The sequence below is a fragment of the Channa argus genome, chromosome 16 (genome assembly GCF_033026475.1).
Source record: "Channa argus isolate prfri chromosome 16, Channa argus male v1.0, whole genome shotgun sequence".
Classification (NCBI taxonomy): domain Eukaryota; kingdom Metazoa; phylum Chordata; class Actinopteri; order Anabantiformes; family Channidae; genus Channa; species Channa argus.
This window is the reverse complement of record NC_090212.1, coordinates 11654679-11726527: the sequence shown is the minus strand read 5'-3', so window position 1 is coordinate 11726527 and position 71849 is coordinate 11654679. Positions and strand designations below refer to the sequence as shown.

Here is a 71849-nt window from a genome sequence, read left to right as displayed (position 1 = left end):
CTTGGCTGGCCTTACATGTGAGAGGGATGAGAGCTTTAAACCTCCAGGCCGGTGTTCTCTGGAACAAGCAATCTCCTTCGCTCACAGAGCCTGCATTTTTAATGAGAACATCTGCTCCGGTGGCCCTCCGGTGGAACTAAGGCTTGCTTAATCACACAGTCGAGCCCCTCAAGTCTCTCGCTGTGGGATCTTCGTGGCCCAGTGATCAGTTGAAGAAGAGCAGGCTACTTCACACTGGAGCAGAGTACTGGAAAACAGAGAAGGCATAGGGGATGAATTATATTTGCTATCAGAATCTTCAAATGTATAGAGGACTGAAAAAGAAGATGGTGAGAGAATATGACTGAAATTAGACAAAAAGTAGAGGAGACAGCAGAGGACAGATTATGCGGACATTCTGTCAGATTCTAGGCTTGAAGTCAATGGCAGCTAATCTGATGTCAACCAAAGTCTCAAGCTCTGACAATGTTTTAGAAGTTACCTTACACCCTCTCTCACATGCATAATGTTGTAGGATCACTCATTTTGTTTTCCATGTGATTGTGGCTCTACTTCAGCACTGCTGTATCCTGTTACCTCAGAGTGACTATCAATCCACCCACACTGGTGCAATACAACACTTCAATCAAATATCCCCTTCATTTTAGAGTTGTATTTAGTTTTTGAAAAATAAATGCTGACTTATTTTAAGCTTCAAAAGTTTCCCAACCTACTGTACGTTCAGGCCACCTTAGAGTAAAAAAACATTTTTTATAGTAACATGTTACCTGTTGAGCAAAAATGGGTAAATCATGATTCATAATTTGCTGAATATACCATGGAGGGAGAAATGACAAGCTAAACAATGTTGTTGGTTTTTTTTTGTTTGTTTTTCTTAGTCTTTTAGTTTTTTATTATACCAGAATTCAAATTAGTCCTACTTAAGATTTTCATAAACAAAAGAGCTTTGTTCAACAGAGTGACCTAGACATAGACTATAGATGATTAGTTACAAAGCTAAGCCATACTTGGACTGTAAATAATGCAGTAGTTGTTGGGGAGGAAAAAGTTAAAAACGCAGAAGAGTGATGCCTCAAAATGTAGAAAATGAATGCTTTATTTGGTTTCAGCTGTGCCACCAGATGGGACCAGGTGGGTCAATGCTGTGTCAAAGTCTGTTTACCTTACCTGAATCTGGCCATATCCTAACGCAAACCACAGAACAGGCAACCACAGGAAACACAATTATTACAGGATTGAAACACTGTGAGTAGGCAGAAGAGAAGTGATGAGTAGGGGAAGTGAAGTAACCACCTAAACCACCAAATGCTAAGTCCATAAACAAAAATGTTGTCACGATGGGGCAGATAGAAAAACACTTACAGTAATCTGTTCCTATGTATTTATTCAGTAAAAGGATATTACAGCATAGCAAGTGATTTGTAACTGAGTGATCCTCTGAGGGGAAAAAAGGAAACTTTGAAATATCTGTTTCTCTTTTAGACTTTTATCAACATGAAGCTGCTGTTTTGTCCCTGTAATTTAAGCTTTTCTAGTCATTATTCTGAGTAAGTGATTTATGTCTGTTAGTGTTTATAGACATGCTTGTATGGACCAAAAGGTGCATCCACAGTAGTTTTTCAGCTCTACCTTCAACAAAAATAGGTGAATACAAAAATGTAATATTTTTGGAAAACCAAAATGGAGGACAAAAACATATTTTCTGTTATTTTGGTCATTTAATAAGAAAACACTTTTTAATGATTTGTAAGTGTTGAAAGGGCCTGAGGGGGTCCAAAACATTAACTTGAGGGAAATGATGATCCTCTTGAATTTGCACAATCCAGAGCTTTGATTGCACAATATCTGTTATGATCAGGGGGGTCATATCAGTGAAAATAGTGTTTGTTATTGGTTGAAAGGAAAGGAGCATAAAACTATACTTTTAAAAAAGTTAAAGCAGAGGAACCTTTGTGTACTAAATTGATTGTTCATTCAAAATTACGTCTTAGTTTTACTATGTTGTTCGACTTTTCCTTAAAATCTGCATATTGAACTGCATATTTTTTCCTCCCTAGCTGTGGTATGCAGTCGATTCAATCCTCTATGTGGCTTGCTAACAACAGAGTGCAGGAGGAATTTAAACAGATAAATTCAGTGAAGTAAGTGCATTTTAACCATATTATAAATAGAAGCTTAAAAAAAAACTATTATGACCAACATACTCTAAATCGTATTCAATTGGCTATAGGTCTTGCCCTTTTTAAAAAAATAAAACGTGAGACTTTTCTAAAGTGGAAGAACACTGTTTAAATGTTGTTAACAAAGACAGTAACACGATTAAAAAGACACTGATTAGCTCATCTACCTAATGAAGAAAAGCACTTTACTGGGATTACAGTGGAAGGAAGGGGGGTTGGTGTGTGTGTGTGTGTGTGTGTGTGTGTGTGTGTGTGTGTGTGTGGTGGTGTCCACAAGTCTGTCTTGGCACATGCGTGCATGTGTGAAAGTGTGAATATGTTTGTGAGACTGTGGTGTGGTGTAGTATATATGGCCTCTGCACATCCGTTATGTAGTGAACTTTTATTTGGGTATCGGCATGTGAGCAGTATGCACACGTTTCCATGTGTATGTGTGAATAATAGCGACAGACAGACTGACCCTCTTAGCACACTGAGTGCAGTGAAATACGAGCTGCTGAGATGCTATGAGACTGCTAGCCTTTGGTTGAACCTCCAGTGAGGCCCACCTCTGCCTCCACCACCACCAATTAGATAGCACCCATAATGCAACCTGAAAGATGCACTGAGCCCGGCAGCTTTATAAACATCCTCCCTGTCGGGGACTAACACTCAGAGCCTCGTCTTTTCAGCTCAACTTTTGTGTGTGGGCGGGTGCCTTAAGTGTGTGCATCAGGTATGACTGTGTGTGTGTTACATTGAGCGTTGAAAGTGATAGATCCTCCCTCCCAAAATGCACTCCCATTCTGACAGTGAGTGTTATAGTTATTGCTCTCTCTCTTTCTCTGTGTGTGTGTGTCTCTCGCTCTCTCTCTGACTACATTATCTTATCTGATTACTCTATCTGCCAGGATGCGCAGACATAGTGGAGACTGCAGTGTAATATAACATGCCTCTATATGACTTGTGGTTGCTACATGAGATATGCCACCACACACATCATACCACTGGTAACATCAGACCTGTCTGCTTGCCTTTGAGACTTGACAGCATCATTGTTATTAACCATACACAAGAACAGAGGCACAGACTGCTGTCAATGCTGCTGCAAAACTCAGTAATTATGCCATAAATCAAAGCAATCTCCGGCCAAGCCCTGACCAATTTATCTGCAGACCTAGATTTAATGTGCGCAGGGAGGTTGTCTTGCCCCGTGACTTGTGTGCACCTAAGAATGGAATAAGGCACTAGTGATGGCGTGTAAAGCACAATGTAAGGCAATGACTGATGCCTCTTTCTCATGCATTCTCCATCTTTTCAGCTGAAAGCTTTCCCAGCTCTGGATCATAAAGTGGCAGTGAAACTGTAGCCTACCATCACTATACAGCGCTATTAAATAATCCACACTGTTTTCAGTGGCCTGTGGGGACGACACACAGGATGTTCTAAACATTAGAGTCAGGAACAGCCCTCCAGTAAGCCTTTTCATGCCATGTGAACAGGTGTGATTTCTGCCTCTCTGCTTTCAAATGATTGTTTGAAGCAATAAGAGACATCTAGAGTAGTGTAGGATTCAGCTACAGGCTGCAACAACACATTCTCCTTCAAGTATATCCAAATGATTGACTTCTTAAAGCTGTGTGATAACAGCTTGTGGACATCATCCAATAAAAACGGACTGAATTTTAAATACACTCAGCAGCTTTGAGTGTTGTTGTGTGCATGGAGCTGACACTCTTCTGCAAGGCAAAGCGCTTCGTTGCATCACACATACTGTACACTAGAGGAGTTAACTTTTAAATGGGCCACTGTGTTGCACCAATCCATCATTCTTAGAGCAGTCTGACTAGTTTGAGGTCACTTGAAAGGATCAGTCGTTTAGGAGGGAAGAAAATCGAGGTCAGGGGGAAAAGGCTAAGGGAGTGTGGGAGGAGAGGAGTGAAAGTCATAGACACATACCTACTGTAGCACTATGGTGGTCTTGCTCAATACACCTCTACCTGACTTTGTTCGGTGCTTGTGTTTATCTATTCCAGATTTTAGTGCCTTTAATAAGGGCATACATTAATTTCAGTGAGGTTTTAATGGTAATTATATTTTTCAAGTTATTTGCCGCCATTTGATACTCACCTCTCTTAATTTCTGCTCGTCTCTGGTGCTCCCTCCCTTGGCCGTAAATCATTTGCTTTTTGGCTGCTTCTCTTTGTTGATACATTCATGAGGTCTGGTGCAACAATAAATAAAGAAAAAACGGATAGCATGAGATAAAAGACAAATTCGTTAGAAATGGCTGGTGATTAAAGAAAAACAAGTGAAGAGTCAGAGGGACGGACACAAAGTGGTTTTTCCGGCTCCAACTAAATTACATGGAGTCGGATTCTCCTGGAGAAGATTGTGGGTGTCTCTGGGGTGACATGCATGTAACAGAGAAATTCAATGGACCACTGACTTTTCAAATTAAAATGTTGCAGCGCGCATATTAATCACACCAGTATAGAGGACTATAACACCCTGAAGGTTTTTTAGTTACTTGCCTGTTGGCGAGGGTCCATTAAGTAACTCAGTGTGGGAGTGTTGACCCAGAATTGAGTTTGCTTTCGTATTAAAAGCAGTCGGATGGTCAGTGGTCTCGCATCAGATTATCACTCCTAGTACTCATTTATTTTTATACTGTATTCCATCTCCACAGGGCAACTTCATGTTTGTCAGAAGCATCTCCTCCCTGTTATGAATATGTGCCTGTGTTCACGTAGGTGGGAGGTGCATGCATCTGTAAGATGGCCCTAATCTTGTAAGAGTATCTCTGCCTTGTGCTGCTAGACCTCCTTCAGGGTAACCCAGAGGTCGGTCTTTGTCAGGTGCTTTTGAGATCTACCAATTGCATTTGCAAAAAGTATTTTTGTCGAGCTTTTGTGGAACACTAGGTCATTGTGTATATATACAGTTGCTACACAGGCAGAGTAGCCTAATTTGTAAACTTTAAAATGATCACAACTGCTGCCACACTGTAAATGTCAAACATAAACTAATATTTAGACCAAACAGAAGTTACTTTCTTGCTAAACAGCAGAACTAAGAATGCAGTAATTACAGCACAAATAGCTCAGAGACACTAGAATTTGGAAACAACAATATTTCACTCTTATAGAAGCATTGCTGGCTTCTATATGTGCATATGGAGTAGAATATGCTGAAAACTACGGACGCAAATACATAACATTTTTGTCTTCAGGCTAGATCTGCACTATTTAAATTAGCAGACTCCTCCACAGATCCCTTGAAAACATTTTAGAAAATGATTTTTTTTTTTTTTAAGACAACAACAAGTCATTAAATGAAAGATCATTTTAAATTCACTGTTTATTCTTCTCCTTGGCTTCCTTTCAGAGTGCTTTAAATTAGGTGGAGTAGTGAATACCTTAAGGGGTGTGACTGGGTTTGTGTGTGTGTTTCTATGGCTGCCTGTCCCTCTCTTAAATTAGTGTTAACGATGCATCAGTCAAAACTCCTACACAGCTTGACAGCAAAGTAATTTTTGCATTCTGTCACTGAATATTACCATTAGTACTAATGACTATACAGCACATACAAGCAGGTTTAGTTTTATACAAATTTATAGCAGAATAGCCAAAAACAAATATGCTAAATGTGTTTACTGTGCACATGAGGTCTCTATAATACTAACTCTGATAATGAACATTTTATCTTGTTTTATATTAAGTATGTGTTTAATTTCCATACATTCATGCTTTTTAACAAAAGCATTTTGCACAAAACAAATTCTATGGCGTTATGAGTTGTGTTTTTTAGGTTGTGGCTGATTTGGGTGATATAATTGTTGGCGTACTCGTAATTCTTTACAGCTAAATCACAACTTGGTTGTGCTCCTTAACATATGTTGGATGAATCCAAGTTTAAAAGTTTAATGCTGTCTGTATCAACGCTAGGTGACAGTTTCGTCTAGGATCCCTAACAACACAGCTTCTTGCAGGAGCACATTATCCATCTGAGTCAGATAAAAACTGCCCTCTCAATCTCTAACATGATGCTGCATCCAATGAGCAGGATTACTGATCCCCCTGTTATGGAGGTATAGTAGGCTGCTCCATCTCAGCCCAGAGGAGACATCAAACACACTCTCCCTACCCACCTGCCCACTGTTTCCCCTGGAGAGACAGAGATGGGTTAGAGAGTGGAGACTGGCCTCTGGTAGTGCGACTCTCAGTGGAATCCATATTGATTACACCTGCTACCTACGGCTAGCTGGAACTGTGTAGTCTGACAGCTGGCAGCAAGGGTGAGATGTATAACTGCTCCAGCCAGGCTCTAGCCAGCTACATCATCACTTGGCTCAGCAGAGGGTTTTTGGAAGACGAGATGTTTTGTCTTTTCTGCTTTTTAATTTTTTTTTTGTCATGGGAGCAGTTTTTGTTTACTTCCTTACACTTTGGTTTACTCGTGTCGAACTTTTCCTCTCACAAATCTCATCATCTGAGACCTCATTTGATCTTGTCTGTTTAAATTGCATCAAATTAATAAAAGGAGAACCCTAAACACCGGCAGGAGCAAGTGGTAGCCCATTTACTGTCATCCCCATTCTTCATATCGTATTCTACACATGGCTGACCACAGGCTTGACTATTAAATGTTTCTTATCAGAGATGGACAGCACTAGAACTGCTTCAAAGTGAGCAAGTCTGGGACTTTCCTGAAACATTTCTACTCCTACATCAGCCCCTGAGGACTGACTAACTAAACTCTGTTTAGAAGGCAGGAGGAGTGACCTGTGGGAAAAGTTGTTGAAGTAAATGCAGTGTGAATCCTTTTCCTCTGTTAGCATGCAGTCCCTTCTGTAGGCTGTTGGGTATAAAGTGTTGATTATGAAGACAAGTGGCTATAAACTCAATATTTTCCAAGGTGCAGTGAGGAGACTGTAAAGTAGGTAAATGCCTCCGCTCACATAGGAGAGCCTCGGTGTAAGTAATAAATGGGTGTAGAGGGATTCCCATGGCTTAGTCAGGATAAGCAACTGAGATCAAATGGTATATTCTCTTTTGTTGTTGTTCATTTGGGTCTCTCTGCCCCTCTCCCCCTCCTTTCTGTTTTCACACCCCAAAGACCGTGTGTACGATCCTTCACTTCTCACCCTGCAGCCTGACATCGGTGGGTGGTTGGAATTTAAAAGACACCCTCACCAAATACTTGGTCATCTGGGTTTGCAAGATGCCCTTAAGGGTTCATACTATGCCCTCAACTTAAGCAAGCACTTGGTACAATGACTCTACAACATTATAATTAAAAAGTAATGTGGTGCTTTGTTACAGCTTTGTCCCAGTGAAGTTGAGCAAAGGTTTACTCTGATAGATGATATTGCTCTGTATTATTCTTACTCTCTTTGTGTAATGTGTGGATTGTAATTTCTTCTTTCCCTGCAAACACAACTTTCCCCATCCACCATGCATCTGTTTTTAGTGCTGTTCATCAAAGGCCCCCGACTCTCTTGACACTGTTGCAAGAATCCAGGATTAAGTTCCTAAACTTGTATTTATGTGTGGTCCATCGGAGACCTTACTCTGTTTTGACCCAGCCATTATTTCTGTAGTAAAGACCACGAAAGACCTGAACTCTGTATCTCATGACAGATTGAATGAAAAAGTAAGACCAGAGAGAGAGAGTCAGTGTAGGTATTTATGAGAGTCAGTCAGCCAGTTGCCTGTCAAGCAAGTTGCTTCTCAGCTCTATGCTAATTCCTGATGAAGTAGATGTGTCTGAGCAGTAATGTAACTGAAACAAAAATAAACCATTTTCATGTGTAAAAAGAGATGAACATACACAGCTGCATAGAACTTGGCAGTTGCCTTTGATTTATTCCTCTGGGGGAAGAAGGACGGTATTTGTGCTTTTGCAGGGTGGGAAAAAAACGTAGCACACAAGGAACCTTCCAAGTTCACCACAGGAAATCAATTTATTTGAGAGGGCAGCCAGCTAAAAATAGGGAAGCCCCAAACAATAGCATTGGAATTAATTGTGCAGATTTTCTGGGCAGGCAAGAAGACTCCAGAGAGTCAAAGTTTGTTCTCTGTCTTGTTTTTCTATGTGTGCTATGAAAATATTAGTCTGGTCTAGCTGTCATGTTGTTTTGTTTTTGCCGTATTTCTGCTTGTCTGCAGCTGTCAAAACAGAACTGAATCTCAATCATTTTCTTCCGTGATATGATGACTTACCCCTCGTCAACACCACTGCCAGCTGCTCCGTTTGACAGAATACAATGATTTATCACAAGTTCTCCACTGTAAATAGACAATAACTGTTTTGTCACACTCCACTGAGTTGTAACTGGGTTTTGGGGAGTGTGTGAGGGAGTGCTGCAAGGGCCTTATGGGGGCTGATGTACCGTTTTTAATGAGATCTCACAGCAGTGTTTAAATATTTAACTGTTCCTGGTGAAGCCTCCCCAACAGCCGCCAGGCAAAACTGGTGAGGTTTTGTGCAATCATCACACACTGTACAGCACCTATCGCCTAAAAACATCAGAAAATAGGCACAGCCTGAATATATAATGGCATTCTGAATACACAGCCTGCTGTGCCTAATACCTGCACCTATCGACAGAGATGCTGTCTTTGCCCCTGCAAAAAGGAATTCAGACACCATGACAAAGGGTGAGCATGATGATGAAAAGCTGTTGAATTATACATCTGTTTTTTGATGGGATATTTTCAAAACTTTTTCCTTTCTCCCGACAAAGTAATTCCCCCGTCTCTGTCTTGGTTTTGCACCTCACCAGTTTTACCTCACCTCATTTTTGAGCTTTGCTCTGTGTTTTTGAGAAACATTTCACCAGCGATCAGTTCAGCTCCTACACCCTTCATGTTTTTACATCCCACCACCCTTCACTCACAGAGAATAGAGCTGGGGTGTGTGCCACCACCTGCTGTGTTCAGAGGAAAGTGGTAGTGGTGTGTTTGCATGTATGTGTGTTTGTGTGTAACTTTGGGTGCATGTGAAAGTGGGGGTCACTTGGTGAAAGAGACGGGGCCGGTTTGACAAAATTCCGTCGTGAGATACAACTTTGTAATTATGATCATGTAATCTGATTAATTTCCTTGAGCCTTGTTTTAAAGTCTGTGGTTAGCTAGTGAGCTATTTTAAGCCTAGATGTTAAATGCTCTTATAAACATATACTTCAACTCTGTTTTAATCTGATTCTTTAATCCAATTTAATGTGAGGTGCAGTTGTAAAGGAGGTTCGGGTTGGTGAATACTTAAGAAAGACCTTGGATGGTGTTCGAAGCGCTTGGGGAATGCTACAGAGTGTATTTGGTTGTGAGGATAATGTTTGGGAAATATGTCGTACCTGCCAGCTGGAGGAATCTTGAGGGACTTGAGCCCACAGATGACAACATTCACAGCATCTCCTTTCACTCTAACTTGCCCCCCCACGTTCTCTTTCTGCCAGCCTCTCCTCCTATTCCAGTCTTCCCCTCAGCTTCTTTTCCTTCTTTATCCCCCTCCCCCACATCACACAGCCCATCCGTGCTCTACTCAGCTCACCCAAAAATCCACCTTCAAATCCAGTTCCTCCTCCGAGGCCCCACTGATTGAAAGGAGCATTATTAGCCCCTGCTAACCTGCCCATTCACTGTTTAAAATGTTTATTTGACAAGGGATGTATATAGACATGGCTGTAGGGTCTTTAGAGTTTGGCAAACACTTGGTGCCAAATCATATGCATGACTCCTCTTGCCATGCCGCTTCATGTGGCTGCCAAGTGAGGCCCACTGGGGTCTTTGCCAGGGGACCCAGACTACTATTCAAACCCCTCACCCCCACTCAATCAACCACACTCTTTACACACACACACACACACACACACACACACACACACACACACACACACACACATAAAAACACCTTGTGCTTCCTAGAGGCCCTCTCTCCCTCCCCCAACCTGTACCAGCCCTGTACCCTCCGTCTCCCCTCCCACCCCTACGCCCTAAGTCTCCATACCACACTCATTATTAATGATCTGAGGGACAGCTTTCATTTGATCTATTACTTAGGATGGGATGGCGGCTGCTGTGCTGCTGCATCCCTGCTGGATCTTTAATTATTTCATGGAGGGCTTTCCTCCTCTCTGCTGCTCCTTCTCTGTTGTGCAGATGAAATATTGAAGTTGAGGAGTGTAGTGCAAAGTGGCCCCATACTGTGTGAGGTGTGCATGTGTGTGCTTGTGCCTGTGTAGTGTAGGCGTACAGTATATTTGTGTGTGTGTGTGTGTGTGTGTGTGTGTGTGTGTGTATGCTCCTGCAGGTCTCAGGCAGATTTTATTTTCTCTTAAATGTGACTTGGACTTTTATCTTATAACTTCAGCAGTGAGGTCACAGACTGGAAGCAACATTGCATTAGTTATTAACGTTTTCCTCAAGCCACAGTTGAGCTTTGAACAGAGGCATTTAGTGTGTAAATGTGGGAGTTGTTGTTACTGTTAAGACCTCTGAGTGTGTTCTGGCCATCTGACAAAAACAACTGAAAAAATCCCTTACGTCTCAAAAGGGGGGAAAAAAACACTAATAGTAAATGTAAAGGGAATTATTTCAATGCATGTGTAATGTGCTATGATTATGGGTCATTAATGTCATGTTACAGCCGTGTTGAGGGGCAGTAATCGCGTGAAATCACCACTCATTTTTGTTGCCAAGAATAACAAAGCATAACAACATTTGACATGGAAATATGTCTGACACCACAGGCACACGCAGCTTTACATTCAGGTGTGATATATGGCCCAATGCCTAATTGCTTTGCTCTGCTACTTCATAAATTTTGGACTCTCCTGAGACAGAGGCTACTGTGTTAATGGCCATCAAAATTCCATACAGGTCTGCGCTTCATTCATTTTGTGTCATATAGAAAATCCACAGCATCACCAGGCAGCTGACTTAAAAATTCCCTGAACTCAGATACTTACCTAATGTAGGAATCCATACTCCATAAATATGATGACATCTTCTTTAAGATTCTGTTATTAGATGTAATGGTAACATCTGCATCCATTGCACCCCTTCACTCAGTAAAACATTACATTGCTGCAATTGCTAGTAGGAGTAATCCATGCATGCACTTATGTGGGGGAATATTGGAATGACACTGATATACAGCGCTCCATTAATTGCCATATGAATGGGGTCTGCAGTGGTTGGCGCTCTGCTGATGCATCACAGTAAAAGAGATGGGTCACTCTGTCTTCTCTGGGCTGCAGCTTTGCCAAGCTCATAATTACTAAACCTCCAATTAATCTTCCCATCATATAGGCCAAATAGACACTTCGTCCCTATATAAATGAGTTACAGTATATGCTATGCTTCTATTTACACAAGTGTGTTATCCGTGTATTTATACACGCATAACACACTTGTGTCTGTGCCCATGAAAACATTAAGTACAAACACCACTATACACTCAGTTGACAGTTTCTTGTATACACCAAGCTAAACAGGGTGCTGTTAAATACAACAGTCCCTTAATAAATTCTCCCGTCATAACCATTATAGTGTTCAGTGTTTAATACAACTCTTTTAAGAGATGTTTTCATTCAACTTTATGACCATTCTGGTGGCTGCAGTTGGAAAGTAGTGCATCATAGAGAAGTGTGTTTCGGTTACTTAGCCTAGCCTCACTGATAAGTAAGGTGGACAAAATAAGAGAAACGTCTTTCAGTAGCGCCTCCATGAAGGAGGATTTGTTGCACGACTGTCAGATCAGACTGTAATTTGTGTGTATGTTCTCAGAGCACTGTACAGCTCTACTGAGAGCCACACAGATTATCGCTACAAATGGCATCAGTTTTTTCATTAACCCATGGTTGAACGTTAGGGAAAGGCCCTCGGCAGTGTCAGCGAAAGGTACATGTTTTTGAAAAACGCAAAACAATGTGTTCACTGTGAGTTTCTATGTAATCATCTGAGCCGGTCGGAACACAAACATGCTGACACTTACAGTTAACGTCTTCGAATGGCTTATGTAAGACATAATCACTCAAGAAGAAATCACAAACAGATGTTTAGTGTAATCTTCCTTTAATCTAAAACATCTTTTAAACAATTTAGAACTTTTTAAATCTGCAATTAAACTGGATCGTGTAGTTGCATTAAAGTTTATTCTTTCGCATATATTTTAGGAATTATGCAATAAAATTACACATGTATATAACTGACTAGTTGTATAAATGTTTCCATCCATTGTCTCATTGTCAGTCTAAATACATGTGCTTGTCAATAAGTGCAGCTACTCTGTTTCTGACAGCTACACTGATTTGTGAAAGGTCACAACAGCGGTTAAATTCAAACTTCTTCTTGACAATACTAATCTGTGCATGAATGTATGTGTGTCCACATGAATATGTATTTCTGAGTGTAGCATGTGGTTTTGGCCCTTAGCCATTCAACCTTTACTCATTCTGCATAAAAAAATCTCTCACTGCAATCTGGCCACGAGGGCTCCTGCTATCACATTAGCAACACCTTACTGACACCCAGTGTTAAATGGCGGTACTACATCCAGTGGGTGCTGCGCTGCCCGCAGAGGAGATAGAGAACTGTTTACAAGTGGCATTTTTCCCTAATTAAAAGCAGCACTTGTTGAAGCACTTGGTCTGCAGGAGGACTAGCATCGACAGTGACGCAAGCTGGCCCATGGATCCTCTGGTAAGCCTTCTCCACTCTGAAGGCAAACACACACACACACAAACAGACTAATCAACAATAGCAGAAGCACTTAAATCAAAGTACTGTAGAATGCACCTGACATTTGATATCTGACATCAGTTTTCAGGATATGTTTGAGTATTGTGTTCATATGGTGCTGATCAGTGAGGACATTGATGAACGGTGCAACATCAGCTGCTTTCTGCATTGGACAGTAATTGATTGTTAAGTGTTTTATGGGTAGACTAAGACTGAGCTGCAATCCTAAACACACCCACAGTATATGTTTAGATCCATATTTATGTTGCAGTATCTGCCTACTATACAGTAAAGTGTTGGTTTATGTTTGTGGATTTTGGATAACAGAAAAGTATTTTTTTTTAAATCTCCCATATCAAGAAATTGTTTAAGGGTTCAATAATTTCTTACGTGTTTTTTATAGTTTGGCCTTACAGCTGTGAGCTGTAACAGATTCAATTTTGTCGGGCAGGAAAGTAAGAGCCTAGAGCTTAAATTTATGGTTTAGCTGTTTTTCGTCAATGCTTTTTTATTTTTGGTTTGCGTTGCCTTTTTCACTGGATGCAGGAAATCAGATGATAACAGCTAGCACAAAAAAGTGAGCGATCTGGTGATGTTTAAACTGGATTACTTGCATTAAAAACAGTCAAACTGCACATAAGCACTGACATTTCTTCATTTGCTTTAGGAAAACTAATGTTTTTATTGAAACTACAAGGCTATTGGCCTATTAGTGGAGCGCCTGAAAATGAATTAATAACTAATACAAATGTTGAAGTTAATAACTTAACTCAGTAATCATGAGTTACAACCCTGCACAGTATTTAGATGGTTAATCTTAAGCTTGTTGAAATGTCTGCATCCAAATGAAATATAATATAATCTAAATATCTCACCTGAGTCTGAAAAGTTGGTTGTGATCCAGCTCTTGCTCCTCTTCAGTTTTTCCTTGACCTCTGTTACGCAGCCTCCTCTTCCTCTCCTCGGGGTCCAGAGTGAGTAAGACCACGAGGCTTGGCTTGAGGAGGTCGCTGGGCCAATGATATACCTCCGAACTCTCGGCTGGAAGGTTGCACGGTGAGCCGCTCACCGCTGTGGCGATGGCGTAAGCTGCTGTGCTGTGCCAGAATCTGGGGACAGATAGGAGGTGGTGGATTCAAAGGTCACTGATGTGTGATCAAATGTGCAGCGTCTTAGGCAGACTAGGAGATTTATGACTAGATCTATTGTCCCGTGTACCCTTCGCAACTTCTTTCAAAAGAAAAAAAGGTCACAAACTACAGAAACTCCACTCCACCTGCAACAACTCAGCTGTCATTACCTGTCAACGATGACAGGTGCCTTCATGCCCTCCTGGCTTATTTGTTCCGCTGTGATGTAGTTCCCCAGAGCGTAGAAGGCCCTGCGGATGAGGGGTGGTTCCTGATCAAAGCGGGCCCTCCAGGGGGACAGGCACTGGGGAGGGGATCGCAGTAGAACGGCCCCTAAAGTATCCCGCAGAGACTCTGTAAGAGTGGTCTTACCTGTGATGGGGAAAAGCAGTGGGAGGAACAGTTACCCCTCTGAGGAGACCTAAGAGACACAAAGACTGGCCAATTTATTTTATTTTTTATTTTTTATTTTTTTATAGCGTTAAAGGTAGAATCTCCTTTTCACTTTTAAATGTCATGATTTATGGATGTAAGTCTTCCATCCTACCGACATGGATGAGGTTTGCAGCGTTTTAAATGAGCAGTGAACCATTTTCACAGTGATGTAACTAATGTGAGGTCATGCCACGTGATATTACATTAGGCAAAGCTCACTGGCAGATAATGACTTTAGCAGAGAGCAACCAGCCATCACTTTAGTTATGTATCTATACATCACAACTGATCATATATGTAATAAGATAGTGACATTAACCTGTGGCATCCAGGCCCTCTATTACAATAACCGGGAAGTCTGGTTTTCTTCTAGATTCCACGCAGCTGGGTAGCAGCTCCAGTACAGATGTTGCCTCTGGGATGATGTCACCACACTGCAGAACAGACAAAATCAGTTTGCTGCTGTGAGAGAAGACAGGGGCGAGTCGTAGCCGGTGACGTGCAGAACACGCACTACTACGAGCCACGGGGAACAACAATAGAGGAAAGTCTCAAGTGCTTTGGGCCATTTACAAGCCGCTGCTATGCCATATTCTACCACATGAGGGCGCAGGTCTGCAGAATCTTTCATATTTTTGCACCATTGTAAGTAAAACTATGTAACTAAACATGACTGTGCACCTCATAATCAGATTATAGGAACCTTTTTCAGGACTTCGTACGCCTCCTCAAACCTGTAGAAAACATCAGAGTTGACGATGTTCAGAGTAGATGGGTGATACTGTGGCGCTGCTGAGGGCACCACATAGTACTTCCTTGGCATTTCTGTCCCGGTGCGTGGCCACAGATACTGAGTCCAAAAGTTTTCACGTTGTAAGTACGAGCACACAAGCACTGGGTCGTGTTGAATTAAACCTCGCAGGAGTCGCTCTGTTAGGGAGGCGCTCTCAGAATTGGCCTTTAAAAAATAGCCCTTGATGAGAGAATCTTTGGTGTGTGGCAGGAAACAGGACATGGGACATAAAACACACTCGGGATGCAAATCTCTCGACAATTTGTCTTTGAGCTCCGCGTAAAACTTGGCTCCTCTGACCCGGTCGCTGTTGCACACAAGGAGGGAATAACAGGTGCCGTCAAGTGCATCTCTGAACAGCCGTGGCACTTCTCCACGGGGCTTTTCCTGAATTCCAAAATAAAGGGGCGCTCCGTCAAGCTCCACTGAAAAAACACGAGAGGACCATTGGGGAAGAAGGGACATGGTGCGTCGTGCCATAGTCCAAGCGTTGTGATCAGTTTCTAGTCTGGACAGATGATACCCAATGGAAAGTATTACATAAACTGAAGGGGAAACGAAAGTAAAAAGCCGAAACGAAACTCAACCCGTAATAAAAGTCAAAGTCTTGCTGGCGATTCTCTGTGACCTACTTCTGTCTGGTGCTCACCTGCCGTAATATATGGCACCTGTTGTGAGAACGACGCATTTACGCATAGCCTGCTGTAAATACAGTGAGTCATTGTAACGCCTTGGGTGTAACCATGTATTCACCCACTCGCCAAGCGCACAGCTGAGTTTCGTTGTTTGTAAACAGAAACTCAGTAGCACATCAGCTGACCGACCGTGCATTTCTCTATTTAAGGTGCGATGTGCGTGGTGCGGACACAGCAGATGTAATAGAGCTGAAATGATGTTTTTCTCCAATGAGCACTCGTCTCCGAAGCTGCTGCAGCTCTGTCTCGACACTCTGCATCGCATTTTTTGCTTCTTTTCAAGTGTTTGTTTTTGGACACTGCGAAGACTCTGGGCAACGGAAGGATCCCACGTTTCACCTGTTGACAGAAAACTGGAAGAACGGCAAATCCAGTCTACGACTCCAGCAAGCGTCAACTACCATTTTACGCGCAAGTGCAATTATAAATGTGGATTTTGCTTCCACACTGCAAAAACATCCTTCGTACTGCCTCTAGATGAAGCCAAGAGGGGCCTGAAACTTCTGAAGGCATCGGGTAAGTGAATGAGCTGTTTTCTCTTCTACATCCGGTGTCACGTTCATTACATGGAGCTGATGTGATCTATGTTTTTTGTTAGGCATGGAAAAGATCAACTTCTCCGGAGGAGAACCGTTCCTGCATGACAGGGGGGAGTTTCTGGGGAAATTAGTTCAGTTCTGTAAACTGGACCTCCAGCTCCCAAGCGTCAGCATCGTAAGCAATGGAAGCATGATCAAAGAAAATTGGTTCCAGAAGTATGGTAAGATCCAAAACCTTTTCACACAAATTTGTTACTGAATTCTTTGTGTTATTACAAACTAGTTGGCCGCATATATAAAGGTTATGGCATTTTCTGTCTCACCTTCTGTCAGGTGACTATCTGGACATCTTGGCCATCTCTTGTGACAGTTTCGATGAAACAACCAACCAGCTGATTGGCAGAACTCAGGGCAGGAAGAGCCACGTTGACAACCTCTTCAAGATCCGCAACTGGTGCCAGCAGTATAAAGTGGCATTCAAAATCAACTCGGTCATCAACACCTTCAACGTTGATGAAGACATGAGGGAGCAAATCACCGAGCTTAACCCAGTCCGGTGGAAGGTGAAGGCAGGAAGAGAGGGTGCATTTGTGTGTACACATGTGAGTCCTCCTGCTCATCCTCTGTATGCTCTGTCTGTATTTTCAGGTATTCCAGTGTCTGCTGATTAATGGGGAGAACGCAGGTGAGGCAGCTCTGAGAGAGGCTGAGAGGTTCGTGATCAGCGACCAGCAGTTTGAGGAGTTTCTGGACAGACACAGCAGCGTTTCCTGCCTCGTTCCCGAGTCCAACGAGAAGGTATGAGATTAGGAATAGTGGCAGACGCAAAGAGCAACTTAATCCCCTTCTCTTACATGATCATAACTCTCATATTGAAACACTTTGACTGACAATTAATACCTAAAAAAAAAACAAGTTTAATTTTTTGAAAATAGTCTTATTTGCCTGGGGCTTCCTGTCGGATATCACCACTCTACTGCCCATTTCTCTGAGTTAATAACACAGTCGTATTATTAGGTTAGTCAACATTTTTGACAATACTGCTTGTAGTTAAAAGCATCACCTTTTAATCACAATGTAACTATCACACAGTGGACATCAGTGAGATCAAATTCTGTCAAAGCATTCTGATAGAGTAAGCAAGAATTGAAAAGGTGTGTTACATATTTTGCAATCCAAACCACTCCTTTATTCAGCTGTGAAGGACACTGATCAGGAAATGAAAGTCCTCGCAGCCACGTTCATTGACCCAACCAGATGTGACCAGCTCTTCATCAGTAATGAAACTTATAGGACTTAGAGGTCTGTGTTTTTTTCAATTTGTGGTCTTGTTTGGTTTTACAGATGAGGAACTCCTATCTAATCCTGGATGAATATGTAAGTACCTACATGGTTCACTTGACAAATCTAGCCTTCATTTATCTATTAGTGTGACCACATTATTAAAAATGCATTTGCATTGTTTATGTAAACTATTTCCTCATTTTTCAGATGCGTTTCTTGGACTGTCGAGAGGGAAGGAAGGACCCGTCCAAGTCCATCCTTGACGTTGGTGTGAAGGAAGCCATTTGCTTCAGTGGTTTTGATGAGAAGATGTTTCTTAAGAGAGGAGGAAAATATGTGTGGAGCAAAGCTGACATGAAGCTTGAATGGTAAAATTGTATTACTGAAGTTACATTTTCCAAAGATCATTTCTGAAGTATTAATATTTTTTCAATATTTATGTCCTTTACTTTTATAATGAGCAGCTTGTGATTGTTGTTAAACATGTGAGAAGTATTGTATTGTAAGCAGTCGCCAGAAAATATTAAAAATCAGAAACACTGTTTACTAGTACTAGAAATATAACGCAATAAATTTATTTTACATTAAACAATACTTGTTAAGGTGTATTTTTATGATTACATAGATACATGTATAAACTCTGAAAACACATTCAAGTACATATTCTGCAACATGGCCACTTAAAGGTCAGTCTAAAGGTTATGGCATATTATTGAGTGCTGGAATACATACGAATGGGAAAAATACATCATTATATAAAAGCCTTTTAGTTAAACAACTCTAATGTAATTGAAATGTGCTGTATAACACATCATGTCACTATTGTTGGGCATTGTCTGTTCAGGCTGGGCATTTTAATCCTCACTAAGCAGACTTGTCTAGCCTTTTACTCTTACTGTTGGGGACAGGCCTCTACTTGCTGCTGTTGTAGTAACCCGTAGTAAACAAATCCAAAGGCAATGGTGTCCTTTTACTTTACCTTCTGTTGTCAATGAGATTCATGTGGCAGTGCACATGGCGAGCTCTGTAGCAGTATGTTGATTGTCTCCATCTTGGACACTATAAACACCTGGGACAATGATGGGATTGAGTTCAGGACTTTAGCATTTTATTTCTGCACATACAGTATAAGGTTTCACTTCTGAGCAATCATGATGTTGTTTGTTCATGTCAATAAACTTATAGTGAAACTAAACTGAAACTAAATTTGCTTGTGACTCTGCAGACTGGGGTTCAGGAGAGCATACACTCTTTTAAGATTAGATAATAAAACAACGTGTCCTCAAATTCCCCATTAAAACCTTTTCTGATCTGGTTGTACTTCTCTGTGCAAATAGTTTAGTTTGGAGTTTGTCTTGCTCATGTGTTCAGATAACAGAAGATTTTGGAATCTAGTACAATACACCGCATTCTCTGTACATTTTAGATGGTGTGGGTGCCAACAGCTACACTTCTTGTAGTTTTTGGCCATAATTTAAAAACTTTTTTTTTCCAAAATAGGCTTTTTGCAATTTCAACTTGCCTATTAAAACATGAGGTATACATATTTCCTCAATATTTTTTTATTGAAAAGTAGCAGTAGTAGAATAAAGTAGTAGAATAAATTCAACAGACATTTGTGCTTGAAGAACATCTTTAAACGCCCCCACGTATGTCCAACATCTCAGCACTCAGACTGTTTATTCCAAGTAACACTATCTGCAAAGTACTTGCATGCTATTCCTACACCACTAGGGGGTCGTGCACACGCTTGCAATTTAGAGGTGAGTGCAGTACTTCGCCAGCAGGAGGCGCTGTGGTCTGTGAAAAGGTGACAGGCGCTGCTCTCTCTCCTCTAAGCGGCAGAGCAGCAGACGGAAGCCTCTCACGCACTAATGGCGTCTCTCCCGTGCAAAGCAGCTGATTTCCTACCGAGCACGGCAGCAGGAACCACGGAGAGCTAAACGCACCACCTCCGGTTCTCGCATCAAGACAGACGGTTGCTTTTCGTGGGCTTTGTGTAACAGGCTGACGGCTGGACGCTGCGCACTCCTCAGTGACCGAGTGTAGACTGCTGGTGTATGAACAGTTCCACTGTCAAGCAAAGCCCACAGGAGAGAGGGGGAGTCAGTCAGCTGCAGCCTGTGCTTCCCTCCGCTGTGTTTATCTGTCTGCAGTGTTTTCTTGTTTGTCGATGGTTGTTGGTGTTTCTACCAGGGCCGGATCTGAAGCGCTGCAGGCGGCCGTAGCGCTTCAAATGTTTCCATCCTGTCGCTGTAAAGGCGCACAGTAAATATGGGCATCACCCCGTCAGAGATATCCTCCTCCTCCTCCTCCACCTCCGCCTGACTGGCCACCTCTTCGTTAATCCAATTCAGGAGATCATCTTTTCAACCTTTCCTGAGGTTACACCACCAAGACGGCGTTGTCTCAGAAGGCGAGGTAAGTCTTTGTTGCTCTTCCCCATGTAGCACAGTGGGAGCTGAGGGAGCCCATGCTCTCAGTCTCACCTGTAATCTGCTGTCAGTTATTTTCGCCATTTGCTCGTTTTCACCTCAAGTGATTGTGTACTTGCCTCACAGCCAGCTCAGTGTTAGCGAGTAACTTGTCTAACTGGGAAAGCCTTTATTATTCTAGAGTAGACAGATGTAGATGTACAAATCACTGCTTTTATAATGACCAGTAAGGTTTACAGGATCTGTGTGATCACTGTTTGTTACACTTTATTATCGGGTTTGCTGCAACTGGTGTTGCCCATGGCCTTGGATCATAGTTGTTATCCACACATCTCATATTGGAGCAGAACATGTTCAGAGTGGATGGCTCCACTGAGCTCTGAAAGGTCACTCTGTGCCCTGCTATTTCCATTTTAAGCAGCAGGTCCCCCCCTCAGGGTGCAGTCAGATTAATAGACATATGAAACCAGGCTACTAGACAAACAGAGCACTCCTACAGTCAGGGCCAAGGCTCTGAGGGGTGTGTGTGTGTATGGTACATGAAATGAATTTCTAGCATCTATTATTAGTAAACATCTTTCTTATTTTTCACAAAGCTCGGTCGTGAGGATTGGAGACAGTGTCTATGTCTTTTACACAAAATGTGGCCATGATAAATGATCCTGAAAAGATGTTATGTCCAATAATGTCAATCTGTGATTGGATTGTGGACTCAACAATGGAGACGCATAAAGGGTCCATCCTTTCATAGAAATCATAAGCCGTGGCTTTTAAAATGTCTCAATTGGTGCGATTGATTTTCTCTCCAGTTGCATGCTTTTAGCCGTACTACAGGTCCGAAGCATTTATTGGGGGGGAAAAAGCTCCCGCGCTCTGTCTGTAGTACAGACATGAACACACATGAACACAAATGTTTCACAAGGTCTTTCACAGACCTTCAGGAGATGTAGTGAAGCACTTTTTCCCATTCCTGTCAGAAAGAGCCTGTTCCCACGGGGCAATAAGTGCATCAAGTCACCACCCGCAGCTACGGATTTGTTTAAAACAAGTGAGTGATGGTATGTACAAATCGGTAACAGATTTCTCAGTGAAAAAGAGCAGTCAGTCCGCTCCCAGAGGCAAATGGAGACGACTGAGAAGGAATTAGGTTTTAGTTGCTTTGGAAACTATTGTAATGAATAATACAGATGGTATACACAGTAAACCAAACAACATACTTAGAATTCCAAATTATTAAAAATCTAAAACTGAGAACTTCAATACATGGGTATCTACACCCTTAAATCTGAACTTTGTAGATTTGGCAGTAGATACATCTTTGAGTCTTCTTGGGTAAATCTCACCAAGCTTCTCACAGCTGGACTCATTCTTCTTGGCAGAGCCTCGCAATCTCCATCCGATTGGACGGAAAGTGTGTTTGAACCGCCATCTTCAGGTCTCTGAAGATAATGAGCAGGGCCTGGTGTGTGCCACACATGGAGCTTGGACTTCTGCACAATTAGTTTAATTTTCTGTCATTATATCTGCAAATCTTTGTCCTCGTGCTTCTTTAAAGAGGGTGGTCTGTGCTCTTCATCTAACTACACATAAAAGTCTGATGGTCGTTGATGGACCTCTGAAGCTCTGTTAAAGTGGTTGTTGGGTTCCTGCTAAGCTCTCAGGCTGAAGAACTTCTTGTTACTTAGTTTGGCTGTAAACCCAACTCTGGGAAAAAGTTCTGGTGGTGAAGCCATTATTGAAGCCAACGCACATGGAAGCATACAAAGGCGTACACATACCAAGAGCACTTTGTATAGACAAAGAGCAGCTTTGAGGGTTTTAATTGATGTTAGCTGTAAACTGCACTCGCAGTACTCGGTGGTAAGAAAAAAAAAAATCTCCTCTGTTTGGGACAAGACTGTCGTTATGGTGACGATAATAATCAGGCAGTTTAGTAAACCTTTAACTGGTAATGATATTTTGATTGTCCCAGAAAATCCGTGATCCCTAGGATTTGTTTTACATTGACTCAGCTTTGAACTGGGCCTGCAAGATTTTTTTTTTAAACTGGCGAAACATTACACAGATGAAAATAATACAGGGAGGGGGGGAAAATACTGTTGCTTTGTCAGCTATAAACTGTAAATATCTTTGGAACTTGATTTGTAGAGAGTCAATTTTTATTCTTGTATAATCCAAAAGTTTGTCTGGGGAAGAAAAAAAGGAATTGCTTTATTTATTTATTTTCTTTTTTAAAGCACAATTAATTTCCATGTCCTGAAAAGACTCCATCTGTCAGAAAAACTCTGTTGAGCTCTAGATAAAACAGCAGAACTTAAAGTTACAGAGATTTCAGACTGTGGATTTCAGAAATGCAAAACCAATTAGGTTTAAATACAGTTGACCAATAATTAAATCTCAACTACTGTCACTTTGTTTAAAATGGTTTCACTAAATTTAGTACAGTGGAGCCAGATAATACCAATCTGTTCTCAAAAGAGACTTGGCTGTTCCAGATGTTCAGTACTTTTACTGCTGTGTGCTTTTGCTAAGGCACACTTTTCTCCTTGTAACACATCTGGAAAAGTCTTAATACCATTTCAGCAAGATGTTAGGAATGAGTGACCAGTGTAGTGCTGAGCTTGAAGGGCCTTAGCAAATTTAAGTAAAGATGAGGGCCAATCTTTTGAATTTACTTCAGCTGTCAGTGTTGACCTGTTAACGTCCACATCAACCACGAAGCCGCTCTGCTCAAATGCTCTTAAACTTGTATCACCAGGAGCTGCTGTCACAATTTTTATTTTATTTGCACATTTGCTGTGGGCCTTTTAAGGCATCTGGCACAAAGGAGCTAATGATGCTTGGGAACGTCTGCAGTCAACAGTGCAAGATTTTGAATAAATAGCTACAGAACAATTTGTTCAAATTAGCTCTTTGTGTTCTGCCTTGTGTCCAGCTGGTCAGAGCTGTGGGATGATGATGATGAGGGTGGAGATAAGGATTTCACGTGAGCTGTGCATCTTCTAGAAGATCACTTTGCAATTTAAGCCGTTCTCTCAGGCTCCATTCACTCAGACAAGCAGGGCTCATAAACAGAGACACTGTTGTGTATTAAATGCAGCACAGGTTCTTTTCTGCTGACCGTCTAACACTGACAGGATTTATCATTTTAGGAATGCGTAAATTGCAGCGAGCCCTTGGGATTGAGGAGTAGGGTTTTTGCCTCAGAGCTTACAGTTGTGCAACTCTCACTCTTCGTATAGACGTAGTGACTGCCTAATGAGAGACACAGCTAGAATGATTTTAAGACCGCTCTCACTGCAAACCTGGATCCAGATTTAGTTCTGTGGTAAAACTTACTGCAGATCCTGCAAAAAACAGCCCAGCTATTGCTGATGTAACATGATTATGTCAAGGCATTTGCAGTCCAGCTATATCTGCAGCTATGGAGTTTTTACCGAAGCAAGAACAGCTTTCAAATTGTTTGTAAAGTTCAGATTTTGCTGTCTATCCCACACATTCACACAGCATGAGCTTCTTTTCAAAGTTACTAATTTGGAACAAAGTCAGGGAGAAATATTCTGTGGGAGGAGACTGTAGTTTTTCCACCCACAGTAGCATCAACAGACTATAGTCCAAATAAAAATCATGTTTCTTGTTCATTAAAGGGGTACCACTCACATTCACAGCTCCACTGGGAATAAGCCAAACCTTTGCTCCTTACTATGTCTGTCTCTATTACTGTTGCTCTCCACCTACACTTGGAAACTGCAGAATACAACACGTTCATACTTGTATTCTGCTGAGACTCGGAAATGTTGGAAATTACTAAGTGAAGTAGAAATCGATGAGTCAGGAGGTAGGCTAGGATCTGGGTGTGCCAGTGGTGAGCCAACCTGGCATGGTAAAAAGAACAAGTAAGTGCCACAGATGGCAAAAATAAATGAACGGAACTTCACGTTTAGGAAAGATCTGCTTGCATCACAGCACATCATGCCATGTTCTTTGGGCATATGCTCAAAACAAATCTAAACTTATTGCTGCCACTTTTACTAACTGAGCCACAATTTGATTCAGACCTCAGCTATTGTTTGTTTTTAATCGCAGAACTAAGCATTAATTGGGTTGCGGTTCCTTCCACCAGAACCAGGGCCTCTTGCTGTGTTGCAATTTCAGTTTTGGAACTATTATGCCACATTTTAAACCATTATTATAAATAAGAGATTTAAAATGATAACGTTTTCTTTAAAAATCATCTGATGTCCAAGAGATGCTGAAAACTTCCTCAGTCTTGTTTTGTAGACCTGTATTTGATAACTAGTCACAATTCGTGCTCGTGATATAAACTGGGTGCCGCCACTGGTGGCTTCACAATGTTTGGTCATTTGAATGCTGTCAGTTATTAGCAGTAGGACACCTGGCTTCCATTAGCACTTATTGCAATACAGCTTTGTTAGAGAGAGTCAACAGTGAGCGTTGACACTGTTGATGTAGTATTGTGCAGGCATGCATTGATTTCCTGTCATTCCTACAGGAAGGAAATTGAAACCCAATGGGAAATGGCGTATTTCACCACAACCAATTAAACCAACTGTGGAAACTGTGAAATATAAATTTTGAATGTGGCTACATAGAAGGGCTATTTTAGAAAAGAGCGCAGACCATAAATAATCAAGTTATAATTGTATGAAAATCTTAAGGATTAGAGCTTAAAGTGGTGTGAAAATGATCAGCTTGGTTTTTTGTGCGTTTCTGAGCTGTAATAACTTTAAATAGATGACACCAGTGCAAAGCAGTTCAATAGTTTGCTAGCTGTTTTAGTGTCTTATAGATAATGAAGTGACTTGAAAATAACCCTAATCCATCCATAATTCTGATAACAATGTGCCTCCTTGTTCATCTTCGGGCTGATATTGCTGTAGTATAATCCACTTAGTCTCAGCTGACGGTGAATGGCTCAGTCATGGTGGCTCCACAACACATATTCTCACACATTTGTTTTAAAATTTGAAATCGAATGGGGGTTTGTGCATTTGTATGTATCAAATTGAATGCACCGACATAGAATAGAATCTTTAAAAGAGCCACCAGCTATCAAAACCCATGCAGTGTAATGAAAAAAATCTCAGTACTCCTCATAGCCTCCCTCTTAAATTAATTGTAATTTCTTTTTGTCACTCTTTTTGGTATGTAAAGTCACGTAGAGACTGAAGCGTTTCCTCACTTTTAGTGGGTTTAAATCCTTTGTGTATTTGCAGAAAACTCAACAACAGGACATCAGCCCATTTCCTAAGGTAGTTTTTAGCGTCCACTTTTTCCCTCTCCTGCAAAGGGAGAAAGAGACTGGCTTTTATTCAGGTAAAGACGTTAAGAGCTGGAGGGCAGAACAGAAAGAAATGTCCCCTTCGCACAGCCCATTCCAGGCAGGTTTGCTTCACCAACACACCGCCCCATTATTCTGTATAAAAGGTCCCATACCAGCTTGCAGAGGTCAGAGGTGACCCTTGTTTGAAGCTGCCCCTAGGGTGCTGGGGTTGAAGGGATGTGAAGGTCTGATGACATTTTATTGTAACCAAGGACTTTAGTGCTTTACCTGGGAGACCCCTGCCTATACTGCAGAAGAAGCCACATTTATATGACATGATACACAGTCAAGCAAGGTCAACATGACGTTACATTTGGCTTTGTTTGAGACATGAGACAGCTTTAGGGCGGCGTTGTTTTTTTGTTTTTTTCTGAGTTTAGTGCAAACAAAGAAGGATCATGAAGAAACACTAGCTAAACACTATAAAGAGGCCTAAAATGTGCTGTGTGTGTGGGCCATCCTTCACTGAAAGATAATATGTTTTAGTGTCTTTACCCTAAAGAGACTGCAAGGCAGAGGAAAGTGGGTGCATGAGATCCTGGTATGACACTGACCCTTTTGTTTTGTCTGCGTTGCCCTAACTCAGCGATTACTGAAATTGCTTGTGAATTGTTTGGCCCAGTGCTGGCGACAGTGCTAACCTAACTTACTGATTAGGCCCTGAGTGCCTCTCTGTTGGAGTGTCTCTCTCCTCCTGTGACCAAGAAAACTCTTATTGTCCAAAGAAGTGACAGCACTCCTCACCATGCAGCCTATGCAATAGTCTCAACAAAATCTTTTCTGAAAAAGCATAAACCTGTGCATACGACTGCATTTAAGTGTTTCAATAGCCGTTACTTGTGAAGTGACGTCATATTCTGTTTTTCTTCTTTTTAGCCTATTGCAGATCTTGCCTGCTTAGTTTGTCTAGCCTCTGTATCAGCAGTACGGCAGAGTGTGTACATGACTGATAAAGCACATCGTCTCTGAGAATCTATATGAAAGTGCATACATTACCAATGAAGATACCACACCCACTAATGTAGCATATCTACGCCAACACACTGTTTAAATCACCTCCACCCATGTTTCTCTGTGTGTGCTTTTCACATGGATGTGATGTGTGTAGGTTTATGTACCTTTTTTTTTTTTTAAAATCAGTAATTTAATTTACCAAACTAACAGGTATTGTCTGTAGACCTCTATTGCCATGAAAACACCACATGAAGGAGTCGTACTTCTATATGCACTAAACATGAAACTGGGTATTAGCTAGTCTCAGCCTGTGATACTTATAAAAGCTGGATAAACATGCTGTGCTGCAAAGTTCATTTCATATGTCCTAACCAGGTTATCTTGGTCGAATTAAAGTAGATAAAATAAGCAAGTGTTTCATGGGCTACAATGCATTTGAATTGTAAGCTTTTACTTTAAAGGATAAAACTCAATTGTTTTGTTTCAGAAATACTGCCAGAAGTGTGCACCATCTTACATCACAGCCTGTAAATACATCTCTTGTGTGTTGGTTTTTAGATGACACTCTCAAGTGGGCGTGTCCTCCATTTGTTTGCTGTTCGGATGATAATTGGGGTTTATATGCAAATAACTGACCATTTAGTAAATCTATTCTGACACCATTAATTGCGTCCAAGTTTCACTGCAGTAGTTTCTCACAAATTTTAATTTTGATGGATAAGGAATTTTGATTTAGTTGTACTTCAAAGATAAATCAAAAGTAACAAAAAAATACAAAAACTAGCAGAAACTAATCTGATTATTCAATTCACTTTAATCTGGTTGTAGAGTGTATGTAAGCATAAAGACTAAAGATGTAGAGCAGTGAGTAACAAAAGATGCCAGCAAAGTCGACCCTTTGCTCGGGCTCTCTGCATCTGTCAATAGGCATCGGCTCAGTGTGGCACGCCTGTCATCTTTGTTTAGCTTCTGAGACACTAACGTGAGCCAAGATGGCTTTTTGAAAAGGGGAGCAAGCCTTCTCTTGCTGTTCAGAGTGTTGTTTTAGGTACTTGTTGAACTTGCAAGATGTGCCTTCTTTTGCCACTGTTTCAAAACAGGCCATTCTTCTGGCTGTTTTATCTTATTTTCTATGTTCTGTGTTATTCTTTGTGCTTTACAGAATTGCATGTTGTCACTTGCTCAGTGTCTGGTCATGTTGCCGCTTTGAACAATAAGACTCTGTGAACAAGAATTGCCTCCGTCTCCAGCTCTGTGCATGTTTTCACCAATATGTCATCAGATCTGAGGGTGTTTACGTCCTTGTGAAATCACAAATACTTGGTGTGTTATTTGCTGTCTCGACCCCTCCAGGTGCTGAAGAGCTTTTCGGAGTGTGAAAATTAAGGGATTTGGGAGGAAAATACTAAAAGATGGGCTACTATCAATTAGAGAAGAGTTTAGAGACTCGAAAGCAGATCATTGCCGCTGTGAGATGACCCGTCAGGCAACCATAAACATTGCTTAAGCTTAGTTTTTTTTTTTTTACTTGAAGAGAACAAACACATCTCATGAATATTAAAACTCAGTCATTAAGTAATAAAACCTCAGATGGTTTTTCTAATGGTCCAGTGGAAGGAGGCTTATATTGGTGTGAAAAAGGTTCTTTACAGCTTCACACTTGTTGTGTTCCATCCCATCATCTTACTGATTTGACTTTTTTACTTCAGTTCACTCTTTGTTTGTGTGACCACTGATGCTTTCTTTCTCATCTTCCTTACTCTTTCTTTTTTGATCCATTTCACTCATCAGTTCTGCTTTGCTTCTGTCATGTCTGTGAGGGCAACTTTCTGGTTTCTACACTGTATGGCATTACCTCTGCTGAAAGACAATTTTTAAATGTAATAAAGCATATTCATTACAGTTTTAAATGGTAGCAACTTTTAAACACCAAAAAGTCTAAACTGACTGAAGATTAGCATTGCTTTGGCCACTGCACTGCAGGCCCTATATGTTGCAAACACTGTGAATCCAGGAGAGTATACACTCAACCTGAGGCTGCTATAGACTTCTTTGTCCTAGTGTTTTATGGTTATTTGCCTTTGTTACATCAGAATAAATAAATGTAGCATTACTCAGAACAGATATTACTAAACCATCCCTCGGCCTTCTCTGTGTGGTTGTCACCATCTGTATATTCTTTTGACAAAGAATATTTTGCTCACGTTGCGTCAGACAAATGGCAAGAGACCAAGTAGACATAAGACTATGTTTGTTTTTGATTTTCTGTTTTTTTTTTTTTTTTGCCCTACATAACAAGGCATGACCACTGTCACATGACCACTTGGAGACCACAGCTTGCCAAAATACATCTTGATTGTGTAAGTCCTCAGGGCATGGAAAACCTGGGCCTACCACTACTCTTGATTTCCCTCATAGTGGTCCCCCCTTCATGCCAAGGACAGATGGCCACTGTCCCCAACCTTTCACATTCAACTAGTGAGCTGTTCAGAGTCCCTTTGTGTGTGCTTTGGGTCATGAGTGTGTGGATAATTTAATTCATTACTCTCGAGTCAAGGGATGAATTTGTGCACTAGATGTTTTGTTTTTGTTTAGAAAAGGTGACACCTGTAAATATTTAATATTTATGTGGCATCGCATGTTGGTTGCCATTCTCCAGATGGCCATTGAAATAAAAAAAAATTTGTGTGTGTGTCTACATGCAAGACTGAGCATACCCAGGCTTTATTCTCACTTCACTGCAGTGCTCAGTGTAAAATGTGTAGGATTTATAGTTAAGGGGTGTGCTCTGTGCGTCATCTGACAGCATGCAGCCTGATCAGGTGCTTCTCAGAATGCAGATTTTTTTGGAAGAGACTAAAGCTTGGGTCTCTTCTTTTTCAAAAATAATAGTGTTGGAGTCACATGTTCTAATTGCCAACCATGCTCACATTATTTATTTATAATATTTGTACATGCTGTATCATGGAGTGAACACAACAGTCTGGAGAACATAATGTAGCAAACATACACAATATAATCAAAGTATAAACTGGCTATAATTTCTCAGTCCTAAATTTCAGCTGGAATGCCCCCTGAGGTCAAATTCCTAACTTGAAAAGTTGTACAAACCTTAAAACAAAAGGCTGCTCCACACATCAACAGTGTGAAAGCTCTTGAAATAGACTGTTTTTTAGCACTTTTGTCTTATTTCCGTCTTATTAAAAGTCCAACTTCTGTCTGTGGACATGACCTGTTCAAAAGCTTACATGTGGATGTGTTTGTGTGTTTTCTCTAAGGTTTGTCCTGATTTCACAACAAGGTGACGACAACATGTATTTGCAGGCTGTATGTTGAAATTGGCACATTGCCACTTTCTTTTCCACTTGTCTTTTTTACATTTCCCTGCAGCGGTGGACACAGGATATGACATAAATAAAACCTAAAGGTCTCATTATTTGGCCATGAGAGAGCAGGGCTGGGCTCTTAGAGACGGAAATGCAGGAAGGAACATGAGACGGGAGGAGCAGAGGGCAATTAAAAAAAAATTCTTTATATTTGCACTTTTAGGTTTCTGCTTTGTGAACATACACTACAGTTAGTATTTCAGTTATATTAGCGGTGTGAGTCCTGAAAGACTCTGAAAACCAAGGAAATGAGTGCCAAACAGAAATAATGTAAACTGGAGGTGAGATTAGGTTTTGCTCATAAGGCCAGACGTAACAAAATTGGTCTGTGCCAGCTCGTATCATATCGTGCTTCTCACTACAGAAGTTTTGCTTCAGCAAATAATTAAACAAGTGCCTAACATCTATTGGCTTGTCCCAAGACTTCAGGTATAATATTAATATCATGTCTCTGTTTCTAGCTGAATCGAGTGCAGCCTGCAGTTTTCACCCTTCATTGCACCCAACTTGTCTGAGTGGTTGACGGCAGATACTTAAATCCTCCGCACAACATATTTTTGGATATCCAAAGAATATTGAATTGTCTGGCCTGCCCCCACTCCCAGAACAGTTAGCAGCTTTCACAGCAGCCACAGTTGAGTGAGCATTAATAGTTTTATTTAATGAGTTAGTAAAAAAAAATTATAATTAGACAGGTAAAAGCTTTTACCCAAGTTAAATTTGAAAGCTTCAAGATAGTTTTCCCCCTCCTTAACACCTCAGGAATGTTAAAAATGACAAACAAACTTCAGAATGTGGCATGAGGCGTCCTGTCATAACACGTGATCTCACTTCCCATCTCTGTCAGAGTGTATTTAGCTAAGAATTTGCATATTATGGTATTTCTTTTTATATTTTAATTTAAACATTAGGGAGCAGCCTTCGCCTAAAAGTATAGGTCCCACTTGTATCAAAACCCTGAAATTTAGGGCTAATGCTTATAATAGTTTTTAATGGTGATTGTGTGGTATTTAAAATATCTTTTACAAAATAGCCAGAAAAGTTTTCAGTCTCAACAATTTCCCAGTGTCCCATCCTTAGTTATTTTTTTTTGCCCAAAAGAGTCTACATTTAAGACAAATCCCATAAATTCTGACATACAAAAGATGGACCCATGAGTGGTCGAAGGCACCGTGATAGCTTGACGTTGTCTGACAGGGAAAATGTAGTGGTTGTTGCCGGCTTTTTACAGTACAAGTACAACTTGCAGTAACCTACACTTTACTCATCAATGGCGTGTGTTAACAAGTAAGTTCTTAGCACTACTCTGTGCAATATGAAGTGTGTCTTGGAAAAAAAGCATTTCATCCATAAATTTACATAACACAACCAGCCTGTGCCTGGGCTTGAATTATGGTGCCAGTTAACATTGACCTCATTGGTCTGATTTTATTTTGTTTAATTTTTTTCCCCAAAAAACTACTTTTTAAGATTAAAATTTATTGTGTATGACTAAACATGGCTTCAGTTACTGTATGTGTGTTTTCCAAAGTCTGTGTTGGTCTAAATGGCTGTATCAATGTATGTTAAAACTACAAAAACTATATGTACTATAGATTCAGGAAAAGCTTTTAATGGATGATATCATAGAGTTCCTCTTACATCTAGCCCCCACCCCCCAGAGTTCTCCTCAATTGCTCTTCCATGACCATTTTCACCTTGTTATGTAATGGGTTGTTAATGCCTGTGTGTTTGTCTCTTGGACATGATTTATGCATGAATGGTGCTGGAGCCATTTAAGCTATGAGGGGAGTCCCTTCAGACTGATGATAGACACAGGGTGACCAATCAGAATGGATGTTTAACTTATGATTCACACTTGATTTTTAGTTCTTTAACCTGACCTTTTCCCACATAGGCTCTAATAGGCTGTATTAGAAATGAGAGTTTAGGAGGCCCACGTGCACAGTTCTATTGCCTTGAATATATTGTATAAGTATATATGAGTGTTTCGTTGTCATAATGTAGTTAAGATTGCAACAGAATGATTGCACTGCATTGTTTTTTTTTTTTTTATCAGCCTTCTCCCCTCATTTATCGATCTTTACAAAACGATTTCATTTGTCCACATTGATCCAGTCTGTTAGTATTTGCACAGCCAATATAAAGTCTGGGTGGAGAGAGGCAGATTCCAATGTTAAAGCAAACATTTATTAGAAACTCCTGCTGTTACTTTTAACTTTTTTTTGTTTTTGCCATGGGGCCAGTGGAATTCCGCAGTCCTCCACTGGAGGACTTTCAGGCCTCCAGTGGAGGACTGCGGTCATTCAAGTTATCAACTGTGAGACTGCAACAGAGTCAGTGTTTTGATAATGCTAGTGCTTGTGAATGAGTTTCAACTTCCAACCTCGTTTGAATGCGGACACATACTATAACTACTGCCTATTAATAATGAGCAGTAGTTATGGTAATCAATGTGCTTTCATTACTTCAGTCGTCTATTGTGCATTATTTTGACAAGGAACGCCCCTTCCCGCACACTTGCCAGAGGGTGTTAGTATTTCTTTGACACAGTCTTGATACCAAGGATGGCCTTAAGGCTTTTGTATATGGGTTCAGCACGTACATAAAAGAGCTTCCACACCCCTCTGTGCTTTCTAGTCACTCTAATAGATGGTGGACAGGTGGATGAAGGCCTGGCAGTTTGAGTGAGTCAAAAGGTGCATCAAATGTTTTTATATGCCCTTTCTTTTATCTCACTTTGCATTCACATGTTTACACTCACTGCAATTTTATTTATCCGTGCTTGTAGTTTGACAGGACAGCAGCATCTAATCACCTACAGATTTCCAAAAAAGCCGAGCATCTGTCCCATAATACACATCCACATATCTTCACTGAAGTCTCCTTTGGGATTTCTCATCTTTCCTCTTTCCTTGCACCACTGAGGTGCATTAAGAAAACAGAGGCATCCTTGGTGATGGCAGGTTAATACTATTATCTATTAAGTAGAAGCAATGGAAATAAATGAATGAATAACGAGGGTAGAGACTTTTCTCTTTCTTGACGCATCACCTAGAACAAAGGCTACAGCCCATCACATGACTCCCAGGTTTCTGGTATCTTCTAATGTGGGTGTCTTTACCTAGAATGCTAATGGTTTGAATGGTGCATTCAACAGTTTTCCTCCTCCTTTAAAGACTGAATGTATTAAGAGGGGCGGTGTTAATGATATTACATCTCTGCTAAGCCAGAACTTTGTAGGCTGTCTGTCTCATTTTGTGGGTAGCATGTAAGGGAGACAGTCCATGGAGCAATCATGTGAACTCAACCCCTCTCCTGCTCTTCTTCTGTTTGTGTGAACAGGCAGCTGCATGTTGAAGCAGACTGCTCTGTGACCAGTGAACACAAACTGCAATCTCTCTCCGTCACTGCTCCTTTGCCAAGGTTCTCTCTCTCCAATCCAGGCCCCCTCCACCTCCAAAAATCTCCTTCATTTGGTTGCTAAGCAGCAAAGGGAGAGCTTGACAGTGTTGACGTTGTGTGCGCGGGACTACTTCCTGTAAACAGCCAAGTGGGTGCTCCTTGCTCTCAGCTACAGAAGGAAGGGGAGAATGGCCTAAAATAACCCTTCCTGACTCACAAAAAGAGATGAGACAGTGAGAGAAACTTTCAGTTTCCGGAGCATCCGAATTGTATTTTCTTCCAGTAGGCATAAGGCTTGAAATAGAAATGAACACAACTAATAAAAAGCATTCAGGCAGAGGGCTGGTGTCTTTCTACATACAGCTGGTCTCTTTGTTTTTTGGCACATTCACTGGACACAACTCACAGTACATTTTCAGTCCATGCTCATACCATCATAATTATGGTTTCACAATTAAAACATCCCATCTTGGAATTATTTTTTTAAAAATACATTCAAATAAACCTGAGTCACCTGTATTTTCACTCTAAGAGTTTCTTTTATCATCAGCAGGACTGTTACATTTAGTGTCTGATTCTTTTTGCTATATTAACTGTAGCTTTCACTGACTTTCTTCTTGCTCTTCTTTCTTTTAGCTCAGTGGCGGTGAAGATGACCACAGCACGGTACCGTCCCACGTGGGAGCTGGCCGTGGACCCCTTGGTCTCATGTAAGCTGTGCCTTGGAGAGTTCCCTCTAGAGCAGATGACAACCATCACACAGTGCCAATGTGTCTTCTGTACACTGGTGAGGACACTCCAGCTGCTTATCTGTTCAAGTTGTCAACAGAACAATGACTGAGAGGTGGCATGTCTGTGGCCAGCACATTTCTGTAGTTGATGGGTTTTTTTTTATAGCTCCAGTACAACGAACATTTTGATGGATTCTTATCTCAGCACAGCAGAGAGTCTCTGTGTCTCTGTAGCTGGTGTCTGTTAGTACTCAAAGCAGAGTCCTGCAAAGACCTGTGACTCGACCCGTGCACAAAGCATAAGCTAAATTTTGTTAAATACATACACCAATTAGCCACAGTATTCACACCACCTGGTGATGTGGTAGACAGGGTTCAGCATTGACACTTGACTGGTCTGCAGCCACACAGCGTCATACACAACAAGCTCTGACACCTGTTGTTCAGCATTATATTTTTGTCCCGCTGGCCCACGTCCACCACATCATTAAAACCACCAGCTGGTGTTCCTGTTGTGACTGATCGGTGCAGTCACTCACTTAAAAACTCATCCAGGTGGTAGCTGCTTATTAGCAGGATTGCAGAATGACTTGTACGAAACACTCATGCAATGAGTGTTTTATGCGGGGGACCCAACGCAGTTCCGGACTCTGACTCAAAGTGTGTTTGAGGGTAAAGACTGTTGTACAAGCACATGTAGACCGAGTGACATTGTACAGCAGCATACTTTCATTCTCCCACTTATTTTTTTTTACATTTTAAACCACTTTTTCTTTTGTCAGATGCATCTTTTACCTACACACTTACTGTAGGCAAATATAATTAACAGATGGGAATCAGTATTAAGCAAACATTGGACAAAAAAAAACCCCATCATTGAAATCATCGATAATTTCTGAACAGTTTACTAATCTCGCATGTCTTCTCTGCAACAATGCACATGCGTGAAAAGGCCAAGGCAGGACAACAGCAATAGCAACTGGCTGTGTGATCTTAGCCAAGAGAAGAGGAAACAATGCCCAAGCATAAAAATAGAAGACACTTCCTGTAACACAGCCTGAGTGGCAGCAGTGATTACCAAATTACAGTTTATATAAAGGTCATTTACAATGTAAATACAAAGAATTACTTTTATAACTAAGCTCACCATCTACAGTGGAAAATATCTGGCTTTCAACTGCTAAATGATAATTGCTTTCCCCACAAGCCACTAACTTATAATTTTGCTTGTCCAGTCTGTCCAGTCCTGGACATCTAGGGTTGAGTCTGTTTATATTCAGTTCAGCTGAATGCACATTTGAAGTTACAGGCTGGAAAAAAAAGGAATCATTTATTTTCTCCTCTTGTTTGTTCAAAAATATCCATTAGTGCCGTTTCAGGTCTTCACTTAACTCTGTCAGCGTCACAATGTAATGTCACGTACTGTATTCAACAGACTGTGTGATCTTGAGAAACTTCTTGCCTGTTTTTGTTGACCAACTTTTCTAGTTCAGTAGGTAGTCGGTTTGTTTTCCCTTTTTCATTTCACTGACAGCATATTGAACTGTGTCAATGAAGGGTTTTCTGTCTCCCCCCCCCAGTGCCTGAAGCAGTATGTGGAACTCCTGATTAAAGAAGGCCTTGAAACTGCAATTACCTGTCCAGACTCTGCGTGTCCCAAACAAGGACACTTGCAGGAAAATGAGGTACTGATCAAAGGAAAAAATTGTTTTACTTTGTCATTAAGATTAGATGGTTCTTTAGGTGTTGACTGGTTGGCAATAGCTAGACCATCCCCTGCAGCTTATCAGGCTCATGAACTGAATTTCCAGCATGTCTTTTCTTTAGATTGGACTGAGAAGGGACTTTATGTTCCTATCAGTCTCCACAAACAGTGGTCACACTTTAATTTTGTACAGTTTGCATGGAACTTTCACAACAACTACTATATGCACTTGTATAATTCCCCCCAAAAAAGTAGGAATTGGTGAGACTAACACATCTGCAGTGGTAGTTTAACCCCACTATGCTTCCTCAGATGTGGAAGTGTGGCAGTGTGTGTATTCTAATATAATGAGCATGCCTGCCCATTTCATCCAGCAGAGGTCAATCTGAAGGAGAAGGGCTCTTCAGCTTCTAGGTGGGTTGGTTGATAGACTCACTCTCTCACTTGGTCTCTGAGGCACAGTACAGTTTAGACCACATCCTTATGTTGCTAATCAATCAATGTCACAGGCCCTTAATAGAACCCCAGCTTGTCCTGCCTGTCAGACAATGCATGCATCTACTCTGTCAGCCCTGACAGGAGTGGCTTCACATTGTAATTGACATCTCTTTTACAAAGCCTGAATGTTCACATTATTTCTCCTTAAATTAGTGCTTTTAATTTTTAACCTTATTTTGCAAATAGAATAAAATACATTATTGGTAAGCAAGTAGTAAGTTCTTGTATCATCTTGTAGAGATGTGAATTTGACATCGTTCAAAAAATGTTATTCACATACTGATTGTATAATTGCTTCTTGCAGTTTCTGTCTATAAATATGCACAATGACCTGCTTATTCCCTCCCACTTCTCCTCTCCCTGCAGATTGAGTGCATGGTGGCAACAGAAATGATGCAGAGATACAAGAAGCTTCAGTTTGAGAGGGGTGAGTCAATACAAAAGCAGCCACCGTACGTCAGTGATAGTTCCTCAGTGTGTGGGCAATGGATGTCAATCGCAGACACACGTGGACCATGCTTTCCTCCGGGGAAGCTGTGTTTTTCTGTGACACACAAAAGGATGACGCCAATCGTGTTTTGCACATGTAGCTGTACTGCTGCGTGCTCTGTGTGGAATCAGTCATTCACCCTCCTGTGGATGATTTTGCTACTGAATTACACCACAGGGTATCTGCACAAAGCTAATAGAAAATATAACTATGAATCATTTCTCAGTAAATTTCATTCCTCAGCACTGACAGGTGACACAAGTTGTCTGTTGTATTGGTTGAGATCTAAACTTGTAATGTGTCAGACTAAGGAAGGCAGGTCTTTAAGTTAAATTTTTTTTACACTGCTGACTAAATGTTTATTTAATATTTGTTTTTTACATTTTGATAAAATGCTTATATACTGGTAATGGAAGGCTGTGTTGCGATGCTGCATGTAGACACGCTATTGAGTAATATTAGTGTTCAGCTACTACCAAGACAAAGAGGCAGTCTGTACTGTCACTCCTTGATGGTACTTTCCACCTACACAGTAGGACAAACTGTACACAGAACATGTAGACCTGAAAAAATGCATAAACCCAAAGAGAAACTGTTTCACTTGATGCACAAGTTTGATATTGTTTTTTTATAGATAAAATTATAATTTTATTCTATTAGACTACTGTCTGTAACTTATCGTAAGAAAGTAAAAATGTATGAAAAATTATTAATTTAACATTAGATCTTCATACTGAGGAGGGCAAAATTAAAGGGGTCAGAATATTTCCAAACCCACTCTATATAGCAACAAAAAGCGGGATCCTGAAAAGAAATAGAAATCCACTGTTGAGCCGTTGATGGTGCCTGCACATGGGCATTCGGCCGTCTCATTAATGTCCCGGTCCGTTCAGGCGGAACAGTTGCTGTAACCATTCCATATTCCTCAGACTGAGCCAAGAGTTCATGTGAAATGTGTGCTCTGAGTTCTTGGCAGAGAAGCGAGAGGAAGGAAAAGATACAGTACAAGGACAAGTGAGTTACACCATGAACTTAAAACCGAACTGGAGGAAAACACAAATCGGGTCTCTTTTAGTCACAAGCACAGTACGTTCATTTCTAAAGCATTAGCTGCTCCCGTAGTAAATAGATTTCTTAACTCCAATTATATATTTTCTTTAATTGCCAATGTGATTTTGGTGAACTTCGTGACCACATAACTTATTTTGTGCCATCAGAGGTACTGCTGGACCCGTGCCGGACGTGGTGCCCTTCCTCGACCTGTCAGGCCGTATGCCAACTAAAAGAAACCGATTCTCTAGCACTGCCTCAATTGGTCCAGTGTGGTGTTTGTGCCCTCGAATTCTGCTCTGCCTGCAAGGCCAACTGGCACCCTGGGCAGGCCTGCCAGGAAAACAACCTGCCCATTACTTCCTTCCTACCAGGAGAAAACAAGTACAGTTTTTTAGTTTTTAACTGTTTCTACTTATTATCTAACGTACAATGTTTTAATGCCCTTAGTTCAATATGTCAGATATCTGCACGTGTATTCTGTAATCCATGAATCTCTTCAGATAAAGGCTTTGCTACAGTGCCAGGCCTTAACTATAGCTGAGCAAAATAAACAATTACGATAAATATCAGTTTGAGATTCAGAAATTATGCTGGACATTTTTATAGACCATTTGGGGAGAAAAAAACCTTGACTGAGACACTTCTCTTCAATTAAATACAAAATGTCACTAATACTATTCTTGACATTGCTCAACATGTAATTGTAGGTATAGAATAATTGCTTAGGTAAATATTCGCCCACTTAAACCAGGTGCAAAGCAGTGTTACAAAGATATCATTTTAATATCTCAATAATTACAGTTAATGACTTAACACAGTAGCAGGCAGGTAAAAATGTATCCTAGCAGTTTCCAGCTTATTATCCAGCATTATTTCACCACCTCTTTGAAAGTCATTCTGTTTTGGCATGTTCGGACATTAGCGGGGCCTCATCTACAGATGCCCTTCCTTGAAATTATATAGATTTTCTCAGGTCTGGAGTAGCAGTCCACATGTAATAGCTCACCTGACTGGTGTTCAGCATCGCTTGTCCATATCCAGCACGATTTAATTGGCACATTCTCATTTATAGACTGACAGCTGGACTGGGTGGATGTTTTGCAGGTCTCATGCGCAAATCAATAAGTGGACATAAAAAGAACTCCAGTAAAGTAGGATGAGATGGGATTAGCAGGTCTACACACTGCACTGGTTCAGTGTAAAGTTGTCTCTGAAAGGTGGATTCTGACTTTTTTTTCACCCCAGGCATTTTGTGACTTAAGAAATTCTGCACCTAATCTACTGTAGCAAGAGAGAAAAATGCAGCATTACATCAGAGTGGCTAATTAAAGTCGGAGCAAGAATCCCATGTTCTCCCTCTGTCTAAGCAAATATAGAACAGTCTTGTTTTCCAGTCGTGTGTCAGATCAACAGATGTGCAGAATGTGCTGTAATTCAGTACAATAATTTAGTGGAGAAGCTTTAGAGATAAATGGGCTTGTTTGTTGTTCTAGGACGATCGTCAGAATTGGAGCTGCCTGCTCACTTCCAGATTTTAGGAGTCAGCACTTTTACAGAAACAGGAGAAATTGATACTGGGAGATGCCATTTAGTGATTGGTGCATTTTAGAAAAGTTGCCTGCTCATGAACTAGCCCCCATTTCAAACAATCGTATTACACCAAAGACTATAAATATTGATTGCTGCATAAAAGCAATCTCATCTCCAGAGCTTCTAGTGAAGTGAAATGGTTTTGGATTTTTGGTCAGCTATGGGATTTAAAAGAAACAAAAAACATATCAGGCTCATGTCTCTCTTCTCCACAGCTCATTCTATAAGAATGAAGAGGATGATGCACCAATCAAGCGCTGTCCTAAATGTAAAGTTTACATTGAGAGGGATGAGGGCTGTGCACAGATGATGTGCAAAAACTGCAAACATGCCTTCTGCTGGTACTGTCTGGAGTCTCTGGATGTGAGTTAGTCTTTTAAAATGTCTTCATTCCTTGATATTTACTGCAATAGAGAGCTAAATTATTCTGCATAACACATTGTGGTAATGTTAAATGTAGACAATTAGTCTTCCTGTGACCACAGTCACTTTCATTATCAGTAAATTTTAGCTTTACCTTGGTACTGGTATAAAAACAGCTTCTTTTTTTTTCTTGAAATGACAGTCACAGCTGAATTTGTATACAATTCTGACTTACGTAATGTTAATTATGTAAACAACTGCACTACAGGTTATTAAAAAAGCAATTTTCTCAGAACAGTTGTCAGGGACCTTTAGACTAGTAATGGCCCATGTTTATCTGTTTTGTGTGACAGGACGACTTTCTCTTGATTCACTATGACAAAGGTCCCTGTCGAAACAAACTTGGCCACTCCAGAGCTTCTGTTATCTGGCACAGAACACAGGTAATAAACCCATCTCTCTCTCTCTTTCTCTCTCTGAGATACATGTGCTGTACTGGCTTCCACACACTCCTTTAGTGATGGGCTAACATTATCTTGACAGCACAATAGGAAAAGGACGCCCTGTACCATGTGCAGTGAGAAAATCTGGTGCTTGGTGTCCTGCTGTTTTATGAACACACTTCACTTAGAAAAAAAAGGTTATGTAATCCTTTAAAACTCACCTGCAAAATGATTACCTGAACAAACTTGTATAAGAGTATAAATAAGATACCTATTTACTATTAGTTTACCAAACAAAGCGACACATTAGGAGTCATATGTAGTGCTCTGTATGTAAAATTGTCCATGTGAAATTATGGATTAGACAGGGTATTATGTAATATCTGAAGTCATGACAGAGGCAGACTCAGTTGTTTAGTTCACACATTTCTCCATTGTATCTGTCATTATCCAATAAATCTATTTATGGGGTGGCACGTCCCTTTGTCCAGCATACTTGTCCAGCATACCACTGGGCAACATCTGTTGACCACTGAGGCCTGCTGAGTCATGTGATTCCAGTTCAGCTGATGGAAGCCAGCTATAGCTTCACTATTCTGTGTCTTTGTCTCTTTCTTGTTTTCCTCATTCACCCCCCACCTCGTTTCTTCAAGGCCTCCCTCTCTCTCCCCCTCATGAAAGATGAGGTGGGAAAGGTTATCTTGTGAAAATGTTTTCACAAGTCCATCAGTATAAATTAATATTTTTAAATGTGTGTATATATAAATAAATAAAAGTGACTGTTGTATGTGATCCTGTTTATGTATTCCATTCTGGGGCTTTGAGTCTGCTTGTGTCTGGCTCCCTCATGTGGTGACTTAACTAGTCTGCCCTGCTAATAAGAGTGCAGTTTTAATTTAATCTTCGTTTTTAATATCAGTTTATGTGATATGAGTAATACTGTTAAACAGTTTACACCGGTGTAATGTAACCGTCCCATTATAGTTAAAATTACTTTCATGTATCAACTACACAAGACTTGCTTTTCACAATCATGTCTTCATCCTAACACTTAATCTTTAACTACTTAACTGTTTACCAGTCCCTATAGTGGGCAGCAGGTTTTTCAAGTTGTTGCTAATATCCTCAATTGGAAAAGCTTACCTCTTGTCGGTCCCTTGGCATTCTCTCTCTCTCTCTCTAAATTGGACAATGCTTGCCTGAGGGTGGTGGTAGTCTGTAGAAAGAAAAAATGTGTTAATGATGATTTTGTTACTTAAAATAAATAACAACTACAAATTAGTGGAAAAACTGACCTTTCTGAAGTTCGTTAAGCACTTTACTGAAAACTGTTTTGCAATGATGACCTCTGCTGGACAACATGTGATATTGCTGTTTCCAAGGATTTAAGGCCAGACCTATGAAGCAGTGGGATAACAACAACTTTTAATCAGTACAAGTAAAATTATAAAATGTTTTTTTTTTTTATTATTTGCTTGGAAGTATAATTTCCTTATATGGATGGATGGATAGGTTAATGCACCTAAATAAACTAATCCCTAACTGCTCTCACTCCCTGCAGGTTGTGGGGATCTTTGCTGGCTTTGGCCTGCTCCTTCTGGTTGCCTCCCCTTTCCTCCTCCTGGCTACTCCTATTGTCCTCTGCTGCAAGTGCAAGTGCAGCAAAGGTGATGATGACCCATTGCCAACTTAAACATACCGTCAGGGCTGGAGTGGAGAGCCACTCCAAGGATGGGCCATCTATTTTCCCTTTTGTCACCCCTTCACATTATTTTCCTCCCACCAGCTTTGAGCGCTTTGTTTATTTGGGCTGAGCCCGCACCAGCCCACAGCTGCTTTGGGATCCACTGCACTGCATGAAAGAGGCGTGGTAGAGAAGCAACCCTAGACCCTGGCCTGAAGAGAGGTGCAGGGTCGAAGGTCAGACGAGGACTACTGTGTCTTAGTGTGTAACACGATGGTGGTTTGGGGATGTGGAGGAAGTCAGGGCCAGAAGTGGGATACTGTGGTGTGGAGTCATTGGAAGCAACGGAAAAATCAATGTTGAGCTTTTCTCTTGTATGGACATTATCACGCAGGAGCATAGAACATTTGCTTTATCTGTCTGTTTTGTCACTCTGTCGTACGCAACAAAAGCTTTTCCCCAAACCAACGACACCTGATGTAGCTCTACAGATTCAGTCAGTAGCATTAAGCGTTACACCACACATTTGGTGTTCACTTGCTTTGCACACAGAACATGGATCTCCTTGTCATGTTTTCGACTGAGGTAGAGATGGGAGCTTGTTGTCACTCTCAACCCAAATGTACAGCACATCCTCTTGATGATGTCAATGTTTTATAACCTGTTGCTTTTAAAAGAACTGTGCTCAGAGTAGTGTCTGTGTTGTACGTCTGAGCTTATTCCAAACTGTACACACATTAAAGGGGATTTCCACTCAAATCTAAAAATACACTTATTTTCTGTCACAAATACTAGTTTTATTAACAGTGTTTTTTTTTTTATTTCATTTTTGTCACTTTCTCTAAATACACTCTCTTTGACACACCTTCAGTTGTTAAAGTCATATTTTGTGAACGTTTTCTGATACTAGATGCAGAAATCTTCCCAACTGGGTGGTGCTCCCCTTTAAGTTCAGCATTAATTTATATCAAAGCACTGCACATCCACATGTTGTGGAACCATTTTAATACTTCACTATAAGAGATGTCACTCCTTTAATTCTCAGTCCCCGGATGGTGATTTAGCCAAATAGAAATAGCCTTAAATTTAGAATAGCCAAAATCAGACATTTCCCCCTGTGCATTAAAGAGGTCAAGGTCAAAAACCCCAATATACCCAGGAAAAGCATGTTGGAAGGCATTTTAAAGCATTGCAGTCCATCACTGAAGCCCTTTATATTGAAATGATTCTATGATGTCATTCATATGCCACACTGTTTATAGCCATACTGTTAAAAAAAAAAAATGGGTGAAAAGTAAAGCCCTAAACTAATGTTCTGTGTAAGCGAGGGCCTGTATTTCCTAAGCCTCTTTGAGCAGAAAGTGCTGACCAACATCCATCTAACCATCAGCATGAATGATGTCAACCTCAGGACAGATTTCCTACTCTTTGAGACTTAACAAATACCTGCTAGCCCAAATTGCAAACTTGCATATGTTAGTGGTCCGAGTGTCAACGTTTTGTCTTGTTGGTAGTTAGACTGCCAACATCAAGCAGCTATTCCTTACAAAGATATCAGAAAAGCTTATAGAGGAAAAAATCTAAAAGAATGTTCCATTTTTGGGCACATAGTTGTTAAGCTGCTCTATACTATATCACTTTATCTATGCAAGTTTGTACATCACCATTCTTAGAAGGCTACTGAGTGATCATAATCAAATGTATGGCATGTGTAGGATTATGTAGTAAAAGATGCTGAATGTCACCATATGTTTGCATATCATGGCTTGTATTTTATCAGGGAATTATTCAGAAACCATCCATTATACCTTTTTCAGTTTAACTTTAATTTCACAATCAGTAGAAGGGGATTTATTTAGAACATTTCAAAAAGGCCTGTGTGAGGTTTTTCTGATTACAAAGTTTGAGTTTTGCTTTCATGCACAGCCATTCCAATGTTTTGTTTTTAAAAAAAGTTCATTTACATCATTAACCCTTTTCTTCCAGGGTAATTCACCAGTGTTCATGTAGCATTTCATGGGAAGTGTGGCTACCTTTACCGTAAAAGATGATCAGCAGTTAACAACAGTAGCTAATCATCTGCACCTTTCACTCTGGTATTCATGGTTATAATCATTGCTATTAGTAGCCTTAAATTTTTACGTATTTATCTGTAGCCTTTGTTGCTTTAACTGACCTCACCTATTTTATGAGCATGACAATTTGAATATCAAAGCCAGTCAAATTTTCTGCTTTTGATGTTTGGTTCTTTCCTTAAAAAAAAAGTTTAATTCCTGAAGCTTTTGTTGTTTTTATGACAATCGTGCCAAGCAGATTTCCTGGACGGGATAAGGAAATGAAGCTGTCTATTGTATTTGCATTTTACCCACATATTTGTAATGTATTAACAGTTTATACAGGGTGGAAAATATTTTAATGCTTTTTTTGTGTAAGCGCTGCACTGTATATGGGTTGCATTGGTTTACTTCTGGATAGGATTTGTGATGTGTGTAGTATGGTGTCTGCTGTGTAATCGCAAGCAAAAGTCAAGATTGCAACAGTACTTTTTCTAGTTAATCACATTAAAATCAGGGGTCTGATATCACCATTATCAAAGTCTTGACAGGCACAAATTAGCTTCAGCTAAGCAAAATCATAACGACTTCCATTTTTTACATTTTGTCACTAAATAGAAAGCCACTGAATTATGCAACTAACACAAAAGGGCCAAACAGTAAACCTTACAATCACTACAGGGTCATATTTGCATATTTACACTTTCTAGCACCAGAAAAGGCTTGGCAGGGCTCCACATAAAGACCTAATTGGAATAGGACAGTTTGACTTAGTTAAGGGCTTGCTTTAAAGATTTAGCCCTTAAATAGGAAGCAAGGTAAAAGGTATTTTATTTAAAAGCCCAAGTTCTACTTTGCAACTATTCTAAAGTTAAGGTATGAGCAGCAATTTATATTTTATACCCTGTTGTCATGAGTATAAGCTGCATGATTTTGTTTTAGTTTTACTTGATGCATATTAATGTATTGTAGCCTCTAAAGATCTTTGGGATGGTAGCGTTGTCAAACTCCTCACCTAGCTCTGTTTTTTGTTTTTATTTCCGGGCCTGATTGAACAATTAAAATTCAGTCACATCAGTAAGTGGATTATTGTAAAAGGACATGATGTATTAACAAAAGACATGTTCAGTTTCAGTAATTAGTAATTCAACACCAATTGATCTGGGTGGTAACTGAGACATCAACAAGATGGTAAATGTAAAATGGTATTTTTGGATCAGTTCTGTACAACTCTAGTCTCTGCATTCAGTATATCTACATTTTCACTAACACTGTGACACTAGTTATTAAAAGGTTGTTGTTTTTTGTGATTCGGTTCTCTTTATTCATTTAACATACCATGAAGAAGACTTCTGGCCCATTAGGTTGTGAAGTGGCTCCCTCTGCTGTGAAACCTGGGTAATCCTCCTTTCTGTTATGAGGGAGATGGACAGCACAAAAGGATACAATGTGTGCAAATCAATGGCATCAGTTAAACATGTCATTTCTAAATCTGCCTTCAATATTTATAATATGAAAAATAACAACATCCTTTTTAAAACAGACATACAATTACAATTTTGAATTATATAGCTTTATAACTGATATTTATCTGCCCATTTCTTGTGCATAATTATTAAATGCATAATTATTAAATGAGGGTCAGCAAAACAAATCTACCTTCAAAAATTGATTTTCATAAGTGTCATTTATGTTTTTGTTTTTTTTTAACTGTTCTCACAGTTCCACAAGGTATTCAGTAACTTTATGGATGCTTTAGAAGGCTTTTATTATCATTCCCTGCTCTTAAAAAAAGGTTTTTGCAGAAAACATTCACTTGCACTCATCTATTCTTTGTTTTATTGTGTCAAGCATCTCCATCACATTTGCGACAGCTCTGCCTGTTCATCAGACACGTGTCAGGCTTTTGTTAAGGTCTGCCAAAGAACAGGTTGTTCTCTCTCTCTCTGCCTTTGTGTCTATTTCCTGCCAGATGCTGGGTTAGGAGCATTAACAAGACAACCCTGAAAATGAAAGTGCAAACGCTCAGTGATATATCATCCCTCACCAGCTGTTCTCTGTTTGGAAGTCTCTCCACCAATCACTGGGCAGGACCACAGGAAGTTGCCATCTGTGGGCACCATGGTGACAGTTTTTGTAGATGGGCATTGAAGCTGATGTGTTATCTGGAACAAATGAAGTATGATACAGTGAGAATGGGGGGGTGCCGGAGGTGCGGCTCTGAAAATGTAGAGATGGACAGAGAGACAGGGTGGAGTTTATCATCGCAGAAAAGCAGAAGATGGAAAGCCAAGCTGCACCGGATGGATGAAAAGAGAAGAAACAAGGCTTTTGCACCTGCTCTGTACAGAACACTGGGTTCTGCTATCACACGTGTGCTGGCTGCAGTCCGATCAGGCTGGTCTGCTCTGGCTCTACCTTCCAACACCCTGCTGCCAAGCCGTCCTCCTGCTCCTCATCAGCTTCCACTGCTGCTCTGCACTCACAAATCAACCAACAAATTCTTAACCCTTAAAACATCAGTGCAAGGGGGTATAGGAAAATGTGTCACAATCAGTAGTGATCATGTGTTTTTGAGAGTGCAAAACGTCTATAAAATGACTAAGATCTCTAATATGTTTTGAAATGCATAGAAATGTAGATGGGGCTCTCCTCCTATACAGGATTATCTGCAACATGTCTAAGAGTTTCTAATTTATCGAAGTCTCTGGATAAATGCATTTGCTTCATTGTACCTAAAATATGGTTAATTATTTAACTTTACATCTCTGTACATGCATACCACCTAAAGCATTAGAACTCTGTAGTACTGTTGCTGGTAATAGCTGTAGTAAACAAACCAGCAAAAATCCTTGCAAAGCAGCTGGAACACCAACACTCAGTAGAAAAACAAACCACAACTGACCATCTTTAGTTTATAAGTCCAGATTGCGGTTCAGTGATGTTCCTGCTGTGGAAAAACCCTAAATGTTATTTTGACTTCCACTTCATGTTCCTGGCAAATCTGTTCACCAGAAGAGGGAACTAGAGTGTTGTAAAAACAAACACATAATTCAGATCTTAAGAAGTATAGGATATAGTGCGGGACAATTATGAATTATGATTCAGATTTATAAACCAGCCAGGAGTGTGGCCAGAAGGGGCACTGGCCCCTGCCCTTGTCATCTGGAAAATACCCCCTTAGATGAAGGTGGAGTTGGGGAAGACAAAGTAAATTGGTATGTTCTGACTTCTGACTGACTAAAACCACCTGATCAAGGTAATCAGCAGTGGGTAATGCACGGTTCCATGAGGACCAGGATTGGGGAACCACTGCCTTAAAGGGAATTACTTCAAAAGTAGCACATTCGTCCAGTGGGACGCGAGAATGAATTGATTAGATTTTGGTGCCAAAGGTCAAGGTCACTATGAGGTCACATGTCCTATTCTCATCAGTGCAATATGTCATAATTCCTTGAGGGATCTTTATTTAATCTGGCCTTACCTACTTAGACTTGTGGATAAAGTCAGTAGAATATGACAGGCATGCATACAGAGCACTAAGAGAGTTTTCAGACCCCTTTCACTTTTAAAAATTTTATGTTGCATTTAAGTTATCTTGGTCTGAGAATTGATTAATGAAAAAACATTATTTGAACAATAGGATCAGGCTGCAACATACAATAACACGATAGAGAAAAGTGAAGGGGGTCTGAATGTACTGTACACACTGCAACATGACATGGTGGAAACATACACCACAAGGCATATTCCTAGGAGTGCACTCTGGACAGAGATCTCAGATGTTGTTCCTGGAATCTGTTCAAACCACTCTACCATTTTTAGAGTTAAAGCCCCCGGTGTCAATTACCACAGACACCATTTGTGCCTTCACCTTCCACATCTTTTCTAACTCTTCTTTCAGCCCTTGGCATTTCTAAAGCTTCTCATGTTCTTTCTTCCTGGTGTTGCTACATCTGTAATTACGGCCTTCTTCTTCTGTTTGTCCACCACTAATATGTCCGGTTGGTTGGCCTTACCTGTTTGTCAGTCTGTATCTGGAAGTAACACGTGAACTTGGCTTGGTCATTCTCAACCAACTTTGGAGGTGGGTCAGGGGTTTGTGCCTTCATGAGGGTTCCTGCTCTTCCCTGTCTTGCTCCTCTAGTTTCTTCTGCTTCAGATACTCAATAAGCACATCATCACTTGGTGGCATGGTTCTATGTTGTTTTATCCTGGATAGCAGCTTTGATGCTCACTAATCCTCTGCAACCCTCCTGCTTAGTTTACTGTCTCAGGATGCTGGATTAAGGGTGAAACCCTCCTTGCATTTTAGAAAGCTTCCATGATGTCTTGATGTCAGTGACTTTTATCTCCTCTTTGGCCATGTCATTATTCCAGAGGGCTACCTGATGAGCAGCAGGGCGTAGGTGAACATCGCTGGGACTTTGTTCTTTCCATTTAGCCTAATTGTCAGGACTTGCCTTACTCTCTGTAGGTATTTGGCAGTTACTGCTTTCCTTGCAGCCTCTTCATGGTTCCCATTTGTCTGCTGGATCCCAAGGTACTTGTAGCTGTCCTCAACATCTGCTATGTTGCCTTCTGGTAGGTCAGCCTTTTAAGTTCCGACTACCTTTACTGTCCTTGTTACCCTCGACCCCACTCATCCAGTCCGAATAACATTCCAATGTCCTGGTTGTCAATTCTAGTGGTGTAGATCAGTGAGTCGATGTCTCGTTCATTCCTGGCATGCTTGATGTCTTTCATGTAAAGCACTCTTGATGATGATCTGGCTAAGGAGGGTTCACTTAATGCTTAAAAAAAAACAGTAAAATTGAAAGCGAAGAGCTCCCTCCCATCTCTTGATGTGGGTTAAGGGTTAAGAACGTGCTCATGCTTGCACACAGGAATTATGATCAGAGGCCATTGTTGATCAACCATTGACTGAAATAACTTGACTTGGGTCCTGGCTCTTATCTATTTTATCCTAGCATAGCTACAGGTATACTGCTTTCTGCCCCTTAGACCTTTGATACCTATTCTATTTCTATTCTCATTAGGTGACGGTGGTTCAGCGAGACAAGTTTCTAGCCAGTCCAATCAACAAATGTATGTATTTGTTGATGCTGCTCTATCTATTACTTAAATTCTTTTGAAAAAGCTCTTTTCTGGCTAATAGTAGGTAGATTGTAAAACGTAAGTCTTTCTCTAAAAATAATCAAAACAACACCAGAATTTAGTGTTATGGTTATATTAAACTAATGTTAATGCATTGTCACAACATTTTCACACAGGAGGCGCCTGCATAAGATCCTGTTAGTGTGAGGATCACGTTTGCTCTTGTCCCTACACCTTTCTAATTTTAATGTCATCACAAACTTCTCATCCTCTACTTTTAGCTTAGCTTGACAATCAACACCATAATAAAACTCATCTGTGCCATTTTTCTACTACAAATCCTGTTTGCCTTCTTTTTCCACTTGCCTTTTAGACCACTCTCTCTTCATTCTCTGGATTTTATCTGGGACAAGTTTGCCTCAGGTCAATCACCTGAGCCTCCTCACCTGGCACCTGACAGGCCTGTTAAGACAACGGGGCTTCCTGGTGAAGGAGCCACAGGGAGGGTAAAAAACTCTGATTTCTGTCATGACGACATACCTGAGAACAAATAAGACCATAGGGATTCAGTTTGCAGTGAGCATGCAGTCAAATACAAACAGGCTTGATTTGATAACTATGTCGCCAGTTGTAAAGAGAACTGTAAAAGAAAATTAGTGAAAGAAATGTTTTCAAGTTCAGTTAATATTTGGTTTAGCAAGTAGCTCTCTTATTAAAATTCAAAATCTTTTTTTTATGTTGGAGGCTGCAGTAGAAAAAAGTATTTTCATGTTTGGATTTAACATGAAGTTTGTGAAATGGAGCTGAAGCAGTTCACAGCCCACTGCTCTTTATGTAACATCACTCATGTGTCTTTTAGTCACTGGCAGTTGATATGCGTTTGATTAGTGAGACTGGAACCATCAGCTATCAGACATGACGTACTGTACTGAGCCCCTACTGCTCCTACCACCACCACAGCTTCCAGCCACGCACCTGTTCCCTCAGCCTGCTCTCGCTCGCTCGCTCTGTCACTCACACACACTCTGCGCCTGTGGTTTCAACTTGACTTTTTCTCATTAAAGACTCAGTGAAATTTGACAGGTTTTGACAGCGAAGGTTTCCAAACAGATCCTGCCATAGTGACAGATATCCGACAGCTTGATGATAACTGCTGCCTTATTGCAGAAACACAGGTGTCCCTCATGGCTGATGACAATAGGCAGTTCTGAGTGATGGACGGATTTGATGAAAAGTTACAGAGCTGGAACAAGAGGAAAAGTGTGCATTCTAGGACCAAAACAAGAGAGAGATATTGTGAACTTGAATGAGGTCACTGTGTTCTCATACTCATTTCATTCCGGTTCAAGTCTCTAGATGGTTACTAGGTGCTAATGATACAATAGTTGTTGCAAGTTTATCAGCTGAACCTCAACAATTGTTCTAAGCCCACCCTTTACTTTATCCTCTGCTTCTCTACTTCTATCATCTTTTTTGTCTCATCCTCCCCCTTCTGCCTGTATATCAGCTTCTTAGTACTGCTTTTAATATTACTTGTGTGTAGTGTTTTAACCAAGATCTGGCGATAACTCCTCTCGCGTGCCCTCTGTCAACAGTAAACTTTCTGAAAAGCAACTTAACAGGCCGTGAAAGGGCGGCACAGATGGCTACATCCTAGGTGGTAATTATCACCCCTCCCACCCACCCCCAAAAAAAGAAAAGAAAAGAAACAAGCGAAGGTGTTGCTGTCAGGTCAACTGATGCCGCTGACACATTTGTAGGCTCTCTGGCAGAGAGCTCAAGTCAACATACAAAAAAGGCCCTTCTGGAGACCAAATAGCACGTTGACAGTGTCACAGGTCAAGCACAACCATAAGAGGATGATTTTTGGCTTCAGTGCACATCAGCCAGAAGGACATCTATATCAAAACACAACTCTAGTTGGCTGGAAAATCACAGTTTGTCTTATATGCTTTGTGGCGGGCATTGGTTGAGCCTGGTGTTACATCTTATTTAACTGAAGGTCTTGAGAAGAACTTTAATTGCACTCTAACAGGTTAGTTGTGATGTTGTGTAATGTACAGTAGACAGGCAATAAGAGCCAATTAGTCTAAAAGTGTTTCAGTCTGCACTAGGTGTCGGTTATGAGCTGTATTTATGCACCCTCGAAACAAGCAAGAGGCTGTTGTTTGAAGAGCATAACCACTTATTTTGCTGTAGATCTATTAAAATTGAAGGTGACAGCTAATTTGAATCCTCTTTAATTTGGGGGAAATTTAATACTCTACAAGGTGATAGGCGAGGCTCCCCCTACCTCGGTACAAGCCGCCCGCCGCATGCAAAAATATGTAAATGTTGCTCGTATTAGAATCTTTGTCTGGTTGTCATTCTCACATGGGGCACATCAAAGCCATATGACCTGATTTTGCACCTGCTGTTTAATTAAATTTACAAGACAGACTCAGTCTCCACTCCCGGTGATATACAAATCTGGCTTTATTACCCCGGCACTGTAATTTACAAGGCAATTTACTGCTGGGCGGTAATGGTGCCTGCCAAAGTACTCCCTCTGAAAAGATACACAAACATGCACAACAACAAGTTATCCCATTTCCCTTCCTGAAGACAGGATCAAGAATGCCAAAACCAATCTATGAAATGTAACCACAGGATGAGAAAGTGTGTTGTTGAGGCCCACAAGGCATCTGTTGTATTTTGGAGGTGTGTGTTTGAATGTCGGAATGTTTCACTTACTGAATAGTTCAATATCAAACATAGTTGAAATGAAAAATAAAAATAAAATACACCTTATGCCTTGTTTGTAGTGGGGAAAACATCTTTACATTGTATAAAAATCAAAAGAGACTAAACACTGAGTGCAACACAGACATATCTAAAGTACCTGCACTGATCTGGGGAGTGATGTAATATAGGAGGTTTCTGAGGCAGCAACAACACTTCTGATAAAGCACTGGTTCTTTTTAAGCTCAGTTTAAAAAATAATTCACAAGAGACCTTAAGTCTAACAGTGGCTTTTTAGTGAAATCTACTATGGGTTTACTAATTACAAACTACTGCGCTTATGAAGGTTATATACCGTGTAGTAAACAACTTTTAAGTGTAGGCCATTCAGCTCCATCATGTGGCTGTTCCCTTACAAAATACAAAAGACATCTAGGTAACCCATGATTTGACATAACTTCACAGTCTCTATAGGCTTTCACATAAGCAACATCTGCAGGAGAGCATATCCTATGCTTTCTACTGTTGACATCGTCTAACTAATGGATAGTGATAATTTTCCTATGTCTACCCATCAGGTTCCCACTTACTGTTACATTAGATGTACCGATTCCCAAAAATGTCAAAACAATGGTTTATTGTCTAAAGGGACACATTCACTTCAACAATCCCAGCTTCATAATGCATCAATTCAAATTAATTCTAAGGCTCAGGATGCAGGATTCTGACATTGTTTTTATGAAAATGAGCCACCAGTGTTGTATACAGCAATCCATGCTCTCTGAAAGTAAAAATTATGACCAATATTCCATCCATATGCTTATAAAGAAAAAAAACACAATTAGCAATAAGTTGCTGTGCTAATAGGTGAGAATAGGATTTTTGCTCCTGAATCTCATCAGTACAAAGAAATACTTGTAATATGATCTAGCTGAATCAGTAAAAAAATAAAATGCACTAGGTGTACCTTGGTGAAAGGATAAATTGCCATCAGAGTGTACATGAGCATGCATTTGTGTGTGCATGCAGGTTGCATGTGAATCGGAGCCATGCTCCCGGTTGCAGCAGAGTGTGCATCTCAGGCAATCCATAATAGATGATGAAATTTGGCAAGCCGTCCAGCCTTATGGTACTTTCCTCCTCCTGCAGCTGCTTGTTTTCCCAGAACTCATCTGTGCTGCTGACCAAGAGTTGTGTGCGTATGTATGTGTGTGTATCTGAGACAGAGAGAGCTAGAGAGCAAGAGAGAGACTGTGTCCGTATGTCACTGTCTTTGCCCACAAGTGCTCCACGAGCATCTTTCCATTCCTCAATATGTCAGACTTGAATATGAAAACGGGCAACTTTTTCATCAGTCAACCACCATGTGCACATATGGCCACAAAGCTGATGGTGAATGTCAAAGTTGAGTGGAAAGGCCAAAGAGCAGTGACAAAGCGACATAGCACTGGAAACTCTAAATGCAAGCCACATTGTGACATAGATCAGACTTTAGTTTTTGAATTTATCAGTGACCTATTCACAAAGACAGTTCCATTAAAAAAAAAAACCTTGTATAAAAATGTGGAGTGATGCAAGACATTGTTGTAGAAAGTACAACTGTAATAGGCAGGTGATCGTCATTTGTCACATTACATATTATTAACTACTGCAGTCTGTTAGCGTAGCTCAGTACACAGCACAGAAACAGACCAGCACATACTGTAATCACCACAAAACCACACAATGTGTATTGTGCTTCAAACACTCCGTGTGACTTACTGTACAACCCATAATGCACCACACGCCTTCTGCGTAGAAAGCAGCCCCAATGCCGCTGCTGCTATTCTGCTTAGCCTGTTCTTCATGCTACAGTATAGTTTGCATGTAGACACAGCATATATCTGTATGTATAGATCACCATCCCCAGCCATGCAGTGCTGGTCCCAAGCCCGTTAGAAATGGGGGGGGGGGTTGCGTCAGAATGGGCATCCGGCGTGAAAACTTTGCCAAATCAACATCCAGACAAATGATCTGCTGTGGTGACCCTGAATTCAGGGGATAAGCCAAAAGGACAAAAAAATAAGTAAATAATTAATTATTCTCATTATTGGCAGTCTATTTTTCCTTAACGCAGACAAATTATTACTAATATTTAAGGATATCTAACTCTATTATTTAACACCAAAAACATTTTTTGAAAATAAATCACTTTCACCTTTTTGCTGTGTCTTAAATCGACACCATACTCGCTATAGTGTTTGCCATTTTGCCAAGTGTGTATCTATCCACTAGTACACTCAAAATATCCCACAATGCAACACTAAAAGTGGTGTACATGGCATGCACACTACTTTCTGCTAACAATCCCACAATGCAATGCTCCACGTTTTAGAGATGAAAAAGTTACTGTTGCGTTAGTTGGTCAGTAAGTGTCTGAAATGTCAATTGACTGCTCACTCTTTCTATGTACTATTATTATAAAAAAAATTTTATATAAGGAAAGAGTAGGGAGTAAGGAAAGAGTGATTAGGTGGTGGTTTCTGACAAAGCATACGTCTACAACTTGTCCAATCACCTTATCACTTGCTTTTCTGGCACCGTCGTGTGTAATGTAAGGATCAGCTGCATTCCCTGATCTAACAAATATTTTTGAGGATATTTGTATCAAAACTGTCCTTTCACTCATAAGCGTAACTTGGTCCTTGGGTTCGGAGTGGGACATTTGGTGCCAGCTCCCAGGTGGGTAACACTGATCAAGAGTTGATGGGAATGGTCAGTGATGTATTATTGTAATTTATGAAGCATTATCAGCTGGTATGGTGGCCTCAAGGCCTTCTGTATAACATTTTTCAAAGTCATTGACCCACAAAGTTCTCAGTTTCTCCCTTTCTAGCACACTTGCATCCATACAAACAGCAGTGAGTAGTGTGCCATGATTGATGGGATAGGCTGGGCTGGTAAAGTGGGATGCCTGTGCGCAGGCTGTATAGCAGCTGTTTTCTCCAAGCTCGAGGAGAGCAGAGACTGAGAGAGAGATAGAGTGTGAAAGTGAGAGAGAGGTCGTATAGAAAGCAAAGGGAGGGCAGAAGGAGAGAGAACAGAAAAAGCAAGTCTACCTTCTTCTTGCCCTTCAGGCAGACCAGGTGTCTGTAGCTCCACGCTGAGTCGTACTATAAAACCTGGCACTGCTGCTCTCAAACAGGTCCTCCTCATCGTTCTCCCCTTCCCCAAGGATGGCCGCAATTTACACACACGCACACACAGAGTGCACAGTGTAGAGAAAACATGCTGAAAATGACAACGCCCCGAGCCACAGCACATGGATAGAAGAGAGAGAGAGGAAAGGAGAATGAGAGATAGAGAAATGAGGGAAACAAAAAAAAAAAAAAAGAAAGGGAGCCAGAGATGCACACCAGAGAGCTTGTTTTATAAAGGTGCAGGTGCAGGATTTGAGTGACTGCCAGGTTGCACTCTCCTTTTGGTTCCATATTAACGTTGTCAGCTTTTTACCTCCCTCTCCTCACCTGCACTGCTCCATTCCTCACCATGTTCTGCTGTTCGCTCATTTTCAAGTGCTCCCCTCTCACACACACTCTATAGGAAACATAGCAAAAAAAAAAAAAAAAGTTTGGCAGAAACTTTAAGCCTTGCAGCCATTCTTTTTCAATTTCAGGAATATTTTTAAAGTTTTGTGTGGAAAAAACTAACACATTACCATCAATCCAAGACAAACAGCAACATATATTTCAGTTCTCTACTGTTGGCAAATGTCAGAGATGCCCAGACAGGATCTCTGGCGAGTCAGCTGAAGGGGGTGCTGTGACATTGTGAATAATTAGGCACCTGTGCAACATAACAACTGTAGAGACACAGCACTAAGAGTCAAGAGTTGTGTCATATGGGTCTTAATTACATGTTGAATCTAATGTGGATGATAAAACATACAGCAATACAACTCACTTTGGACTGAGTCAACCTCATCATCACAGCAGGTATCGTGAAAACATTTTAAGAAGGTGCTAAATTAGAAAATAATTTCTTGAGCTGTTTAAAAATACCCATTGTAGCCAATGTAGCTCACCATGTACATCACCATGTACACGTCCCCAACACTGATATATGTATTGCTAATGATGATAATATGATTGCTAGTGATTTAGGACTACACTTCCAGATTGTTAAAAAGATGTTAAAAAATGACGTCCTAGGAATGTCCTGGTGGTCGAATGCTTGCTGCTGATCTCACATAACTGCAGCATCCTAGGAAAGAACGTCAGGCTGGGGACCTTTTATGTTTGTCAAACTCACTTTTCCTATTGTGCTTTTCAGTCAATACAAAAATGCCACCACCTCTATGCATCCCACCCCCTCAAAAAAACAGTCAATAACATTGGTTGTCCCTACTCTGCCTGAGGAACATTGTGTTATTGCTCTTCTACATTGGGATCCAAATGACAAAAAAGGAATCCATCTACCTTGTACCTTTCCTTACATTTCAAGCATGACTGTCTCACCTAAAATACTTCTCCATTTGAAGTTTAGAAAAACATATTAGACACATGGAAAATGGAAACCAAAACAAGGCTGAAATGAGAGGCACTCCTACGACCAGGGTAGATTTATTGAAGACCAGAAGGCATCCTTATTTTGCAGAACAGCCTCCTCCATGCCAAACTCAACTAGTTGTGAAATTACTGGAAGTCACCACCTCTAGATCTGAGGCCATTGTTCTCTGCAATAAAACACTGTATTGCCCACTGTATTGAAAGAAGAGAAAGAAGAGTTTTTTATTATAAAAGTGAACATAGAAGAAGAGTTGTTTATCTAACCAGGCTACAAATTGTTAAAAAATAAATTTGGACTCAATCAGTTGGTTGTCAGGCACTTCGGGTACAAATGGAGACCAATGGTATGCAAATGCTAGCAAAGCTAGTAGAAAGTTTGCTGGGGGCCACTGGAAGAATGTTGTCTTGGATGAGAAGCATTACATGTTAGAACAGCTAATCACTGCATTTCAGCATAAGAACCCATATTTGAAACGCGGCCAGGGCAGTATTATGATGTGGACCTGATGCCATCTTCAATGGAGCTCAGAATTCTATTGTACAAGCTAAGTTTATAGGCAAATGTCAAGGTATCCATTTGTAAACTGAAGCTGACCAGTTTTTGTATTTTGCAAGAAGACATGGACCAAAATCTCTCGAAGCGGGTATTCAGGACACTTAAAGGAAAAGGAGTATAATAAAACAATAAAAGTCACTGTAAACATTAAGTTGAAGCGTGTTGTTTATTTAATTGGGTTGTGTTTATCTAATTATAGGTTTTGATAAATGATCTATTCATGTTTTAGGCCAAAGTTGAGCAGAAATAGATGATAAAGTTATGTAACTCTGTATTAACTGTTGGGGAGATGGGGGCATCATTTTATGCTCAGCCTTCTACAGTATTTGTCTGCATACATTTAGTTTTGTTTGACTAAAAACAGGGACTTGACTTCAGATTGCATAATAGGCTACACAGAGGTCAGGCTAAAAGATCTCTCTCTCTCTATGTATACATACTTACATACATCAGTACGTACATACATACGCACACACAAATACCCACCCACCCACACACAGCACCTGCTTGCACCCTCACTGACAAACAGCTGGCATTACAAAGACACCTAACCACAGGCCCTTTAAAAATATCATTGCACTGGCCAAGTCACACTCAAAGTCTCATGCGTGTGTGTGTATGTTTGTGCATGTGCTATATCACCAATTCCCAGATTTTTCACATCTGCATAAGCTACTATTAGAACTTCAATACTTATCTGTGTAATTAAGCTTTTGTGTCATCATTTTATCATATAATTTATTTATTTTGTCCCTACAGATGTTTGCCTTCGTACCAAAAGCTATTTTTAATCAGTGAGACAGATGTCTCTTGTGACAAAAGCAAACCTTTAAATTCTCTGAAAGCCACCCACATACTGTACATATGCTCACACACAAACAATTATCATACATAATTGTTTTGTTTTTGTCGATTTGCTCAGTTTGGAACAATTCCTTATTTCATGTACTGTTGCATTTTGAGCAATAGAAAGTGGAAATTGAACTTTAATAGTGAAAATCTGATTAATATTATTACATTAGCTAATTTTTTCACATATTGTAATATGGATTAGAGCTCTACTTAAATCTACACAGATGCAGAGGTAGAAATAGATTTTTGTCATTAAAAAATACAACAGTATTAAAAACTTTAATATTGATGTAAAGTATTCCCGTCTTCCATGAGCTACCAGGCCACGCCTGACAGAAGCTGAGCTTGGAGAAGAAAAAGTTTCACAAATGGCCAAATGTCACTAATTAGTTTGAACTCTGCATTTTTGATGAAGCCAGTTGGTGTGGTGGGGTGGTGGTGTTGGCACGGAGCAGCGGAAAGAGGGGGAATTGATGGGCTGTGCCTCAAAATGTAAATTAAACAAAAGGCGGGAGTTCACATGACAGCTTTGGAGGGGCAGGGCTGGAGCCTTCTGATTTTCTGTGTTAGAAGGAGAACAAGTGGAGCACAGTGCACCAAACATTGGCACATGGCAAACAGCTCAGAGGCAGTGGAAGCAAAATAACTTCTGTTCTAGGGAACAACAAAGGAGGAACAAACAGCGTGGCCCATAACTTTTTGGTCCTTATTATTCTGTGATTTCGTAATCAAGAGGATGGGATCTGATCTACAAACCATGGACAGCTGGTTCATTTCCACCGCCGGGCCTTGTGGGAGATGTAGTTTCTTCTCTCAACGACATATGCAAATCCCAACTGTCCCTCCCCTCTCTCTCCATAATTGCCGACATTTCAGTAACAGAAGGAGGCCCATTTGTGTGTGTGTATATGTGTGAAAGAAAGAGAGTGTGTCTGTGTGTGCAGTCTATGCTCTCGTCAGGGTCCAGCCTTATTTCAAGGAATAAATAAAAGATGCAGAGTTCTTCTAAAGGAGCATGGCAGAAGGTAGACACAGACAGGCAGGATAAGTAGGGATGCTTCAGAGAATCGGGGCTGCGCATGGTGCTGCACGGATTCTTTATTTGGGTTTCACAAGGTTCAAACTCTGCATTGTGGGCCGCAAATTGTGTTGCCTGGGCATCCCTCAAGTGACATGTAAAAAGCCGGCCCCCCATCTGCCTGACAGATTTGTGCGGGCAGCCCCTGAAAGCTTTGGCAAAGGGAGACAGGTGGGAATGGACAGATAGACAGACTGAAAGACGAGTGCCACTCAGCACCCCTCAGCTGTCACAAGAGAAGAGGAACTGAAGCTAACTTTACTGTTGACAGGCTGTGGCAGACAACAAGCAAAAGTTTGCCAACTAAGCAACAATCTGAACTTAGGCCACAGAGTGACTATGGAGTACTACACCTGTCTATAAGCTCATGGTAGCTCCACAGGGCAGGATAAAGACCTGCCGATGATACAACCTGACAGACTGCATCGGGGTAAATTATGGTAATGGCATGCAGTCATCTGCTTGGTGCCATTTGACTCGACAAAAACACTTAAACACTCCATCTATTTCTCTAAGTGGGAAAGCAGAGAGGCCATCTTGGATGGGTGGGCCAGTGGGTTTTTTGACAGGAACAGAGCAGAAGAAACCTAGTGACGCTACAATGACATCCCACAGTCTGTTCACCGCAGAGGCAGGCGGACATGCCTCCTCAAAACCTGCCAGCATTAATAGATGTGTTGCCATATATTTAATATAGGAGCGCTTACATGAAAGGATGTTTACTTGGAGCATGACTAAATCTCAAAATGTAGGATTTTCAAATGCATTATGTGGTATAGCTGCAGATAAGTCATAGCTATATGTCTTATGACTAATGTATTTTACATGTTTAATAAGTACATTTTATTCCACGTTTGATGCTGACTGTTATAATAACAACCCTTGAAATGCAGTGACTAAAGAGCAGTAAACACTACTTGATAACATTTCTAAACATCTGTAACAGAAAATGGAACATTAGAGTTTAATAGTAGTTTTGGAAAACCCATATATTGGCTTTCTTGCTAAATGAGAAGAACAAAAGGTCTCTCATGTCTGTGTGTCTACAGGATAATGGACCGATGTGGGCCAATGTGCCACTTCCAAGGGCCCTCCTGACTCCTGACAGGCTGGTCCTAACTGATTGTAGGGCTAATTTATCCTGTACAGTGACAGGTTACTGATCTTGAAGGGCGATTTCCCCAGCTTTCAACTTGCTTCTATGGCTTTAGTTTAGGGTGTAAACAAACATTCATGCTTTTAAACTTTCCTCTAACTATCTGCTTCTAGCTGTAAACTCCTCCATAACATCACCTGGAGGAGTTTTCATCATTAGGAGTTCAGATGAGGTCATCTGGGGAGCTCTGAAAAAACAAGATCGACTATGATTAAAAACTCCATAGTTTGAGCAACAAGATGATATAATCTGAACTGAAGGTACCTCCAAGTGATGTCATCTGGAGACATTTTTTTAGCTAGAAGTAAAGAGGTATTTTAATATAGGAAAGTCAGATGGAAGTTTAATGGTATATGTACTACTAAAACTAAAACCAAAAGAAGCAAGTTCAAAATCAGTGAAGGCATCCTTTAATGCTACAACTTTGATCAGAGTTGCTTCAATCTCGCTTTGAAATCCTGTTGTGTGATAGTAACTGTGATGGAAGACTAAGCAGAAACCAGCAACAGCCAATGAGCAAAATTAAGCGTCACAAACCGATTGTTGTGTACTTATAGCAGTGAGTTTCCATGACTTCACCTGCAGTTTTTCTTCTCCTGTTGTTTGCCAGAACAAAACAACACACACAATTTCTATTAACTGACCTGCTAGCTGGCTACAACAACGCTTGTTTTTCTGAGGTCACGTTTTGTCACCCAATTTCCTGTGAGAGCCCAGCTGCCTGGAATTGTCACTCTGACATCTTTTATTAAATATTAAAAATCACTAAAATCTTTCTTTATGTCTGCTTTTTAAAATTGGTTAAAATTTAAAAATCTTCTAGTTGGTCTCTGGCCTTGTGTGGAGTTGGATCTGGGAGGTAATTAGCATTACTTAGCTTCAAGGATGGACCAAGCAGAAATATTTAGCATTGTTCTCTTCAAAGTTCAAAAATATGTTTACTAACATGTCTATACACAAAATCTAATTTCTTTAAAATTCCGTTACAGGTGCATTGGTTTCTTAATGGCGCATTAAATTATTTGCATTAAAGTGAGTAAGCCTGAGTCCCACAATGCTGAGTATTTGTTTAGGTTCGAATTTTTCAAATGCACATTTAAGAACAATTTTATGGGCACATAAAATAAGAAATAATTTCAGTCTTAACTTATTAGTTTTGTTAAGGGCTACAATCTAATAACAGTTCAATCGAATCAATGCTCCCATTCAAACTTGAAATCAATAGCAATATGTTGTCAATTTGAAATGTATCTTCTTGCACTGCTGAGCAGCTGCTCTCCCTCTGGGAGCTTTCTCTTCTCTTTATCTATTTGTCCCTCCATTTTGTTCTCGCTTTCTGCTGAAACTCTAGACAGGGCTATCTGAATGTCAGACAGACAGAATCAATACAAAATATGTCAGCAGCAGGTCTCCACTCTCTCAATGTGTTGTCAGACTCTATATAAAGAATCTGATTCACTGGAATGATAGTCAGAGTCTGACTGCTGTATCTCACTTCCTGGACCTCCCAAGATAAAGTATTTGACAATACATTAGAACATATATCTGAATATGCAATCAATATTATTTTCTTTTAGTTAAAATCAATATACATAGGACTTGCATTAAAGTGCAGGAAAACAGTATACATTTCCAATATACAGAAGGCGATACTGACACTATTCACACCAATACAAAACCTTTACAGGATGATATGACTGGTTCAAAATGAAAGATTAAATGTTTCCTACATCAGTGCTAATCTGAAGAACCTACAATTATTGAAAATGAGTCTTATGAAGTCATTAAGCAAACTAGGGTATTTTAGTAACTGATTTTAGGATTGAGTTACCATCATACAAAACAAGTCACTCACCCACTTTCTAGGCTGAATAGTTAACACCACTGGTATATACCAATACTAAAGGTGATATGTAAATACTTGCCTTCCAAAGACCCTACAATGTAAAAAAAAACAACTTAATAGTGGATGTTAAGTTTTTTAATCTGGGACCTTAGTAATGTTTGCCCTGAATAACATCTCTGGAAGACATTGAAATTAAAAATCAAAGATGACACAGGACTTCACTTCATCTGTGCTGTGAACTGTGCTGTGATAGATTTCAGTAAAACAGAAGTGCCTTATTTGGTAGCTGACATTAGTTTCAAACAAATGGACTTGGACGATATATTAATTTTGAAGAAGACAGATGGATGGGGCAAATAGCAGTGAGCAACCAGAAGCAACATGACATTGCAGAATAAACCACCTGGCTTTCCTTTCCATATACATGTACTGTATATGATGTCATTTTTAATACATTATGCTAAATACTGACAGGAATAAAAGATTCACATTAAAAACCCTGTTATTTTTGTGCAGGATGACTGGCTGGTCCAGAGGAGGACGTACAGTATATATGACCAGCAGCAAAAAGAAATAAAAGTCTGTGTGAGGTAATGGAGACAAAATTTCAGTGGCAAAAAAAGAGAGGTGGAGACGGAGAGAATACATCAGGCCATGGCTGTGTCTGAGGCTCAGTGTGGAGATAAATGTCAATTCTAACCCTCTGCTGGCCTATACAGTGCAAATGGAGCAACTGCTCTCCTCTTATCATCAGCTGCGCACACACACACCCTCTCGCTCTAGAACAATTAGCTTTATGGTGGCTCAGAGCCTGTGAAATGTCATTCTGCCAGGTAAACTAGCTATTATATCACAAAGGCTGCAGCTGAGTCAATTATACAGCATAGGGAAGAGGGTAAAGAGCAGGAGAGGAATAGAGGGGCCAAAGAACTGGAGCAATGAGTTTACAAGTTCATCAAAGGAGAGGAAAGATGGGTCAGAAGTGAGAGAAGCCAGGAGGAAGGATGGAAGAGAAACAGAAACAGAGGTGGAAATATGTAGTTCAGTAGGTTGTCAGAGGTATGCTAATGTGGCATTTGCATCAGATTAGATATCAACATCAAAAGAAATAAGACACAAATTTAGTTTCAAATGCTCTTTGAGTATTTGCTTGTTAATTTGCTATGTACTAGTAGTATTGTAAACAACTGTAGCTGGGGTAGTTAAACAAACATACAATCAAGAAAGCAGTTAATGGTAATAGGAGAGTAGGTTGATTTGGGAATTCAATTGTCTTATTCTATACAAAATTATATCTGCAAATTATCAGCTGCATTGTAACTATAGGTGCCAAATAATTGAAGCATACAGTAGTTAGATTGTAAATAAGAGGGGACATTTTCTAAGGAAAGTACAAGTATCTTACAAAATTATACTGTAAATGTATGGTGTGAACCCTTTAAAACGTTTTCTATTTTTGCATTAATATGATATGAGACATGACAAGGGAAATTACAATAATTTGTTCAATGCAATGACAATCGGGGAAGAGTCTGGGAGGCCTTGACTTTTAAGAGATAATAGGGTTTTAATCAAGTCTGTCCTTGCAGATACAGCTTTGAAATAGTGTGGCATGGCTTGGACAAGGAGGATTTCTGAAAACCTTAGAAGGTTAGCTGAAAAGGGTTACAAAAGAATTTCATTACATCTGGACCAGGAGAGATTGACATCATTAATGAAGTCATGAATTGCAAGCTGCAGCTCTTCAGATTTAGTTTTACCAAAAAGATAGTTAAAAAAAAAAAAAGAACTTGTTTTTGAATTTCTTGGAATAGACAAGACAATGAAGGACTTATAGTAAGTGTAGGCTGGTGTTAAGAAGCCAACCAACATGCCAGTTTCACATACTACTACTACATACTTTATTTAGGTTTAGGCATGTTTATGCAGTAATACAGAAACTTTAAAGGGGCTCACAAACTTTCAAGCACTACTGTCCTTAAATTACATTCCACTGCTGAAAACTAGTGTGTCAACATCTGCTCTGTTCTTTACATGTCACAGCATCTCAACACACATTGCAGTGACAACATAAGGGCAGCACGAATCAAAAAATTAAGCAACTCAGCTTGTCACAGATGCTGTCCTCTCTGCAGAGTGACCAGATGGAGCTTGATGCTCAGGGCACACAAAGGTGGCCCCATGAGGGGACCCTCCCATCCTCACCCCTTCAACCCTCCTCACCCCTGAACTGGGGCTCTGGCTGGGCAAAGGGACCCATTCTCTGCCTCTTGCCTGCTGTGGAGGCCAGTTTTCTCCCCAGATCCCCCCTCCCATCTACCCCTTCCCTCCTGCAGTGGACAGTGCCCAAATGCCAGCACGTCCCACCTGGGCCTAGCCAAGCCTGTCCCTACTGTCGGGGGCAGGCGTGACATGCTGCACCAAGAGCACTCACCCCTGACGGGAACACAATGGCCCAAGGACTGGCTGGCTGACTGAGCTAGGTACAGATAATTCTGTTAATCGTGCAGAGTAGCAAACAGCTTCCCAGAACAATAAGAAACCGACAGAGCAGTGATTGGAAAATATCTCCCACCACCACTATACACACACACACAGACACACATTAACATACACAACACATTCACTCTGATGTGCATAAAAACATCCACACACATACATGTGCGCACACTTTAATATGGAAAATTTCATCTGAGCTTGTGGCTACCTTGCAGCCCAAGGTGTTCCTGCATGATAGAGATGTGGGGAAAAAAGGAGATTTCTACCTTTTTTCATCCAGAGGAGTGTAAATCACCAGAAATCCTTAAGCCTTTTCTCTCCTATAGTTTAAGTTGTGGAACAATGAACGCACATTGCTCTGAAATTCTGAATTTATTTTTACTCTGTCTGGTTGCTGAAAGATATACACAATACATTGTAAAACCAGATAAACTTGTTCATAACAATAGTTAATATGCAGTGGGTGCCCCACTGCAGAAATGTAGCATATCCTTTGTGATGCAGTATGCTTAATGTGCAATATCTACTTGTTGTGAAATTTTACAACACTGTATTATAACTGGTGATACAGAGAAAGTACGTATGTGGCTCTGAATCGCCTGGGGAAAAAAGCAAGATACAGGTAAACAGCTTCTGGTTGTCTGTGACATGCTGACAAGCTGTACTTTTCATTAAACGCAGGCCAAACAATCATGGTATTAAGCACTGTAAAGAAACAAAGCCTGATATTTCTCTTGTACCTAGTTAATGGTAATTATGGTAAAGGAATTTGGACCTGTTAGTACTGGTACACACCATACTATGGCTCACATACATTAGAGCTTATGAATGGCTAATACCATGGCTATTGTTTAAAAATGGTCACTGCATTTTGTTAAGTTCTGTAACCATTAAAGTTTTTAACTGTAAAAGTAAAAATCTGTAAGATGATAACTATGTTAGAGTTAAAATGAATTTCTTGTCATCGTGCAGCATTAAAGACTAGAATTATGTTTGTTAACTTTATGTACTGGTGCTTGTTATGGATTACTTTTGTCACTGACGTGTCGTGTGTCGTGTGTCATGTCTTGTGATGTGTATTATATGTCAACTGTAGAATTTGCCTCCCTTGGGTTTTTAACAAACAGTCATTATCTAGGAGTCCATGATCCTCAAAGTGCTGGCTGTGGTAAGCTAAAAGGTTTCTGGGCTTGGTTGTGTTCTATAAATGTCAAAGTTTTAATAATTATTTAAATGATTGACTTTTATATAGTTAAACTAAAGAATATGAAATAGTTTAATTAAAGAATTTAAGAAGTAATCCTCACTTTTGTAGCCCGTTTCCCCTCTTCCAAAATTAAAAATCTGTTCTAATGTGCCTTTACAGACAAGTTTTAAATCCAAGTACAGTATCTGCACTGTGATTAAATTGAAGTGGAGTGATACTGATTCAATTATGGACCTTCACAGTTAACCAAATTCTCAATGTGAAAATTGCACAGCGTTTGCAGAAAGTTTCTATTCAGATAAACAACACTTACTGCATTGTATTTATAAAGTTTTCTATGAGACTCATTGCCATACAGTCAGGCTGCCGTAGCCAATTACTGCTGCTAGCTGCTCAGATGTCGTCAAATTGAGTGGCAGCCTCCCCAGCTTGCCTACATCTGGGGTGTGAGGGGTATGTGTTGCAAACAGTCACACGTCCCAAAAATCCACTCTGTTTATCACCTGCTGACATTCATATTCATGTCACTATGCCTCTCTGGTCTGAGACGGGATTCAGTTAGTTCACTGACCAGTGAGGTTTTAATCCTGTCTACAAACTTCTAAAACCATCTGACAGCTTTTACTAAAAATGTGATTCTCGTCTTCTTATGAGATCTTTACACTGAGAGAAAAACAGAACAAAACAGAATGTTCTTATAAAAACTGAAAACTGTGAAAGAAACATAGAAAAATGTCCAACATTGTGTGCATTGTGTACACAAACATACTTAGAACTGTCCTCAAATGTTATATTCTATTTGTCTCTTATTTTTATGATATTTATTTTTTGATATTTAACAACTTATTTAGCTCCAAAATCCACGAGCATTAACCTTTGTGATGGGATTTGGCCTATGTCTATGTGTGTGTTTACTCATGTGTCTGTGTGTTGCTGTCTGTGAATCACAGGGGGCTTCTCTTTGGCTCAGATTTTGGCAGCCCTATGTACTCTGCCATGCATATGGAAACATGCAGGAGTGGGCCTGGAATCAAGGTCAGGCCTGGAAAACGATGTAGCAACACACTTAAGACCCGACTTTCTGCTGAGTTTGGCATTGTGCTACCTGTCCCTCGAGGCCAGAGCCAGGAGTCTCCAATCATGCTTATCCAGACCAACCTGTAATGAGCTGCTGGAAGACAGTCCTACTTAGGGACAACGTTTGGAGATTCTTGGCATGCTAGCTCTGTTGAAGAGACTACATGGTCTTTTGGCACAAACATAAGGCCTACTTCAACCTCCCATAGATTAAATGTTACTTAGAAGAAAGCCTCCATTCTTTCAAGAATGAAGCCTTTCTGCAAATACTGTATAATCCAAAAACTGAATATAAAATGTTTCTCCCACAGAAAACATAGCAAATCCAGAAACGTATAAAGATATAAATCGACCACTGCAACATCACAATCACGTTCAAAGATTCTCGTTTTAATTCTTCAAGATGTCAAGGGGGCAAAGGCAGAAAGTACAAAGAAATGGAGATCAGCGAGCCCCCATAACACTTTTGTGCTGACCTTAAAAAGAGCGGCGCACTGTGCAAACATCTGGTCCATCAGCTGGATCCTATGCATCAGCGGGCACAGGGACACACTGGGACAGGTTGGCGGCTGCCTTTGACAGCAACAGTTAATTTCCAACATAATCAATTTATGTGCAGCTCCATAATAACCATCTGTGTTCTGCACGAGGAGGACAGTGCTGAGGAACAGTAAAGCACTGGCTGCTTCTCCTCTGCATGAGCAACGCCAGGAGCAAAAGGGAGGACAAGCAAGTTGAGGACGTGAAAGAAAGGGGGACAAGGACTTGAGGATTTGCTTGATCGAATAGACGGTGGAAAAATATAAAGATGTGAGTGAAAATGTAAATGTGAGGCAGTAGTAGAGGGGAAAGGCACCAGTAGTGATGTTCCAGAAAAGCAAAACTTACGATAGGTAACGATGTAAGTACTGTAAGTAAGAAGAATGAGAGGAAAGTATGGACTGTTGATGATGACAATAAGGTCAAAAAGTAAAAAACAAGTACAGAGAGGAAGAGAACAGATGATTTAAAATATGGTTAAAGTCAATAAGGTCAAGAGAATTTAAAAAAAAAAAATTCTATTCATTATTTCTTTTCAATATGGGATGCAAATGCACTGAATGAAGTGAGTCTATTCCACATTCCCCCGGTGTAAATTTGGTTTCTCTACAAGGTTAGCTCCCTTGGCACTTGAAGCCCACTGCATCCTCATCCACCTCCAATGTCAAAATTTGCCAGGGAAGGTGTCACTCAGGCGATTACTGAATCACCTTAGTGAGCCAATTACACTGTGCGCTGTCAAGGCCAATAGCAAACAGTGCCTCACACACAGACACCCACAGCTTGGCTAGTGCAAAGCAAAACATGAAAACGGAATTACGCTATGGTGACCCCTCACCCCACTACATGCAATTTTCATAAAAGTAATCAGCATGATGTGCTAGCTTCTGCAGATAACTTCTGACTTGTTTGACCTCAAAAGAAATATTTTTTGAAGGGTGAAAAACACACTGGAACAAAAATACTAATAGTTCATTTTAGTATGCAATCATACAATAGTAGCATAGAGATCCGATATACAACATCATTAGGATGCTAAAAATGACCACTGCTTGGGATTTTTGTGATACTGGACGTGCCATTTATGTTCGGAGGCACTTAACTTTCTCATTTTATACACCATTATGACTGAACTGAATGTAGTGGTAAACCTTACTCAATATAGTCCATCCAACCTGTCATGCATTATACATGTGCTGTGTGAATGTCCATGTGTCCCTGTGCATCCTCTGTTGTCCTAATTGACATGCAGTGGGCCTAGCAGCTGTGAAGCTTTCTGTGCATGCACATTTGTTAAGAAGTGTGTGTGTGGTGTGTGTATAGCTTTCAGTAAAGCCCCTGCATACTCTAGGCCACCTGGACATAATGGCCTTCAGCTGCCACCATCACCACCAATACAAGCAGCAGCAGAGAGCTGAGTTAGGGACTCATTTCTAACACATGCACTCATTTTCTTTTTATCACACATGGACATGTACTAGTGTTCATTTGGTGGTGTGCAAGAGCAGAATAGAAAATGCATACAAAAATAGTGTACATGTAAAAAAAAAAAAAAAAAAAAATGTCACAGTCCAGTGAAACATCCCGTGTCTTGAGACAGTATACTTTAGCTGTGTGATGTTAACACACAGGTGTATGTACTGCACAGGTTAGATGCTACTTTGCTTTTAGAATTTTTTTTTACCATTGGTGTTTTTTGAAGAGCTCTGTGGCAATATGTTTATTTGTGTGACTTCATATACTGTATGTCCTTCATATACTGTATGTTGTTCGTAGTACGTGATGTACTGTATGTGTATGCATGTTTTCATTTTTATTTCAATTTCCCTTTTTCTGATTTTCAAGTCTTGATTCTATATTTTTTCCTATATCAGAAGTCTTTGATTCTGTCCTGCTTCTTAATTCTTCATGGAACTCCAGCATTTCAAAGAGTTCTTTCTCTCTCCCCTCCCCCTTCCCAGGCAGGGTGCTGGCCAAGTCTGGGAGAGGGACTGCCCATCAGAGGTTGGCTGCTATCAGCAGGGGGCCGCATGTCTCCAATTCAGGTCAGCCTTGGCTACAGACGGAGACTTTAAAGCAAGCCACAACGCGTCCTGTGATCCCAGTAAGCACGCTTGTTAGTGGAATTGATAACGGACCCATACACCTGGGTCCTCTGAAGTTGGCATGGCATTTTAAAAGGGGGAAGACAGGGAGCCAGGGCAGCCAGATACCGCATGCAAACGTGTCAAACCAAGACAGGAAGGGATGGGGGGAAAAGGTCTTTTTGGCATGTGACGAAACAGAATATGTTGAGGGAGCGACCTAGAACATTGTGGAATTATGTACAAATACAGGGCATATGGCATGGAATCATTCTGAGAATCCTAAATTTGTTTTGGCTCTATCGTGTTACCCCCTGTAATTTTCTTACAGAAAGTTTGAGTATTATGTAAAACACATGCACACATATGTGAGTCATGTTACATTTTTATGTTGAATTCAAATGGCAAGTTGTTCTAGTGCAAATCTATATAGAATGTGTGTGTGTTTTAGAGGCAGTGGTGCAGCTGATACAGTATGTCCTAGCAAACATCGGTAACCCAAGCGTCATGCTCAGATGCCACATTTATGATAATCAGAGTATAATTCATTTATTGGGTCTACCTTTGCCATGTGTTGACCCCACGGCCATGTTGCCAGCTCACATCTGGCTCCATGGTGCGCCGCTCAGTCCTGGATGGGATTTGCCCCTGGTGATGGGGCATCTGGGAGGCCAGATGAAGCTGAGGCTTGATGAGTGCTTTGTCTATTATGAATATGGGACTTTATGGAGACATTGACAGCTGCACATTGACACTCTCCAGAGTAGAAGGCCTACTTCAGCAGTTGTTCTGTTGTTTAGAACACAGAGAACAAACACAGTGCTGTGAGTATGAGCTGGATTCCCTGTTAGCTAATGCAGGTTCTAAGTGAAACCCTAAGACAAAAGAGGCAGAAGAGAATATAGTTTTTGGGAAACCTTGTTTACTTAGCCAGACGATAAGCCCAGTGTTCACAGGATTGATATTTAAGCAGTGGGGAAAATCCTTTAGTCCCATGAAAAAAAATATGAAGAAAATATTTTACCCTACCTAACATCAGACATTACTGCTGCTAACCAGTGTCTGCATGAATAAGATGCACCCACCAGTATCAATGCATTTTTCTAAAAATTATACCAACATCCAAAATGATGCTGCAACTGAATGAACCTATGAGCACATGTTGTATGCCCTGACACTCTTAAGTGATAGGTTCTGGGTCGGAGCGATGGATGGAGAGAGCTTGACGATGAACGCAAATGAAAGATCCTGCACCGACATGAGACATCTAGCTGCAGACCAGGCAAGTCGAGCTGATGTTCTCCAACCTTCCCTCCTGCCCGCCATTTGTGAAGGATTTGGGGATTTCATAATTTCCTGTTCTTTCTGAAAGGGGGATGGCAGCACCTGGTCCACACAGCTGTACTTCATTTAGAGAGCAATTTGAAAAGAGCGAGGGGGAGAGGAGAGGAGCGGAGCAGCCTTGTCATTAAGGGCTCCAGAATGGCCTCCGTTTGTTAGACACATGGCACAGAGTTAATGCTGCTGAATGGGGAATAGGCGCTGTTGATGCTCACAAATTTCTCATAAGTGCTACGACATCTGAAAAAGCCACTCCAAGAGCGAGGAGGGGGGAAAATTCAAAATTTCCTTATCAAAGAGGGTTTTTTTGTAGGTAATTGACAGCTGCGGCTAGGATGTAAGCATGTGTTTCTGTCTGTTAAGATGGATATTCTATTTGTGTACCAATTCATCTTTCATACACCTTGAAGTTTGTTGTGTACGCAGGTGATGGCAGTGCTGGAGTTTGTATCAATGAGTTGACAATGAGAATAATAACCAGATAGTTGGTAAACTAAGGTGATGCAAAGGTTTGTTGTGCGGATGCGCAGCTGCCTCGCCTCTTCAGAGTTGATCTAATTGATTTTGACGTGCATGTGCAGGGGAGAAAAAAAAATAGTGAGGCGGGATCAAAGGCAAACGCTTTATTGCCACATCACAGGCCCCTGCTGCATTTTGAATTCTAGCAATCTGTCCAAACAGTCAGATAAAATCCTTCGATGAAGAGATGCGGTTCTCTCTCTCTCACTCTACATCTCCTCTTACTCTCCCTCTCGTGCTCTCTCACTCGCTACCTCTCGTGTATCCTCTGCTCTTCCTCTCCTTTAGAGCAAATCTCAAGTGGTAATAAGTGATGCAAAAGAGCCACAAGGGCAGTATGAAAACACTGAAGCTCAAAGGTAAAAACAACTTCTACAATAACTTGTCAGAGACATGACAGATGTTAAAGAACTAAAACAGGAGGAGGTAAATTACACTTACAGAAACTGCCATGGATACCAAGCGTTACTTTGTATGGCAGGATATGGATCTCTGGCTGTCTTGGAGCTATGAGAAGAGAAAGTCATCAGTGTTTGATCGCTTTGTTTGAGGACAGCACGTGACATGTAACACCAAGAAGCAGCAATATCATTTTCATTTTATTTAAAAATAGATAATACTGTAGCTACTATGACTGGATTCGCAGCAAAATCTCTCAAAAGGTATATTGGCTTTGCTCACTCATTCTAGCAGAACATTTCTTACCTTTCCTCTAAAAAGGTGGAAAAGTCAAGATGATTTCTTGTTGGTCATCACTGCAATTCCACATTGGCTATGACTATGTGAAATGTACAAATGTATTTTGCTTGGTGTA

General features: G+C 40.6%; 3 protein-coding genes and 1 long non-coding RNA gene across 4 annotated transcripts; 2 read left to right on the top strand and 2 right to left on the bottom strand.

Moving 5' to 3' along the window:
* Positions 1 to 12221: 12221 nt before the first annotated feature.
* cmpk2 (cytidine monophosphate (UMP-CMP) kinase 2, mitochondrial) lies at positions 12222 to 15890 on the bottom strand. Its single transcript, XM_067478729.1, has 5 exons — positions 15173 to 15890; positions 14789 to 14903; positions 14205 to 14406; positions 13780 to 14013; positions 12222 to 12881 (listed from the first exon to the last, which is right to left on the bottom strand). The coding sequence occupies exons 1-5, from the start codon at positions 15740 to 15742 to the stop codon at positions 12761 to 12763; spliced, it is 1242 nt and encodes a 413-aa protein (XP_067334830.1). The 5' UTR covers positions 15743 to 15890; the 3' UTR covers positions 12222 to 12760.
* A 90-nt stretch (positions 15891 to 15980) lies between these two features.
* Positions 15981 to 18372, top strand: rsad2 (radical S-adenosyl methionine domain containing 2). The gene is made up of 6 exons (XM_067478730.1): positions 15981 to 16473; positions 16556 to 16717; positions 16830 to 17059; positions 17145 to 17294; positions 17841 to 17873; positions 17988 to 18372. Exons 1-6 carry the CDS (start codon positions 16152 to 16154, stop codon positions 18150 to 18152), a joined length of 1062 nt encoding a protein of 353 aa, XP_067334831.1. The 5' UTR covers positions 15981 to 16151; the 3' UTR covers positions 18153 to 18372.
* Positions 18373 to 19624: 1252 nt separating this feature from the next.
* On the top strand, positions 19625 to 45225 carry rnf144aa (ring finger protein 144aa). Its single transcript, XM_067478731.1, has 8 exons — positions 19625 to 20201; positions 33941 to 34091; positions 35616 to 35720; positions 36605 to 36665; positions 37946 to 38162; positions 39587 to 39734; positions 40088 to 40177; positions 41739 to 45225. Exons 2-8 carry the CDS (start codon positions 33957 to 33959, stop codon positions 41868 to 41870), a joined length of 888 nt encoding a protein of 295 aa, XP_067334832.1. The 5' UTR covers positions 19625 to 20201; positions 33941 to 33956; the 3' UTR covers positions 41871 to 45225.
* On the bottom strand, positions 41315 to 50680 carry LOC137100974 (uncharacterized). Its single transcript, XR_010910973.1, has 4 exons — positions 45963 to 50680; positions 45254 to 45326; positions 41473 to 41574; positions 41315 to 41393 (listed from the first exon to the last, which is right to left on the bottom strand). It is a non-coding gene; the product is annotated as an uncharacterized lncRNA (long non-coding RNA).
* Between the last annotated feature and the right edge of the window lie 21169 nt (positions 50681 to 71849).

Excerpts from the sequence above, each read along its gene's own strand:
- rnf144aa (XM_067478731.1), top strand. The coding sequence starts at position 33,957 with ATGACCACAGCACGGTACCGTCCCACGTGGGAGCTGGCCGTGGACCCC. Across the intron at positions 36,666-37,945 it reads GAAGCTTCAGTTTGAGAGGG|AGGTACTGCTGGACCCGTGC; the intron begins GTGAGTCAATAC and ends TTGTGCCATCAG. Across the intron at positions 39,735-40,087 it reads ACTGTCTGGAGTCTCTGGAT|GACGACTTTCTCTTGATTCA; the intron begins GTGAGTTAGTCT and ends TTTGTGTGACAG.
- cmpk2 (XM_067478729.1), bottom strand. The coding sequence starts at position 15,742 with ATGGCACGACGCACCATGTCCCTTCTTCCCCAATGGTCCTCTCGTGTT. Across the intron at positions 14,904-15,172 it reads CGTACGAAGTCCTGAAAAAG|TGTGGTGACATCATCCCAGA; the intron begins GTTCCTATAATC and ends TCTGTTCTGCAG. Across the intron at positions 14,014-14,204 it reads GCACCTGTCATCGTTGACAG|ATTCTGGCACAGCACAGCAG; the intron begins GTAATGACAGCT and ends ATCTGTCCCCAG.
- rsad2 (XM_067478730.1), top strand. The coding sequence starts at position 16,152 with ATGATGTTTTTCTCCAATGAGCACTCGTCTCCGAAGCTGCTGCAGCTC. Across the intron at positions 17,060-17,144 it reads TTAACCCAGTCCGGTGGAAG|GTATTCCAGTGTCTGCTGAT; the intron begins GTGAAGGCAGGA and ends CTGTATTTTCAG. Across the intron at positions 17,295-17,840 it reads TTCCCGAGTCCAACGAGAAG|ATGAGGAACTCCTATCTAAT; the intron begins GTATGAGATTAG and ends TTGGTTTTACAG.